This window comes from Tachysurus fulvidraco, chromosome 4, assembly GCF_022655615.1.
Source record: "Tachysurus fulvidraco isolate hzauxx_2018 chromosome 4, HZAU_PFXX_2.0, whole genome shotgun sequence".
Lineage (NCBI taxonomy): Eukaryota > Metazoa > Chordata > Actinopteri > Siluriformes > Bagridae > Tachysurus > Tachysurus fulvidraco.
Genome location: NC_062521.1, coordinates 13,676,650 through 13,748,738, shown reverse-complemented (window position 1 = coordinate 13,748,738; position 72,089 = coordinate 13,676,650). Strand labels below are relative to the sequence as shown.

The 72,089-nt window shown below is 38.4% G+C and overlaps 5 protein-coding genes and 1 long non-coding RNA gene across 14 annotated transcripts in view; 2 read left to right on the top strand and 4 right to left on the bottom strand.

The window, feature by feature from the left end:
• The window catches only part of ttl (tubulin tyrosine ligase), a 7,547-nt gene extending 1,895 nt beyond the window's left edge, over window positions 1-5,652 (bottom strand). Inside the window, exons 1-7 of the mRNA XM_027142030.2 lie at window positions 4,860-5,652; window positions 4,131-4,209; window positions 3,681-3,913; window positions 3,332-3,467; window positions 2,921-3,190; window positions 2,373-2,516; window positions 1-581 (exon numbers count right to left, since the gene is read on the bottom strand). The exon at window positions 1-581 is cut by the window's left edge and continues 1,895 nt beyond it. Of these exons, the coding sequence (XP_026997831.1) occupies window positions 398-581; window positions 2,373-2,516; window positions 2,921-3,190; window positions 3,332-3,467; window positions 3,681-3,913; window positions 4,131-4,209; window positions 4,860-5,034 (1,221 nt within the window). The 5' untranslated portion in view covers window positions 5,035-5,652 and the 3' untranslated portion in view covers window positions 1-397. The remainder of the gene's footprint in view (window positions 582-2,372; window positions 2,517-2,920; window positions 3,191-3,331; window positions 3,468-3,680; window positions 3,914-4,130; window positions 4,210-4,859) is intronic.
• A 543-nt stretch (window positions 5,653-6,195) lies between these two features.
• Window positions 6,196-9,442, top strand: fignl1 (fidgetin-like 1). Of its 3 annotated transcripts, none has more exons than XM_027142007.2 (2): window positions 6,196-6,469; window positions 7,181-9,442. In XM_027142007.2, the coding sequence occupies exon 2, from the start codon at window positions 7,198-7,200 to the stop codon at window positions 9,196-9,198; it is 2,001 nt and encodes a 666-aa protein (XP_026997808.1). In that variant the 5' UTR covers window positions 6,196-6,469; window positions 7,181-7,197; the 3' UTR covers window positions 9,199-9,442. The 3 variants fall into 3 exon arrangements, with proteins under 3 accessions (XP_026997808.1, XP_026997807.1, XP_026997806.1); XM_027142006.2 differs by having other exon boundaries at window positions 6,197-6,507; XM_027142005.2 differs by having other exon boundaries at window positions 6,468-6,600.
• Window positions 9,443-14,154: 4,712 nt separating this feature from the next.
• ikzf1 (IKAROS family zinc finger 1 (Ikaros)) lies at window positions 14,155-30,295 on the bottom strand. 4 transcript variants are annotated; one of them, XM_027142020.2, is made up of 8 exons: window positions 30,147-30,295; window positions 25,299-25,352; window positions 24,878-24,997; window positions 19,402-19,680; window positions 17,592-17,759; window positions 17,295-17,420; window positions 16,679-16,810; window positions 14,155-16,198 (listed from the first exon to the last, which is right to left on the bottom strand). In XM_027142020.2, exons 1-8 carry the CDS (start codon window positions 30,289-30,291, stop codon window positions 15,474-15,476), a joined length of 1,749 nt encoding a protein of 582 aa, XP_026997821.1. In that variant the 5' UTR covers window positions 30,292-30,295; the 3' UTR covers window positions 14,155-15,473. The 4 variants fall into 4 exon arrangements, with proteins under 4 accessions (XP_026997821.1, XP_026997820.1, XP_026997822.2 ...); XM_027142019.2 differs by lacking the exon at window positions 16,679-16,810; XM_027142021.2 differs by lacking the exon at window positions 19,402-19,680 and having other exon boundaries at window positions 30,147-30,283.
• On the top strand, window positions 25,834-35,006 carry LOC125141034. The gene is made up of 2 exons (XR_007140380.1): window positions 25,834-27,762; window positions 31,667-35,006. It is a non-coding gene; the product is annotated as an uncharacterized LOC125141034 (long non-coding RNA).
• Window positions 35,007-35,849: 843 nt separating this feature from the next.
• Window positions 35,850-42,489, bottom strand: LOC113639847 (spermatogenesis-associated protein 48). Of its 3 annotated transcripts, none has more exons than XM_027142033.2 (9): window positions 41,657-42,489; window positions 41,058-41,125; window positions 40,543-40,616; window positions 40,226-40,361; window positions 40,056-40,123; window positions 39,620-39,661; window positions 39,300-39,411; window positions 39,043-39,144; window positions 35,850-36,345 (listed from the first exon to the last, which is right to left on the bottom strand). In XM_027142033.2, exons 1-9 carry the CDS (start codon window positions 42,123-42,125, stop codon window positions 36,253-36,255), a joined length of 1,164 nt encoding a protein of 387 aa, XP_026997834.2. In that variant the 5' UTR covers window positions 42,126-42,489; the 3' UTR covers window positions 35,850-36,252. The 3 variants fall into 3 exon arrangements, with proteins under 3 accessions (XP_026997834.2, XP_026997833.2, XP_026997832.2); XM_027142032.2 differs by having other exon boundaries at window positions 39,304-39,411; window positions 41,681-42,481; XM_027142031.2 differs by having other exon boundaries at window positions 39,304-39,411; window positions 41,657-42,480.
• A 17,134-nt stretch (window positions 42,490-59,623) lies between these two features.
• The window catches only part of vwc2 (von Willebrand factor C domain containing 2), a 14,406-nt gene continuing 1,940 nt past the window's right edge, over window positions 59,624-72,089 (bottom strand). For both annotated transcript variants that reach the window (XM_047811948.1, XM_027142034.2), the window contains exons 2-4: window positions 71,556-72,089; window positions 69,152-69,281; window positions 59,624-60,681 (exon numbers count right to left, since the gene is read on the bottom strand). The exon at window positions 71,556-72,089 is cut by the window's right edge. In XM_047811948.1, coding sequence (XP_047667904.1) covers window positions 60,530-60,681; window positions 69,152-69,281; window positions 71,556-72,089 — 816 coding nt within the window. In that variant the 3' untranslated portion in view covers window positions 59,624-60,529. The remainder of the gene's footprint in view (window positions 60,682-69,151; window positions 69,282-71,555) is intronic.

Below are 72,089 nucleotides of genomic sequence, written 5' to 3'. Positions count from 1 at the left end.
AAAGTCACTGGAAATAAATCCCAAAAAACATCCTACTTTATATCAAGGTACCCAGAGGAAACCAAAAATGTGTTTTATGTAGTATTTTTTTTTTATTAGTTTGTGTAAAGAACTGAAACCCAGGTATAATTGTCCAATCAGACTAAACAAACAGCCCACCTCTTGAACTCATACCAGAGATGTTAGGAGAAAAATGTACTGAGCATGTGTCTAAAGCACAGACTTCTTTATGCATTCTCTCATGAACTGCTCCAGTCTCTTAAACTTCCCTGCTTTACATCTTACATTTTTCAAGGATGTCAGACAGAAAGAGAATACCGTAGGTTGAGATTTTAAGAAAACTAGTTGCGTGGAGAATTTTATCAGGGCATGGTTCGTCACTAATGCAGTAACATGCTTACAGTTTGATGAACGGGCCAAAGTGTTGTGGTGCTCTGAGTTTGGGTGAAGAGCAGGAGGTGGAGGAGAGAGAAGGAGAAGTGGAGAATGGTGGGGAGGCGGACAAGGCGTCTGCATTTAGTGAGAAAACGGTGGAAATGGCTACGTCCACGATGCCTTGGCACAGCTCTGGGTAGAGCTTCCTAAAGAGGAAAGGAGAAAAACTTTTCACATGCGATTTTCAACAGAACAAACAGGATAAACATTTTAGAAAAGGAATTGCACTCTAAAGGAGATCAGATTCACGTGACAAAATTAGACACAGTAAAGAAACCATACGAAATTTCTAGTTATACAATGTTTCTACAATTAGATCAGAGAATACTGAGAAACTTGAGGGGACACACTATTGGCCAAATATTTGTGGACATCTGACCATCACACACATAGGTACTTATTAAATATCCAGTTCCAAAGTTGGAGAAAGCTTACCTGCCCTCTTTGTTGCTTTGTAGCGGAGATGTATAGCAGCAAAGAGGGCAGGTAAGCTTTCTCCTTCTTAACAGGCAGCATAGATCATGCAATTTCAATAGCCATAAAGCTGAAGCTTCTATGGACAGCCACTCTCTTCATGTTTTCAGTGAAGGCCGAGTGGTTTTCTTTTCATCACAGACCCTGCTGTTCTAAACACTTTAAACCACCTAAGAAATGTGTTACGATCAGGAATGTTTCTGTAATGCTCTACATTGAATTGTTTATGGCACAAGCAATTACAGAATCAAACTTTTGCAATAATTTTCAATGACAAGCACTTGAGTCCATGTAACCCATCTATACAGAAATTGCATCATCTATGCTGCCTGTTAATAAGGAGCAGGGCTTTCTCGAACTTCATGTTGCAATATAGATAGATAGATAGTTTGAACAATAGATAGATCGAATGATGGATACATATTGGAGTGGGGGCAAATGTGGATTTTTTCCAGTCGGTCACAAAAGCTCTACTGATGCCCAGTAATAAGGTCAGATGAGGAGGACTGGGGTGCAGTTGACATTACAGTTTATCTTAAAGGTGTTCAGTGGGGTTGAAGGGTTAACGGACACTCGAGTTCTTCTAATTCAAACATAGCAAACCAGGTCAACATGGAGCTCGTTTTGTGTTCAAGGGCATTGTCATACTGAACAGACAGTCAAAGCACCGGCTCTGAACCAGGAAAAGTGGTTCTTAAGTAGCCTAAAACGTTGCTGGTCTAGACTTGAGTTAGGGGATGTGGGCGTGGCTACTGTTAGCGCATTTGATAATGTACCTTAAGTATACTAATGTTTAATACACTTTTACTTTACCACGATATGATACATTATCAGCACACATAATAGCAGGTAGCTAGATGCTAAGGCTAACTTTTTTCTGTGTTAATGATAAAATAATGTTATGTACGTTCTCAATTACAACCTCCGTTTATACAGATTACACGGAGCTGCACGTACACGTTGGATTCGCCGCGTTTGGATGCTAATGTAGGTTCACAAAGCCATGAGCAGTAAAGCAACATCCGCCATTGTTGTTGTTTGTGTTTGCCGCCGCTGCCCTAAAGTTGCTGCGCTGGGTAACGTGACCCGTGTACAGGTACGTTAGACTCGGCTCTGTGATGGCTCTCTAGCCGGTGGAAAGGCAAAGGTTTGCCAGTGGAACGAACTTTGAACCAGCACTAGCTCTGAACCAACACTCGGTTCTTTTTGGTGGAAAAGAGGCATTTTAGTTTCACTAAAGTTTAATGCTCAGGCAAACAGAAACATTCTAGGCAGCTGTGTGCTTCCAACTTTGTGACAACAGTTTGGAGAAAAACAACATATGGCTGTGATGGTCACGTGTACACAAATTTAATCAGTATGGCACTGAAAGGAAGTCAGATAGGCTCAAAGGTAAACAGAGAATAAATTCTTAGGTGATGAAAAGAAGGCAGATACTATAAAATGCTAATTGTATTACTGACTGTGCGCATGCCGGTGCTCCATTGATCTCAATAAGCCACACTTTAAAGTTCTCATCCAGCATGAAGTCAAAACCAAAAAGCTGGAAGCTTTGGTAGGACAGGTGCTTAGTGCTGATCGCTGGTTCAATACACATGAGGCAGCTCCTGTGAAATAAAAGGTGGGTACCATGAGTTAAATACTGTGCACTAATGGATTAGATATTTTAAGCAGCTTTAACAATTGTAAAAATTGTGTTCACCTACAAACTCGTACAGGTCCCGGACTTGACAGTAAATAAACAGTTACTGTGGTAGGCTCATTAAAAAGCAAACTGACAATTAAGGTGGCATGGTTTATAACATAGTTATTTTATCATCTGTAACGTTTCACCTCAGGATGTTAACAGCACAGAATAAACTTAATTTTAATGCTGTATAGCTGTATTGAGAATAAAACATTGAATTGAAAATTGTGCAGCTTTAAGGAATTGTTCCTTCAAAAGGTGAAGCTTGCTTAGTCAAAGGGACGACTGCGACGAGTGTGTGTATGCTACTTTTTATTTTTTTACCTTATTATGTGATTGATCTGAGGTAAGATGGATGTCTCCATGGAAATATTGTGAACACTCAGAAGGTAGTGTCTGAAGTCGTCAAAAAACATCTCGTTGCCCTCTTCGTAACGGCCATAGTTCTGCGAGTGCTCCTTCTGGATGCAGTGATTGGTCAGATGGCTGGTCATATCCTGCAGGTCTGAGCTGTTGTACGGCTCAGAAGACGTCCTCAGCACTCCCTCACGGTACAGATAGATGTTGTACTGATGGTCTACAAGCACCCAGCTCCTTAAAATAGAAGATTATCACATCAAATGTTATAAAGCATTGAGCTTGTTTCCTGCATTGGGCTTGAAATTCAAAGTTATTACATAGATCTAAGACAACACAATACAATTACAATACAACCAAAGAGCTTCTATATTGTACCTTATATCAAATTTGCGATGACCAGGTTCCAACAGCAGTGGTCGCTCCAGATATTTCTGAATGACATGAACTTGTCCCTGATTATCAATAAACTCAAGCAACTGATTAGCATCCTGAGATATCAAGATTCCAGCCCCTATTTAAAATAAACAAAGATCATTTTATTCACATTTAAGTATCAAAAAAAAAAAAAAAAGAAAAAGAAAAAACGAACTTTGACACACAATTTGTAAAAAACAATTAACAGGTACATTTCAAAAGATAATTAAAAAATATTTAAATAAATCAGAGACAAATCTCAATTCAATTTGTTTTGTTTGAGAGCCGTAAATGGACAATCTTTTCTCACCTTTTGCTCCAGCTGACGATTTAGCGATCCATACTGTTCCTTCCCCATTTTCCTTTTTAGTGTTATAGGAGGCAAGAAATACCTCACGCTCATCAGTCTTTGGGTTGTCTTTTAGATGGCTGATGCCATTGGTTGCAGGAGCCACAGGAGTGTTGAGATTGGTTGGATAAATGATGTAGGACTCAGGCAACCAGTTACAGGAGTCTTTTAGCTCTTGACTAGTCTTTATTAACCTTCAGGCAAAAAACAAGGAAAAAAAATACGATGTATGACACATTTGAGGTGCATGATTTCTATATTATTACAGAGTTTTTAGATATATTTTAAACTCAGAGCAGCAGATACATTATCAGATCTTTGATTATGTTTATAATGAAAATGATCAATCAATCAATAAATCAATAAAAAGTACAAATATAATCAAATAAAAGCTTAAGAATGAATCCATACTTGACCAGAGATGCTTTACGACACAGCTTGTCTGCGCCTCTATAATAGTTGACCAACTGCATCAGTCCTGGTTCATGGCCTGTGAGACACACACAGTGGGAGATTATTTTGGGAAAGCCACACATATGTGTTAGAGCCACACATACGTGTTAAACTTCTGATCACCATTCTGCAGAAGAATTATACATCATGTCATGTCATGTCATGAACCTCTGCTGCTGTGTTTTGTATAATACAATATCACAGAGGCTATCATGTTAAGGATGCTTAATGTAACTGGAGTTGAAAGGAGCTCGAGATGTTGATTTTTTACAGACCATTAAAGACGAATCGGAGCGCATCTTGATAATGGATAATGCCTTTCTGGCAGTGAGCATAATCTGATGCACCAGCATGGATTGTTGTTGAAGAAGATCCGACATACCCGCTGAAGTAATTTGTGGCTGTTATTTTTACCAACATAACATGTAAATGTTGTATGATGTAAATACTGTAAATGACACAGTTTGCCTTAAATCACACAGCTATAGTGATTACTTGGTGAGATACATTTTCAATGGTTATTTCAGTAAGCACACGTTATCAGATCAGTATCAGATGACCATAAGCATACTGCCATTAATAGCACATTAACAATGGAAAAGACTGGACTGATGCAAGCAGTTAGAAAAATAATAATAAAAAATGAACACACACACACACACACACACACACACACACACACCTTACCTAGGCGCCCAAAGGGGAGGCGGTTCCTCTCTCCAAGCATTAAGTTAAATCGCGGATTGTCTTTTTTCAGTCTTTTCCATTTTCCAGTAGAGATAAGGATTTTTGAGACTTCAGCATAAACGCTGCTGTTGTCATCTCTTAAAACAAACGTGTACATGAGTGTGGGGTTACTCATAACAGCCTTCTACAACACACACACACACACACACACACACACACACACACACACACACACACACACACACACACACACAGTGGAGTAACGGTGTCCTGTCCGGCCTTTACACTTTACACTCACACACAACACTTAGCTCGTTAGCTAAAACACTAGCTAATGTTATCTGTGTCCCCTCAAAGTATCTTGACCCTGGTGTTTCATGGCTTCTTTAGAGAAACAAGAAACTTTTTTTGCACTCGTAGCAAACTAACTGCACTTCTGTCTTGAGTGATCAGGTTGTATTGTAAATAAACGCCGTCGTGCTCCCTCAGTGTTGGGTGTGACTCCTCAGCTCTGCCCTGCTTTTAAAGCTAATACGGTGGGCTAGCTAGCACGCTAGCTCTCATGTACTGTTCCACTGTCCACGGACTGGAAATACAAGACGATGTATAAATACAATGTCTCAGGTCAGATAAAAGCCCAGATTTGAAATTCCCAGGCATTTGTCGAGCAAATGTTCTGTTCCCGTTCAACAGTCCAGACATCACCGGCAGTTCTTTATCCCATCTTAACTGTCAGGATGTGTCGAGGTTGCCAAGTCTTACACATAAGTGCTTTAACCCATACGTTCACGTAGCACAGCTTTAAGGCAGGACACAAAACACTAACAACAGAGAGAGAGACGGAGAGAGAGAGACGGAGAGAGGGAGAGGGAGAAAGAGACGGAGAGAGAGAGAGAGAGAGAGAGAGAGAGAGAGAGAGAGAGAGAGAGAGAGAGAGAGAGAGAGTTTATCTCTTTATCTCCATTTACATCATCGCAACATTGCAAACTAAATTACAAAATAGCTAATTGTCTGATATTTATGTCTGTTTACAATTAAGATATAAATGTCAATCATTTATTTATTTACATTTTGTTTATTGCAAATCAACTGGAAAAGACTGATTGTGATTGATATATATACTGTATATATATATATTTTGTTCCCAGTATAATAGCTTTTATTGTATAAGGTACATCTTGTGTTTTGTTTTGAAAAATGCGATAAAAAATGTATTTAAAAAATAACAACGAAGCTTAATCGTTTGACGACACAAGAACGTGATAACAAAGGATTTGGCAACACTGATTTGTCAGACTGTGACGTGCAGGCACCGGCTTGTCCAAAGCCCAGCGCCCACCGCTTGGGTTTATGGTTATTGTATTTTCTTGCCTACATATACAAAGAGAGCTTTGCGTCACACGGTGGCAGCATGAACCAAATAAATCTACCATCAGCAGGAAGGCCGTCTCATTAGCAAATACATAATGTTTTTTTTTTATCCCCCAACCATTTTCTGGCATAATCCCTTTCGCCACCCTGATTGGCCAGTAGTACATCCTCCCAGTCCGTGGATTGGTTAGTGCCTTACGTCAAGCCTAACGTAGCTGCCGGGGCTTGTCTGAATACAGGTGGGATTTTAAAATGATTTGAAGGCGGCGGGAAAGTTGTAAGTGCTGTAACTGGTTTTTGGACGTTTTAAAGCTATTATACGTTACTAGGTTATCTGAATTAATAACAAAATAATCTCATAACGCCTGAGGTAAGTTGTAAGTCATGTATCGGTTATGAAATAGCATGAAGTGTATTTATTCACTCGAACCAAAAACAGTTTGTTTAGCTAATGAGCTAGCTCCATATTAGCCTCATACTGTAGTGGTGTAGGCTACAGTGTCCTCAGCCCTCAGCAAAGTAGGACATTTCTTCAGCTAAAACACCCAATTCAAAAAGAAAGTTTATGTCAAGTATTCAAATAAAAAAATAAACATTTAATTCACACTTGGGTTATCAGGTTGTTGAGCATTTAATAGCCAGTTTTCTTGTATTTAAATCACTAATTTTTACCCCAAAAGAAATCATAATTCAGTGATTTACACAACCTGATGTGAAGTAAATGTGAAGTGATTACGGGAAATTATGTCCTTTTGGAAAGCTCAGCTGAAAGTCAGTTAAAGTAATGACTTAATCCAAAACCGAAACTGAACACTCCAAATGTATTTTTATGAATCTGTTGTGTCATCATAATTTTCTGTCCCTGGTTGCTAAAACACCCTAGTAATACAGCAAGGGATTCAATTAACTGCATCATATTTTAACTGAAATTGTGGCCTTTTCTTACACAGACTGAAGCAGGCCAGGCATGAGCAGTGCACACCTGGACGAGTGGCAGAGGAGGTCCTTTGACATTTTGTCTGGCAAGTATACACCTGAACAGACGGCCGACGCTTATCGGGCACACTTTCTATCCATTCAGTATGCATGGGCGAATGCCGAGCTCTCTCCAGCCGGAGCTGCCAGCCTGTTCAGGACCTACACTGAGCGCTATGCTGCAGTCCTGGACTCAGACGACCAGCACACAGGGCTGAATAACTACGCTGACAGTGCCCTGCACCTGGCACGCAATCAGAGAAACCACAGTGACAAATGGGAGTCATCATTAACAGTCGAAAATGTGTTCAGCCTGCCGTGCGTGCAGAGGATGATGCAGAGTAGAGGGGACCACAGCAGTGTCCCTGTAGATACAGCAGATGCTGACATTATTGTTGGTGGGGAAGTTAGTCAGAGCTGTGGCAAAGATTTAATTAAGAGTAGTGCTGCTAGTGGATGTAAACCTGAGCATTCTTTCCCCAGGCCTGTGCATAATATCAGTGCTGTAGTAGAGAGAACAGTGGGTAACCTGACCAGTGGTGCTGCAGAGAGGACTAGAAACAAAGATACTGGTCTTTCTTTCACCATTAATGCCCCTAGAGCCCCAACAGGGGTAAATCCAGTATTGGCTCATAACCCACGTAATTCCCCTACTAAACCTGGCTATTTTCCTCATTCAAGTTTTGCTAGCACAAGTGTATCCAGTGCAAACAATTACCATTCAGTGTTCTCCTCCTCCACAAATCCATCTAAGAGGAAGAACATCTACAGTTCAGGAACTGAAAGCAACAGAACCTCATTCCTTCCACAGGGAAGTCATGAAGGTAAAGGTAGTGCACAGAAAAGAGAGGAGTTTCCTGGCACAAACTTTAAAACAGCACGAGAGCAGCTTATTGTTGACCAGCAGAAAAAACACTCCCATCAGAGCCAGAGAGGTCCATCAGCTCCTTTTGGTACAATAACCAAAAAATCTCTAGGGGCAAACAGGTCACGGGGGACCTTCTCCAAATTTGTCTCACCAATGCCCAGGCCGGAGGAGGAAAGCAGCACCAAGGATGACCCAATGCAAAACACTCAGCCTCTTGATGAACGACTAAAGAACTTTGAACCTAAAATTATTGAACTGATTATGAGTGAAATTATGGACCATGGCCCACCTGTGGCTTGGGAGGATATTGCCGGCCTTGAGTTTGCCAAAGCTACCATTAAGGAAATTGTAGTGTGGCCCATGCTCAGGCCTGACATTTTTACAGGTCTCAGAGGTCCTCCTAAGGGAATTCTCTTGTTTGGCCCTCCAGGTACTGGGAAAACGCTCATAGGGAAGTGCATAGCCTGTCAGTCTGGTGCTACTTTTTTCAGCATTAGCGCTTCATCTCTCACCTCTAAGTGGGTGGGAGAAGGGGAGAAGATGGTTAGAGCTCTTTTTGCAATCGCCCGGTGCCATCAGCCTGCTGTCATTTTTATCGATGAGATTGACTCTCTGCTTTCTCAGCGCACGGATGGAGAGCATGATTCATCTCGCCGGATAAAGACAGAGTTTCTTGTCCAGCTTGATGGAGCTGCAACCTCATCTGAGGATCGAATATTGGTGGTTGGAGCCACCAATCGGCCACAAGAGATTGATGAAGCAGCCCGGCGTCGCCTGGCTAAACGACTCTACATCCCCCTTCCAGAGGCTGCCGCTCGTCAGCAAATAGTAACCAGCCTAATGTCACGAGAGAAGAGCCAGTTGGGAAGTGATGAACTTGAGAAAGTGGTGTCAGGCACAGAGGGTTTCTCAGGGGCCGATATGACACAACTGTGCCGTGAAGCAGCACTTGGTCCAATCCGCAGCATCCAGCTAAGTGACATTGCCACCATCACACCAGAGCAGGTACGACCTATACTTTACTGTGACTTCCAGGAAGCTCTTAAGACTGTACGGCCAAGCGTATCAAACAAAGACCTGGAGCTCTATGAAGACTGGAACAAGACATTTGGCTGTGGTAGATAATCAGTAAATCTTAATTTGTGGTGTGGAGAATGAAATAGTATCGATCTTTATAGATCTGTGCTGTTTGCTTTAACATTGTAAATTTAACAGGTGATTGATGTGGTTCTGACTTGTTTATTTTGAAAACCATTTGTCTTTGGACATTGGAAAATATTAAATAAATAAATGGATTTTTTTGGAACTTTTCCTTTTTTTTCCATGTTAACTTGAACTTGTTATTAACATTAAACCACATTTGGTGTTACATGTACTCCTTTGGTTTTTTAAAGCATTTTATCCCTCTGCAAGTAATTTCTTTAATTCCCCTGAATTATAGCATTTTTTTTTTTGTAGTAATCAGATGTATATCAACATGTTGGCTAGTCACTTCACAAAAAGGTTTTTAGTAAGCTGTTTTTTTGCTTAAATATAGATCTGTTTCTCAGTGGCATATCACTCAAATAATAAATAAAATAAATCTGAGTGGCAGTTCTGTAGGCAGAAACATGTTGTTGATTAGAGAGTTTACAGGAAAATGGTGTTGTTTGACCTAATTGGAAGGCTCTGGTAACTCAGTCAACCACTCTTTACTTTTGTGGTGAGCAGAATATCATCACAGATCACCACTTATTGAACTCCATGTCAGATTTCTCTCTCAACAATGAAGAACAGACAATGGTGGGCACAGGCTCACCACAGCAATCACACTATTAGACCATTAGGACGTTGTAGAATAACAAGAACATATTGCAAATTTGCAGCATAAATTTGATGTCATCACAATATGGACCAGAACACCTTGTGGAATCAATTCAATAAGGAATAGAGGCTGTTATGAGAACGAAAAAAATAGTACCCAGTTTTAGTATATGTTCCCCATAATGTAACCAATGAGTAAATTTATAAAATCTATTTTTTATGAGGCTTCATCTTATGTGATTGCAGAACTGCTCTACGTCCATTTGAAGTCAGTGACCATAAGCTGTTGCACTCGATTACTCCCAGTAGGCCTTATTTGCTCCTCCCTAGTAGTCTACATTAACCATTCTGCATAGTTTGAGTCCACTGAATGTTCCAAGGATTAGCACAATTTAACATAGGATGTGGAAGTTAACAGTTTTGCAACTTTGTCTTTTTCTGAAGTGTGATTAAAGATACAAATCATCCTGTCACACTTCCTGAGGATTACCCATGTCTAGTATTGCCATCATGGACTGTTTTTAATCATTTGTGGGTTTGGTGAAGACAGAATGTTGTCTCTGGTTCTGCTATATTAAGAGAATGATGGAGAATGTCCTGTAAACGTGTTTTCAACAGTTTATGGTTACTAATGATATAATACAACGATATATTGGTATGAAAGATGATTCCCCAACTGTTACCAGAATTATTATAGTTGCATGCAGTTCTTATAAGGTAGAATCTAAACTCACTTATAAATCTAAAATGAAACAATGTTAAAGACCTTGGAGATTCACTTCCCTTACTGTTACAAAAAGTGACATTTTTCAGGTTCACCTGCTATGTAGGTGAACAGTTACTAACATTGACATGGTAGTGGTGTGTCAGGGTGTGTGTTTCTGAAGCTAGTGTTTTTCAGATCATTTTACCATGTGTCACATACACATAAGATTTTCTGGTCTCTGTTTTGAGAACCTCTGATATAAAGTGTTAAATCCAGTGTCAATGTTTTCATGGTAATATAGAGGAAATGTGCTAAGTTCAACCTAAAAGGGAACATGGAGCTCTGTCTCTTTTTTCCATTAGTGTACATTGTCCAAAGGAGAACCATAACATTGACCTCTTCACCTCTCATTTTCAATGAAATACTTTACTCACTGGCACCACTTTTCATTTCTTATTGTCATTCAGCTTAGGGCTACAGGGTAAATCTCCTATTTCTCTGCTTGTATGTGGATCTAGTTAGGGAAGTTGGGCAATGTTGCTGGCATTCTGGTCTTATGATAAGACTAACCCACAGACTTGCACTGCTCTTCCTGTTCTGGATATGGCCATGCAGTCTGATGCTGCATTTGGGGAATCAGAGAAAAATGATTTTGCACAGTGGAGGAGATTATGTGGGTGAAGATAACACTATTGTTCAACCTCTATGCTTAAAGTTTCCACGTCCTAGTCTTGGGAACCAAATTCTTTGTGTTTTCCATTCTCTAATACACCTGATCCTCTATATTATTCTTCACTGTATAAACATAACCAAATTTGCTAGATCAGAGAAAAACTCTCAAACATACAGAGCGTTAGGTCTCACACCTGGCTTTGGGATGGGATTTGCTTAAGAGGAAGTGTCATTTACTGCTGAATGCTTGTCAATGTTGTTTCTGCTTCCTTGCTTGGTTTTAAGGTATGGTGGGAATTTGAGCTGTTACAGATGTCTAAGGATGTTGCATTGCTTATTAGCTCACTGGTGTTTGCACAAGCACTGCAAAAGAAATTCTAGACTGTTTTAATTATGACCAGCAGAGTTCTTTAATTTATGTGATGGACTGTGTACAAATTAATTTACCGAGCGATCTGCCTTTTTTGGTAGTTGTTGTTTGGTTGCTTTTTATTCCAGCCAAAACTAAAAAACAGCTAAAAATATACTATTTTATTATTTACTTTAGTTTTATTTCTGTAAAGAAGACTGTAGGGGGAACGTAAAAGTCCTGGAATATACTGTGTATAAGGCAATATACTGTTTTAGGAAAACCAGCTATTCATAGTAATATGCGTAGTTCCTGAAATCATAATACATACACGAAGTCCATATTTGTCCTGTCTCCTCCTACTCTTGTCTCTGATATTCTGTAAAGAAAATGTCCAATTTTACATAAAACCATAAAATTCATTACAAATAATTGAATTAAATAAATGTTATTGAAATGTACCCAGACGTTCTGTTTCACCGTAAAACCTTTTAGGATTGAGTGTTTTTAAGAAAATTTGGTGGTTTATATTTGGAACATCCATAGCTGTGTCTGACCTTCTACTAAAGGAAATGCCCCCACAAACATGATGTAATTCATAGTTAGAATTAGAATTTCTGGAAACATTTATTAAGTGATTACTCATTCTAGGATGACGAGCCGCTGTAGCTTTTAACTACAGACGCATAATTGAGTTTTGTTGTAAATGAGCAAATCAAGATTTGATTAAATGGAACTGAAATCAAGGATAATGGTTCATTTATTTATTGTGATTATATTGTCCTAGCTTCAGTAATTAATTTCAGAATGTACTTCTTTGGTTTTTGAATCTTCTCTAAAGGTTTGTGGTAAGAGAGTCAGTATATGTGTTACATTTACATTACATTGGCAGACATACATTTATCTCATTTATGCAATTGGGGGTTAAGGGCCTTGCTCAGGGGCCCAGGGGACCTTGCTCAGGGGCCCGAGGATTCAAACTCACAACCTTCTGATCAGTAGTCCAACACCTTAACCAGTGAGCTACAACCTCCCCAACTTACATGCGTTCAATGTAATGAAAAGGTCAATAGGTGAGTGACTGCATAAGTAAGTAAAATACCTTTGTTCACAAAAAGTCAGCTGAAGTTTTTAAAACATCTCAAAGAGTGAGATGAAAAAAGTGTAGTCAATCTCCTTGCCTTCAGCAGAGTGACACTGATTAGAGACTACTCACATGAAATGAACCAGTCATGTAAATTTTATGAAACAATCTTAGAAAAACTGGAAGACCATGAAAAAAGTGCTTCATTTATTTTTCATCTTTTTTGTCAAGTCGGTTAATGAATATTTCAGGGTCATGTGGTTGGCTACAGTATTGGAACTTTGTAAAACTAGCCAGCAGTGCAAGTAGTGAGCGTATCCCAGAGGACTGATGGAAAGCTGTCAGCACAGCAGGGGCAGACCACAGCTGGACTGTGAGGACAAGATACCCAGAATTCCTCTGTAGCTGGGCAAACCTTATTGCTTGAGTTATTCCTTAATACATTAAATGAGATCTGTTGACTACCTAAAATGTATAGAGGCACCACATACCCTTATTGTGTTTATTGCTGTTTAACACCATCAAAACAACCCTTGACTAGTTGCTCAGCATATTTTAAGTTTTAATTGCATTAAAATAGATGTATGGTCTCAGTAAGAAGTCTAGCATTAGTTGGGGCTGAAAGAAGAAGTGAGATCTTGGATTGAGACAGTCAGGGGTGGGTGCTTGCCAGATTATCCCTCTCATGCAAATGCGCTGTCTCCACCGTTAGGTCCCACTGAAGCGTGGGGGCAATGCGTTGGCTACAGCTGCTTCCCGTTTCCACCCAATCACACCAATGCCATCTGGATATGTATGTATTTGTGTATGTATGTGTGTGTGTCTGTGTGTGTCTGTGTGTGTCTGTGTGTGTCTGTGTGTGTGTGCTGCACAGAGCTGGTACTTTAACACATTTTTGAACAGCAAGTGTGCACACACTCAGACATGGTCTAGCTGACGTTCATTATGGACAAAGTAGGTGTGCCAATTTGATGGAGCACACACTCACCATCCATTTTATTAGTAACACCTGTACACCTGCCCATTCATGCGGTTATCTAATCAGACAATTATGAGACAGCAGAGCAATACAGAAAATCAGTCAGTTGTTCACATCAGACATCAGATTGAAGAAAGTGATCTCTGGGACTTTAATTGTGGCATAAATGTTGGTACCAAAAGGTTTGATTTTTTTCAGAAACTGGTGATCGCTTGGTATTTGGTGCACATTGTGATAAATTTCCTCTTTGTCATTTTTGCTAAAATGTCAAGTCAATACTGTTTTCCCCTCATAAGAACAGATAAATGTGGTGATTTCCTTAGTGCCCTATTCATTCAACCAGACTTGACAACGACTAGCAGAAAATGGGCTGCTTTCTTTTTCATTTTTTTTTCTTTCCAAGAATCAGTTCATTTACAATTAAGATTAACTTTATTACAAAGTATTATAAAAAAAAAAAACCCAAAAAACAAATACAGATACACTGGTTGAATGTACTTTGTTTATTGATATTTTGCAAGCATGTTTTACCATTACTGATGCTAATATATGTATGTTTCAAATCCTGTAAAAATCTAAGGTTAAATAATAATAATGAAAAAAAAGTGAAGATAAAAAAGAAATACAACGGACCAAAAAAGTTGCTTATAATACATAAAGTTGGGAAATAGGGATATAGTTCTTTTTAAGAAGAGATAAATTCTCAATACTGGATCACAAAAAGCACACTTCCAGTCAAATGTTTGGACACACCAGCTCACAAATATTTATTTATTTTATTTATTGATTGATTTTTTTTAACTATTATCTCCTGTTTTAGAAACATTATCACTGGGAAATTATGCATATGGAAGTATTAAGTGACCAAGAGAAGTACAAATAAAAACCTTTAATAGTATTCCTGCTGAAGCTTTGCAGAATCTTCTGAGCCAGCTTCATGACACCATGAGGCTTTTCTTAAAGTTCTCACATTTGAAGGTTTGAGGTTGGGTTGACTGCTTTCCTAAATGGAAAAAATCTTGTTGGGGAAAACAATGACATTTTTAAGCAACAACTACTCGAATGAATTAAATGGCTTATTAAATATAATACATTGTACATGTTCATTACCTTCATTATTTACCTTTGTCCTAGAAACAGGATTGAATAAGTCCATCAAACGATCTTTGAAACAATAACAAAAATGATATTCAAACTAGTGTGTCTAAACTTTTGATTGGTAGTGGATACAATCGTCATTGCCATATATCTTTACTCTAACATGTAACACTTGTAGTTGTATTTTAATGTTTTTGACAATTTACATACACAAATAGAATAGGTGAGTACTAATTCATTAACAATATTGCAGTGAGAAACACAAAAGATTGCGTATTCTCCTGAAAAGTTGCTTTTTTCAAGATAGAATTGACTCTTTTAAATAAACTGAATGCTGTTCCCAAAACGGATTTAGTTTTTGCTCCAAAAAAGCCAAAAAGAAAAGGATCCAAAAAAAATGAGATTTTTCATGAAAACATTTTACTGTCTCACCGCAATTTCAATTCCATTGTTCAGTACGGCTTTTTTTCTTCTTCAGTAACTCAAACAATTTTAGAAAAATAGACATGGTAATGAACAATATTTACATCTGTCTACATTAATCAGTGTATATTAAATTAATATTTTGAACTTTTCAGCATGCACACAGTATTCAGACAATGCATTAAAAAACAATTTTACATGTGTGTATTTTTGATGACTGTGTATCTGTGTTGGTATGCTGGTTTATCTATATGAATTAGGGGTGTGTGGGTCTGTGTATTTGTGCTCAGTAGCGGTGTTCTCCACGTGTGATGTGTGAGGAGAACTCGTAGCGGTCCTGACTGCGGTAGCCACATAGGTTGCATTCGAAGGGGTCTCGGAAGCCATGGCATCCCATATGAATGGTATACATGACATGGTCCAGGAAGAGCACCCTGCAGTGGACGCAGCGATACGCCCTTACTTCCTCACCCTCGGCACTTAGCACTTTAAAGCCCTCTGTAGCCACTGACATGCCCAGCTCCATTCCCACCCCCCGCAGAGAGTCATAGTGCCTCTGCTCCTCCTTCACCAGGGGCAATGCACCGTTTCGTGCACCTGGGGCCATATGATTGGTCAGGTAGATGAGCCCACTTGCTGCCGGTCCTCCTACCCCAGCTGCTCGCTCGTCGTTGTTGCTCTCTGTGTCAGTGGAGTCCTGGCCACTATGACTGGGTGAGCCATCTTTCTCACTCATTGCAGATTTAGACTTAGAAAGAAGGAGCAAGTTCTCAGCTGCACTATCTTTAGCTGACAAGCCATTTGTCTCAGCTGATTGGGTGTTTTTCAGGTTGTAGATGGGGCCGACAACCACGTCACAGGTGGATCCTGGTGGAGTCTGAACCAGTGGCCGCAGTGCCTCAGCTCCCAGGTAGCTTATGGCGCTGTTGATGGCCTGGTCAATGACTGCTGATGGCTGCATCATCTCACTTGAGCTGTTCTCGTATGAGAGGTCAGCAAAGCGCTTCTCACCTAACAGAAAGAATGAGGAAGAGAGAGGGGAAAAACTTGACATGGAGCTCAACCTGATTAGGACATTTGAATTCCCAATTGTGTTTTGAATTGGGAATTGTGTTTTGAATAAAGTATAGAAGATATATATGTGTATATATTCGTGTATATGTTACTAATTGCACTTGAAATAATTTTATAACTTAATAAATTTATTTTGCCCAGAGAGACAATATCTAAAAACTAAGAATTTAAGACCCGGGTAAAGCATCCAAAAGAAAAAAGAGTATAATGATGTAAATTAAGTCCATAATTGGCATATGCATAAATGTATATTTTAGTAATATATGACTATATACTATTGCAAATATTGTTCATGTTCACAAACGGTATTTGTCTGAAGACAGATTATACCACAGACATGAGTATAATTAGAATATACTAGTTTTATGAAATATACAATTTCCTTTAATCACAGAGAAAGCAAACTGCCACTCTTACCTATAAACTTCTGTGGCATAGAGCTCTTACGCTTAGCTACATTGTTTGCTATTCTGTCTAGCACCAAAGCTCTCTCAGACACAGCCAGGTTTATGTCTTCCCTCTGCTCACACTGGCTGTTCTCTTCCTTCACTATAAAATGCAAGACAGAGAAACCACGTATAAGATTCAAATATACACACCTGATGTTTTGAACTCGCGTGAGCTGTACTGACATTTTGCCTCTTTAAACCCTTTAATGCTCTTGTGTTGACGCTAAGGTTTCTGTCATATAGCGTAAAATATCTTTTCTTTTTTTAATTCAGTGCCTTTTACTATTCTCATTCAAACAAGGCAGTGAATCACTAAATAATCGTTCATGTCAAATAAATCCTACCAATCCTTACCTACTCAAATAGTGATAAACCTGATATTTACTTTCAAATTAGAAAATATATAAATGTGTATAATCTATAAGACAATAGTCTTGAAAAATAATTAGTTACTACAGAATAATTATGTTAATATTTTTGGTTAGTTTTGGGTTGTGGTTGTAGTCTAGAATTTCTTTGATTAAATCATGTATCTCTGAGCTTGCAGGAAAGGGAGAGAACAGTTAAGTCACTCCTGCACTGACCTGTGTACATACTGTTCTGAAGGCCCATGCACTGCAGGTAGTTGTGGCATCGCTCTTTGTGCTCTTCCAGCGAGCTTCTCTGCTTGTAGCTGCGGCCACAGTACGCACACTTGTGGGGCTTTCCAACTGTCAGTTCAAAAGAAAAATGTCGGTGCTCAGTGTGCTTTTTCTTTACTCTGTAATCCATGTATTCAGATTGTTTTCAATATTCAAAACCCCAAAGTAGACAGAAACATTAGATTATATATCAGTGCAGTGTTTAACAGGATACTGTTCACTTTGACATATGTAAGTTACCAGAGTGTGTGCGAAGGTGTCCGGTAAGGGCATCTCTTCTGCGGCAGGCATAGTTACATAGATGACACTTAAAGGGTTTCTCTCCAGAGTGAAGTTTGATGTGGCGTAGCAGGTTGCCTTTCTGAGTGAAGGAGGCACCACACTGACTGCACTGGAAGGGCCTTTCACCTGAGAAAAAATATTATATATTCACTTAAACACTACAAAACACTCTCAAATGATCTAGTTCTAGTACTGCAGAAAAAGATAGCAATTTGACTTAATGGCATAATTTTCAGCTTTAAGGTTTTCCTTCACTCACTAATTATTATTATTATTATTATCATCATCATCATCACCATTTTGAGACGTGTAAATTGAAGGAAAAATGTTGTCTTGTGAGAGCTTTGAACCCTGGGGCAATCGATAATACAGTCCAGTATGAGATATACCTTGTGGCTATGTTAGTCATTTGCAGTACATGGACAAGTAGCACACAGGCAAACCCTGAGCATGTAAATGTTAAGTGTACAGTGATTACTCTGAGGCCTCTCTCATTTCCTGTCTGCCTCTGTCTGTCTCTCTCAGTGGCCCTGTTTGACTGTGCATTGGGGTCACAGCTCTACACACTGCCACAGAACGCGACAGAGACCCATCAGAGCCCGAAGCCACGCCCGCTGTGCACTGTGGCATGCGCACTGCCTGCCCCTCAGATCGTACACGAGCCTTTCCGACTCGGCCTGCCAGCTTCGTAATGCACCGCTGCCTGGGTCAATTTGATCTCAAAATCTCATTTCCCCCCCTCTTTTACTCTCAAATAAGGGCGGCCCATCACAATGCAAATGGCAGAGCTTATTTAAATAAAGCGAGGTAAGCTCTTTGTGTTTGAGAGCCACTCTTCCTGATCAGCGCCTCTGGAATAAACCAATATCCAGTGCGCGTGAGTGTTGTGGCATTCTCGGCTCTCTTCAAAGGCCCCCTATAAAATAAGAGTCACCAGTGAAGCAGTAAAACTACTGGAAGAAAAAAAGAAACTCATTAAAAAGGCATTTTAGGAGAACAGTCTCACCAGCGAATATTTATATTTAAATAGGAAGCACTTCATTATATCTTTTATTGTAGTTTCTGTTTGCATTTGCATTAGTCCTCAGTTCCTTTCTTCCATTTTGGGTTTCATTAGCTTCTCAAGTGCTGAAGTTAAATGCCTTTTTGAAAAATGTTCTCCACCACTGGTTTGAGCTCATTACAACTGAATACCAATCTTGAGTGAGATAGAAAATAACTAAGTACTTTGATAATTTTAATTTAGCAGAGTTTCTTCCAGCCTAATTGTTGATGTTGCCCTCAACTCTAATTTAGATACACAGATAAGTTTTTACTTCATTCCCTTTTAAATTTATGCCTGAATCGATTTACTGAGCAAGACAAAGCACTCAAAACACTGAAAACACTGAAATACTGTAGCTATGTAACATTTGAGCCCTCCATATACAGTATAAGGCTAATGCTTTAGACTATACTAATAATAGAGTGTAATCCGTAGACTGGTAGCTTTAAAAAGTTTGGCTTATTTGTCATTTTAATGTCACAGACAAATGTAGGATTTGCAGTGACATTTTTTTAAATGCACTGTGAATCCTCATTAAATGTGACCATTATAGTATTATAATGCACTCTGCCTTCATCAAGCTCTCCTATTCTGCTCTGCATCTGCAGAGTGTGTCTTGCATGTTGTGTGCATCCTATCAAGCCCTGCACACTGTCAGCTCTTCTGTGCTATGGGTGTGAGTGACACTAAGGGGAGGGAAGAGTAGATGGCAGTTGTGCTTACCAGTGTGGCTTCGCTTGTGCACCATCAGCACATTGGGCCCAATGCAAACTATTCCACAGATATCACACTTGAGCTTCCCATTGGGGAGGCGGATGCCCCCGGCCATAGGGTAGGTGGGCGCTGGCTTGCTGTCTGGGCCTGCGTGGGAGCCGTTCACTTTGGCCCCTGAGCCATCAAGCATGCGCAAGTCCTCGGCCACACACTCCTCTTCCTCGCCATTCATCTCAGCGGCCAGCCCGTTCTCCTCATCACTCCGAGCCTCAACTTTTATATTGCAGGCTGGAAAAAGAGGGCAGTGGGCCTGTTTAGTGAAGCATCAGGCTGAATGCTCACCCTGTCTATTATCTAAGCTAACACTTTCATCTTTCTTCTAATATTGATGACAGTTGTTTATGTCCTGAGGCAGGAGTCTCAAGTTTAAATCCAGTGTACAGGCTTTAGTGAATTTGTTACTACAGTACATTATGTTAAAGCTCTAGGGAAAGACATAATACTTATGTATCTCTTTTTAGTTTACTAAAATACAAAGTGTGCCAATTGTGTTGCCTCTTAAATGCTGTAAAAAAAAAAGAAGTTTCTAAGTTCTGACTTAGAAAATAGTGACATTTTCTAACACTAGTGTTTTTGGTTTCTCTTCACACTACACAAACACAATTCTGTTTTGAGAAGTCAAACAGTAAACTCCTATATGACTTTGCTAACCCAGGAATTGGGAAATACAAACTCCATACCCCATCTCTCTCAGTATCACAGTTCTTTGAAACAAATGACTGATAAACAGGAAACAGAGACACAGGAAGCACTGTGAAACTGAGGAGTGCAGCGGTGTAAACCAGACCAACAAAGCGTGGTAAATACATACACGCTCACACTAATGCAAGTGAGACTATAGAGATGAGGGAGTTAGGGTCATTAATAAAACATTCTAAATTTCTAATGCATGAAAGGGCTTGAATTTGAGAACAAAAACAACATCAAATGTAACTCTATCCTGAAAACAATAGACTACAATCTGAATAGTTTCACGCCAAAGACAAAGGATGATTTTAATACTAGCATGCCTATGGGATTAGGAAGCTTTTCTGTCTGTTCCATTTCAGTCAGTAGCTTTCACACTGCTGCCCTTTGCTTAAAATGGTTTTCACTGAACTTGGTTTGTGTGGTTAACATCTCATGAAGCCATATTTGATTTGCTCATGCGTTTACCTCCATTTGTACAGAGTGAAGAGGAAGAAGTGGAAATAATGAAATATAGGAATCTAGGAGAAAAGGGGAAGCTTCAGTAACAGAGCCAGACCAACTGAAAAAAAAAACAAGGCCAAGAATTATGGAGAAGTGACAGAAAGGGAAGCACAGACAGGGAATTGTGAAGCTGTGCAACTGAAACTTTTTTCTTATATTTCTGTGGAACATAAATCTTTGGAACATTTTTTATGTGCACTATATGGATCGGCAAACATGTTACACGATTCATACAGAGAGCATACCTCAGTCCCTGTCTACTTTATTTCTTACAGCTATATATGCCCTTATTTTAACTGAAATGTCATAAGAAGTAATATGTAAAGACAAAGAGCCATATTCGCTGCTACAAAAGGCCACAAACCACTCTGGGAGAGGCACCGAGACAGAATAGCTGATTTTAAGAGGAAGTTAAATAAGTGTAAGCTCAAAGATGAAAATGTGTGAGCTCACTATACTGATAGCAAAAAGTGCCTGGTCTGATCCTGTGAGCAGGTTCCTCTGAAATATTAACATACTAAACTTCCACCAATTTTTCCTCTAATTCTTCTGAAGTCACACAATAAAAACATTGTTAATGTTTGTGTTTGATTGTCTTTATTAACTGGACACTTGCGAAGTGGTTTCATTTATAATAACTGTTTAAAACTTTCCTAGTTTTTTAAAGGGCTAATAGGAATATGTATAGCTTTATAGATGAATGTGGATCCCAATCCTCTCATACATGCTGTTACAGCTACTCAAAGTCCTTCTGCTTGTACTGTTTGATGTTTTGTCCAGCCATATGTGACCTAAGCTTGGCAAAAGGAACTAACTTTGCTGCTGTGCTGAAATCTCTCATGGATTTGGGGAAGTTGTGACTAAACTGGAGATGGGAACAGGAGCTTTTACTTTATATAATGTTTGTCACACATCCTAATTTACCCTTTTTGGGAAGCAAGTGTCAAAACCCACAGGCAAAAACAAACAAAGAGCACTGCACTAGTATAGAGAAGAGGAGAGTAGACACGGGAGCTCATTTCATCCTGCTTACAACACGACTCCTGCCACTTCCTGTCACATTAACCTGAACTCTATTAAAGAGCACAGAGCAAATTTTCAATCTGCCTAAAAGCTTGATATATTTGCAGCAAAATACATTCCACTACCGGTGGGACATATGTGTCACCCAACTGCTATAGTCCTGTATGTGTAAAACTGGGTGTCAGCTATGTTTGTCTCAAGGCAGAGCTTCTGTTGTCTCAAACTGAAAATAGCTTTGTACTTGTTGCCTTGGAGCCACACGCTTAACCACGGCTTTGCTCAGTGTGAATATGTGCATATGCGCTTGCACATATGCGACCTTTGATAAGGAAAAAAAAGGTACTGCTTCTTTTGCATTTTTAGGAACTTTAAATATGTTTGATTGCAAAATGGCAGTGACACAAAAATGATGGACCCAACATTTATGCATACAATAGAAGGACAACAGAAGGACTCTTTTACAGAGAAATCAGTTTATAGGAAAGTAAAACCAAGATAAGATCAGCTTTTAGATTTTAGTTTTTAGATTATTGAATTATAAGATTTTTGAATATCAAGACCTTTTTCAGAAGTCATACATTTCCAGAGAGCACCTTTTTTCCTTTTTATATTTGTGTGTGTGTGTGTGTGTGTGCGTGTGTTTTTGCATGGCGCCTTACGCCGTATAGCTAAGACCGACAGTGTGAGCCATCACAGTGAGTGCGATTCCGATGCACTTCTCCTTCCTGTTTCACTTACACACTCCTGATCGAATAGCACATCGCAACCCAGTAGTAAATGATCAGCACAGATAGCTACTGCTCCATTACCAAGTTTCTGCATTAATCTAAGAAGCAGTGATGCACTGCAAAGATATAATAGTCACATCCTCTCTCACACTGGCTGATTACATCTTCAAGGACAGTGCACACACACATGCGCACACACACAGGCAAAATTTAAGATTATCTACAGCCTGTATCAAATAGCCTGTTTAAAACCCATTATCCTGCAAAATACGAATCTCTGAAGTAGAACATTTTATCTTGCAAACATGTAACTTGTCAGACAGTTGGAGATAAAGTTCAGCATTCCATAAGGTTTACAAAATATATATACATCTTATTTTTTTAAATATTGATATTTCTCAAATAATAATTTTTCCTTCTTGTCAATAAATTATATTTTAATAAAACTTTCTAATTATAAGCTTTTATATAAAACAATCCTGAAGGTTAAATAAACAATATATATTCAGTGTTATTCCTCCTTAAGTTGATGTGCTATTCCTCTCTCATAGTGAGGGTTGCAGTGCTTGATGATCGTTATGCAAAGGACTTTAAAAATCATGCTGACTTTGTGACAGTGAGAAGTGAAATGACTAATCAATAGTTCTTTGTGTATTGCCATCAGAGTAAATGACGTGCACACCGCAGTCCACAAAGCACATTTGTTACAGCTTTTCTAACATTCTGTTCCTCTGATACAAGCTTCAATACTTTATAACTGATATTGAATGTGCATGATACTATCTAATGCATAACCATTATGCACAACACCAGTATCAATCATATCATATATGCATTCCCAAAGAAGAATAAAAAAGATTTTTAATTGCACATTTGATGAAGGATTTGTTATGCTGGAATTTTTGTGCACTTTGCTAAATTTCTTTTTTAATTTACACTTAATATTTATGTCAGTGGAAGGTCCTCAAGGCTAGTAAAACAATCCATGTGTGTGTGTGTGTGTGTGTGTGTGTGTGTGTGTGTGTGTGTGTGTGTGTGTGTGTGTGTGTGTGTGTGTGTGTGTGTGTGTGTGTGTGTGTGTGTGTGTGTGTGTAGGTGTTGCTTGGCAGTTGAAGTGAAAGCATGGCAAAGTGTGCAGGTGCAGTCCTGTGCTCATGTGCACACTTATTTGTGTGTGTATGTGTGTGTGTATGTGTAGTGCCACCTTTGCCTGTCTGTTGTTGTTCCTAAACATTTTATCTCCCCATATGAGTGTTGAAACTGTGTTCTGGCAAGTTCTTCTTAGGAAACTCTTGCACATCCTATTTCAGTTTCCTCTGACATCTTACTTTTTTCTCTCTCTCTTTTTAAATTACTACAGCTTCAAAGTGTTTGGAGGCGAGCTAATCTGGAGCTACTGGAGGGGAAAATTCCTAAACTAAAATACATCAAGATTTTAAACAGGCCATCTGCTAACCTCAGCTTAGCCAGGTCCATTCCTATCCACATCACAGACTTTGCTTCTACTTAACCTACTTCATACTTATTCACTGTTCTGGCACTTTCAAATTAAGATAAAATGTCTTACTAAGAAATCTCTATTTCACCCAAAAGGGTATATTAATGCTGCTGTGAGACATCTGGTGTTCACCCAGAGCCCAACACTAGTGAAGCTAAAGAACATCCAGCCAGGTGGTAAAGAGATATCAAGATGATATTTTTTAACATTACAAGTAGAGTACAGTAATATTAGTCTTTTTTTAAGCTGGGTAGAGATTCCATTGTGGTGCTTAATACGTACACAGGGCAAATGTATTTATTGTACATTTTTTAGATTATGTAGATTATTTATTGTAGAATAAACCAATGAAGTTTTAGACATAAAGAAAAAAAGCTTTGCTGTGTGTGTGCGTGTGTTTGACAGTTTCTTGTTTCCTGCCTTCTCCTTTCTGTTTCTGAATATGGAGAAAAAGGAACATGAGCGTTCTAATCATAATCATCGATGTACAGAAAAGGGGGACTCAAACCGGGGGCTAAAATAAAATACATGATAACATGATAATAGTAATACTGCTGCTTTTTTTTAAAGATCCAGGACATGTATGAAAATGATCAAATAAGAACTAAGAAATAAGTACTTTTTTATGGCCAAAAAAGGTAACCACACACAGCATTAGATTTCAAAATTTGCCTTTCTACAGTATAAAGGTTTACTCTAAAATTCTCACAACATTCTTCTTTTCTTCAGCGGTTTCAGTATACATTTTTATAGAATAAATATAGAATACATTATGTGATATTTCATCTGATGGCTTATGTCTAACTTCTTGGAAGAAACTCTTTGGATTTTCCCTAAAGCTAGTACTTTTCTAAATTGGTTTTACCTTTTTCCATACCATAACAGAGGTCTGTCTCAGATACTGCTTACTGCATGGATTTAACCATTGGTGTAAAACTTTCAAATAAAGGTGATTTAAGGGGCTTTTCATATTGGTCTCACCCACCTGTTGGTTTGTCATTGCGATTGTTGTGCTGGAGACCTGTGCTGGTGGATAGGTCCTCTGGGACAGGCATGGCCTCTTCTTGCTCTTCTCCTCCCTCATTAGTAGTGGGGCTGTCCCTCCCTAAATATACAAAATGCAAAATAACTCTTCATGCTTTATGTATGTATGTATGTATGTATGTATGTATGTATGTACTGTGTATATATGTATATATATATATATGTACATGTCTGAAGATTTTAAAGATGTCCAAAGGTTTTAAAAATAAACATAGGAATATGTTTAACATTTTTAAAACCTAATGATTGACTGGCTTTTTGTGACTGAGCTGTTTTTAGAAACTCACTGTGCCACAGGATCTGGGTTTACTGAGGCCTACCACATTCTGGTATTGCTCTGAGTGCGTGAAATGGTGCTGTACCTGCTATTTGGGACATTTCCTGTGCCTCTTCGGTCTCCATCCTGTGCAGATACTCTAACAGGAGCAAGTGAAAGAAAGATGGAGGGAGACAGAGTCAGAGAAAATGGTTTCAGTTTCACCAATATCTACCTTTGCAAATATATCACTCTAAGAGGGACGGTTAGTGATTACAGGGGGAATGACCTTTCTTTGTGTGTCTCTATCACCCCCTTCAATAACACTCCTATTCCAGTAGCAGACACCACTGTTCTTCACATTACATTACAAAAGAACTACAGACATTTTCATTACCCTGGCTGACAGCCTGGGTAGACTGAGCAACTGGATGGTGGGCTTCAGGGGTGGGGTGTTGGGAACTCAAGAGCAGCCTTTCAGACCACATTTGTTATTTATTGTTAATTTCCCAGCACATAATCATCCAAAAATGCAAACTGACTGCCGCAAAATTAAGCAGAAAATTAGATGGCCCTGGGTCACGGAGGATGCGGGTGTTTGGCATAGCCAGCTGATTGGCGCTCGTGTTCACTCTAATTTACTGAGCATGCATGGGTAAGCCCGGCAGCCTGTCTCTCTTGCTCATTCATACACACTCACACAAGCAAGTTGTAGACATGAACAAAAGGTGAAATGGACACAGAAATGGAGTAAGAAACAGTGAGAGGTGATAGAGATAGTAAAGAGGAAGACAGACAAGGGGAGTAAATGAAAGAGAGAGAGCAAAAAAGAGAGGAAGTATGATAGAAGGGGGATGAGCAAAGAGGAAAAAGTGAAAATGTCTAACTAAAAACCTTGGTAAGAGAAATTAAGTGCAAGAAAAAGACAAAAGGCTAGAAAGGAACACTCGAGAACGCAGTAGGCCGACATGCAGTGCTTCCTAGGGCCAGGCCTGCATATTGAAGGAGTCACCAGTGCGCGTGGCCCCATTAATAATGCAGGGTCCCATCAGACCTGTAGCAGATGGGCACAACAGCCTCGGCCTCCTCGCTGCCACTTCAAGACGCTCCCGCTGGAGGTCCGCACCCGGCCCCTACAGCCACGCAGGGAGAAGTGAAGCTCCCGAAAATAGCCAAGCAAGCTGAAGTACGCCCCTGGGAGAAGGGGAACCTAGGCCTTCCTGTTTTCACTGACAGATGGCTCCACACATTTGGAACAAATAGCGGGAAGCAAGTTTGTGATCCGTATGTCGCAATACCACAGCCTTTCTGTGGATGACTCCACAGTAGCACACAAACCCTAATTAGATGTAGGAGTATTTGGAGAACAAAAGGTGTGCATGTTTATTGGGACTAGGTTATAGACCTAAGTTATAGGTTTGACTAGGCCAGTATGTTTTGTGATCGACACTGCAGCTTCTTGGCAGAACAAGATTTCTGACTTTGCGCATGTGTGTGATTGTGTGTGGGTGTGTTTATGTGTATTTAGTCAGTATTCCCATTGTGCCCCCTCTTCTAATTAGCTATTCTAAAGGGAAATAATGATGCTGTAGATAAAGGAGGGGGTGAGGACATTAATATTTCTCATAATGGCACATTCTTTAGTAGTGGTGTAGGTCTGGAAATTCTTTTTTTTTTAAAGATTTTAAAAAATGTTTTAAAAATGTAAATTTCAGATCTGTAAAAAAAAAAAAAAAACTACACAGCACAATTGAACTTTTAAAAATTCCATGTGAGCCACCTAAGAAGAACATGCATGATTAAATAGGACTGATCCAGTAAATGTGAGCCGAGTTTCCTAAAAGTCAGGTTTTAAAATTACAGAGCAAATCTTTGTCTACCAGTGATGAGAGTGTTTCTGGGAAACCTGCCCAAATAATTTAGATCTGACTACACACACTTTTAAACTGTAGGTGTTAAAGTATTGATATGTGATCAAAGGTTACAGCTTCCTCGTGATTCATATACTTCAATTCATAAATTACTAGAACTTGAGCAGCCGTGTTTAAACAACTTTTATTCCTAGTACAATTCATATATTTGAGGGGCAGAAACTCCAGATATGTACTGACAATCATAAGTGAAGACACTATTTAAAAAATAGGAAGTTTATGGAATTTAAAATAATTGTCCTAGTCATAGACAACAGGGTGCTTTAAAAACATCATACACTTACTAGTAAATAAAAAGTTATGTTAATAGTATATAACACTTCAAGGCAATAGTTATACTGTTTTATGCTGTTGTCGTGTTCTCTGCATGTGTGTGTGAAAAGATGGCACTGCTGCTATATCACAACTGCCAGGTAACTTTCAGGGGACGTAGTGCACTTAACATTTTGACAGTAAAGAGATTTTAAGCACAGTTTGCAGACATATAATATGGAGGGGCAGAGAGAGAGAGAGAGAGTGTGTGTGTTTGGAAGGAAGAACGAAGCAGCGTAACAAAGAGGCTCAAGCGGGGTGGAGACTGTGAGGTGCAAAACCGTTAAACAGACAAAATGACGTGCCTCAGGTCAGAGGAATTCAGAGGTGAGAGCAACTTTTCTACACTACTACTTGGAGCTGGTTAATTTGACTCAGGTTTAAAATATTACAAAATAATCTGGGCCTGAGGAATCCTTATAGCAATAAAGTTTATGTAAGGGTAGAATTATGGAATTTTTCCTTTAGGTGAAACTAAAAGGATATTACATTACTGTAGTGAAAAACAAAAGTCTGGTAAATTCCATGTTTTCTAAAAACATCTGCTGAATAATATATTAGGGATATTCCTGAAACTCCCTGCCTAATGTGTTTACAGACATCAGAATATTAGCTGCTGTCTCGCTGCTGTCTTTTTTAACGTTATCTTTATGCAGGTGATCCAGAACCCGATCCATGTATTTTGTAAAAATGCCCTGGAATAATCATTTACAAAAAAATTTTTTTTGTAATATATAATGATATATTTGTAGTCCCTATTAATGACAAATAAGTGTGTTTTTTATTATTATAATTTCAGCTTTGCATTATCTTGACTTATTGACTTTGTAATTGGCATTGCCATTCAGAAATGTAAGCCCCAAAATGATTAAATGTAAATGTAGTTTTGTTGATGTTTTTTAATTTTCAAAGTGTGTATCTAACTGCTGGTGCATGTCCACCCCTTACTGAAAATGTGTGCACTTCTCAAAAAGACCTACAAGCCTCAGAGAGATGATGGGAATGGGTGGGTTTCTCAGTTGAAATATTACTAACCATTTCTAATTAGCGAGGGCAAATTGAGTAACTCAGGAAGGGTTGGAATATCTGATTCTCTGACTGAATGCTTTTGCATCAGTGGGGATTTCAGCACAGTACTGGATGAGCTGATATATGTCAGTGTGAGATGATGGTGATGTTAAACTAACAACTTTCACTCAAATAAAACTCCAACTCAGTCTCATTTACATATGCTCCACTTCACTACACTGGCCTTCACGAACTTCATCTCTCTCTCTCTCTCTCTCTCTCTCTCTCTCTCTCTCTCTCTCTCTCTCTCTCTCTCTCTCTCAAGTTTCGTTACAGTTATTTATTTATTTATTTATTTATTTATTTATTTATTTATTTATTTATTTGATCCTTTTTAGACTTGTGACACTATACACAAAAATATCATTTTACCCATGCCATCCTATATAAAATACGCACAAGCTTGGGTTGTTTTTCAGTGCTTTAAAGTGGAAATTCGTGATTCATATATAAAATACAGCAATCACCATAATCCAAAGACTAAAGAAAATGGGCGGGTTTTGTTTTAAAATACAACAGAAAAAAATAGCGTCTTTTATTTTATTTTATAAAATATACCCATTTTAAATACTGAATTAATCTAAACTATTGAACATAAGATATTTTAAGCGCTCCTGTAGATCACCGTGTGCGCATATACAGTATATGTATATATGATCTATATGTATAATGATATATATGTACATATGAACTATTTTAATTTTATTTTGTTTTTTGGACTGTATCAACACGGGCAATTTAGTTAGACAGAGAATGGAAGTTCTCACTGCAAGGAAAACGAGACAAACTTAGGCTTCGTGTCGTCTGTCCCACAAGGGAAATCATGCAAATTATTCCTACTTTGCTTATTGTTTTTCACCCCTTTACTGAATCTAGCCCACTACTTAAACTCTATATTTTACTGCTAAATATGTTGTTCTGTTGGAATAAAGATTTATTCCAGGATAACAATTAGTTTTATTTAAAACGTTCGAGGATGTGTACTTAATATATATACTTAATATTACATTTTAGTATTAATACGTGATTAGAAAAGGGGAACGAAATGCAATAGAAAAAAAAAGAAAAAAAGAGAGAGTGATGTCGAGCTTGTTGTGAAGAGAGTAAAGAGCGGAAAAAGCAACAGGTGCCTCTCAGTATGAGCCGCTTCCGAAAGTAAAGGCCAGCTTTTCTCCACAAAGACTAATTCTAAAATGAATGTGTATAACGAAAATATGTCTTTTACACATTCTGTGTATTGTCTACTGTGTATACGACCAAAATAATTATGACTGGAATCCAATTATTCCGTTGGATCTAAGGATACGATTCCTTTCTGGAAAACCAGAGGGAAAAAATGTCGCTTATTCATATCCAAAAATTCTTAGCAAAAAGTCATTCAAATCGGTCTACTGATTGTAATTTTGTAAGAAATATAAGGTCATTTTAAACTGATGGAAAACTTTGTACCACTCCACGTTGTAAGAGTCTGGGAGAAGTGAAGCGCACCTGCTGCCTACTTTAGGACTTAAGTTTTCCACCATGCCCGCTGTTTCTCACTCCACTAACAGAACTTTATTTCGACTTTGACCCCAAACTGGCGCATCTGAGTGTGTGTGAGTGTGTGTGGGTGTGTAAAAGCGCGGCTAAGTTGATGTCCATACCTGTTAGTCCTCGGCTCGGGTGCAGTATGAAGCTGTTCCAGGCGCGCACCGCTCCATGTGGCGCAGTCCGAGGCGGCGCGGCGGCGCTGGGGATGCACGGTCCCTCCCCTCCTCCCCAATGCACTTCCTCCTTCCAGCCCAGCATGCCTCACGCGTCTGCAATCAGCCGAAACCTCCCGCAAGCTTTTATTTTCCACAGGCCGATCGGCTCCTGCAAGCCCTTGGCACCTCGTTTTGCGTCGTGCCAGTCAAAAAGGACGGCCAGTAGAGTAGCGCTGGCAGCCATGCATGAGATGGGATGAGCAGAGTGGACCATTCATGGGTTATTCATTTAGTTTCTCTCAAGAGAGACTGCACTGAGGGTCTCTTCTTCTTACCTGTTTAACTAACAATACTGTGGGTAATAATAACGGGAACATATATAATAATATATAATATATTATGTATTGGATAATTATGCAAAAGTGAGCCTAGCATTTTGTGAGCACAGCACTTTATGATTCATTGGACATCTCAATAAGTATGCATATATATATATATATATATATATATATATATATATATATATATATATATATATATATATATATATATATATATAAGAATATGATATATAAGTATATATGTATTTCTACTCTTCATATGTGCTGTGAGTATTTTTATATATTTTGTCTCTTTGTTTAGTCTCTGTGTCAACAGAGCTTGTGTCTAATGCAGGGGCTACACTCATTCAAGAACGTATGCAATATTTTTATAATACCCAACAATTCATTTTTAATGTATTATTAGGAATTTAAAATAATTTACTATAACAATCTATATTGTTATGCCCACCCTTCATCTACAAAGGAGGTCACGTGGCAATTTATTCTCTATGAGTTTCTAGACTGCATCTAACCACATGATGTGCTTCACCCACTTCTTTTATTAATCACTACACACTACAGATATGCCATTTGGTTACGTGGCTTGGCTTAATGACCTCGGGTCAATTGCATCCTATAGTTTACCTTAGTCTTTGCACATTTTTAAAATTGCTTTAACATTATCTTAAGAAACACTAAAAAGCATTATTTTTAAGCACAGTAAAGTCATGTAATGTATTAAACTCTACAAACCTTTATACTTTCACTTTACAGTTTTGTTAGGACATTTTATTTTCCAGTCATATTAAACGCATTGATTCTGTTTCATGATCTCACGATCAACCTCCTCGGCCACTTCTTTTTTACTTTTATAAAATTTATCTTTTGACTCAAAATGGATGCACTGATAATACTACTACCAATTATTTTGAGAGATATCTTTTTTGCATTAATATTCATAGAAGTTGTCAATAAATAATGAGAATGGAAGCAAGTTTGGTTAAAATAAATAGACTCATTTCATTCCCATGTTTTGTCATTATATTGTAAATGATGTTCCCAGCACACTGCTCCATGGCTAGACTGGAAGGCAATAAGCCATTTGGAGAATTGTAACATTTCGCTTCCAGTGATCCTTATGTTTGACCCTCCCAGGTTGCTGTTGGTGCTGCTGAGTCATGTGTAGTAGGACTCTGCTCTTATCTCCAGTCGGCCAGGAGGACTTTCACTGGCAGTTGGTCTGTGTGAGTGAGGAAACATGGATGATATTGCCTGCTGCTACTGAATTACCTGCACTGGTGTACTGGCTAGTTTCACTGGCTAATTAGTGGATATGTTAATAATTCTAAAAAACAATGTCAATTCCAGTGTAGATCATGATTTCATTTTGGTCTGTAACTCCACAGTATGGAGTTTTGGGGTAGGTCCAGTCCATAGGCCAGAGGCCATGCAGAGAAAATTCATATGAGGGCATGACTCAGCAAACTGTACTCTGACTCCAATCAACATTACCAGAGCTGATCAGCGGCTTCCAAAGCAGAGAGATACCAACAAATCCCACTGACTCAGCATAAATGTCTGAGAGGTCAGGAGCATGGGATGATGTCAGAACATGTCATACAATACAAACAAATTACAAACAAACCTTACGTATTCTATACGGACACAATAGCTAACAAATACACAAGTGTGACCGGTCTATTCACACCCATTTTATAGTCTAGAAGAAAAAAAAATATGAACTGAAAAATATCAGTTCTATTTTATAGTGAAACAAATCAGTCAACAACTCCAGACTTCTGTCTATCAAGCCAGAAATTACTCTAAATCTATTTGAATATTTAAGAAGCCACATCATGCAATTTCCTGACCAATAGTCCAATAAATGTTTGGAGCATAAATAAAACCAAAATAAACCAATTTGAAGAGCTTTGTAATATAATCAGTGGCAAATATCTGGTTCTCAAACAAATAATTGATTGGATTTTTAAGTTATATGCATACCAATTTATTCAGTTTATTCTATTATTATTATTATTATTATTATTATTATTATTATTATTATTATTATTATTAAACCCACTCTAAATGTAGCACAAACATTATAGATGGCTTTTTAGTCACAAAGTCACTATATTCTATAATGTAAAAAATGGGTCACAAATATTCATTTGCTTCTGAAAATGTTTGATACTGTATTGAAACACACTTATATAAGTTAATCATAATATCTCATCAAATTCACCACAAATTGGTGTAGTGGTTAAAACTCATTAGCTCAATTAAATGAGTACCAATTATGGATAGACTGACAGAAAAGTGCAGCCCATTATTATTTCATGGATCTTTAAGCAGACCATATTTTAGCCGCTTAAACAACTTGTAATCCATAATTGATTTATACGCTTAAGTTTGAAGTGTTCAAGATTGGTAATCACATTAATAGTCAAATTTATTTAAAATCTCAATCTGGAGCTTCACGTTCTTTGGGATTACATTATGCAGCAAGATGTCAGAGTAAATTAAATTCCCTTGTGCACACTAAAGTGTCAATTTCCTTATGGTAATCATCTGCTGGAATGGATGTGTCAGTAGAAGGAGTCAGGCATGCCTGACATTTAGCCTCTTTATGGAGAAATGACAGGGAAAGAAATCAAGGGGTGGCAGAGAAATTAATCTTTCGCACGAGTGAGTATGGAAAAGCAGCTGAAAGACTGTTGTAGAATCAGCCGTTATGTTTGTGACCCCAACAAGAAAATTAAGCCAGTAATAGCAATAGACTAAAAAGGATGAGAGGGGACACAGACTGAGGATATGTGAGGAAGAGAACTACACGTACACCACTGTTGGTGATAATTTTTTGATGTGATCGGTGCCGCACAGTAATATCAAGACCCAAGAAACAAAATCAGATTCACTAGTTTAGGAAGTGAGACACTGACAAGCATCAGTTGAATGAGCAACTGTTTGGATGTTGTTTTCTCATTAGTGTACTAATACTATGCTGCAAATTATCTTAATAGTATTGTACAATACAATCAAAGCAATCATCAATTATTTGTTTGAAAACCAGATATTTGCCACTGATTATATTACAAAGCTCTTCAAATTGATTTATTTTGGTTTTATTTATGCTCCAAACATTTATTGGACTATTGGTCAGGAAATTGCATCATGTGGGTTCTTAAATATTAATATTATTATTGGCTGTTTTTGTTTGTTTGTTTGTTTGTTTGTTTTTTAGAGAAAAAAATCAATAGAATTTATAAATGCATTTACAGATGGTATTGCATCCAGCATACAATAGAATAATCTTAAGATAGGACAAAGAATGAATGAAGAATAAATTAATGTTACAGGACATCAAACAAGTTAATAAATGTGTTTGATAAAATAAAACAGGAATAAATCAAATTCAAAACATTTTTTTCCACTGGTAAAAAAATAGAATTTCCACAAGTGAATATGATGTTTTTTTGTTATGATGTTATCTCACTGGCTAGCCGTCTAATCTTCAGGCATCAATCAGCAGAGGAGACGCAACAGCAACAGAAATTTGATTTTACCTCCAAATATCCTAACCTTAAAAGGGAAAATCACATGAATGTCACAACTGGGTTCAAAAGAACTGCTTTTAATTAAGCTTTTGCACCAAAGGGAATTAACCTGCTGCACTTCCCAACCCTGGAATACCCCCTGTCCCACACATTTTAGTGTTTTCCTGTTCTAACACACCGTTTCAACTCAGAAAGGGCTTTTAATTAGATGATTAATTCAGTCAGGTGTATTTGAAAAACATTAAAATGTGTAGGACGGGGTATTCCAGGGTTGGGAATCTGTGTCACACACTTTTATATTTCAGTTTTGTTGAGGGTCTCTCAACGAATCACTCTCTGATTAAGAAGATCTTAGGGAGAAGAGGGAGAAGCTGGAGCAGGTAAAGGTATAGGACTGACCCATCTTAATCATATTTACAGTAGTTATCAGTGTATATGCTGTTCTGTTCAACAATGCTGTCTAAATCCCCATCCCTGATTCCTGTTATTTGATTTAAACAAATAAGAATGCGTTCATTATTGTAAAAAACGGAGAAAGAAAAAAAAACCTTTACATTACAAATAATTTACTTTAGCTTACTAGTAAAGGCAACATATATATCAGAGTAATCTATGTGCAGAGCATAAACAGTCATTTTGTTTAAAAAAAGGAACATTGTATTGTATTTATACAGAACTACACATTGGTAGCAGTATATTACTCAGTGTCTTATGCAGTATAATACTGTAGTGTCAGGTAGATGAGCTTCATTTCTGATTAAATGATTGGTTTAAAACCTTCCTTAGGAAATAACTCCGGAAATAAAAGCGTCATAAATGATCTGTGAGACCTTAACTGTGAGACCAAACCTTGCAATTATAATGTCTGATTTTATTTTTCTAATAAAGGTCCCTTTATTATGAACCTGTATGACGTTAATTAATAAACAAACCATCCAGACCACTAGAATGGTGACTGTTGTTTCTTCTCTTTTTAATTGCATCAGAGCACATACTGCCTGGAAAACAAGAGCTCGGAAAAAAGTATTTTGTATCTTGTGAAAGGAGATGCAGCATTGAGGCCCCTCCAAACCAAACCCAGGCCAGTAAAACGTCCATGGCCCCGTGTGGACGTTAGTTATCTACTAACCACATCTCCATCTCTGGAAATGGTGTGGACAGGGCTGTTCCCTCCACGGCTCTGCTCTCTAACAGACAGAAACAGCAAGCTAAGCATGCTGCTTGAGTGTGCTGACGTCAATAAAAGCACCAAACACACTAAAATTAATAAGGGGGCCTCTTGTACACGCATCACACGTGATTTCGTATATCATACAGATGAAGAATGATTGAATGAATTCATTTATTACTGAATGAATTTTTTTATTGTGTTCTGTGCTACTTTTTATTGTGTTCTGTGTACATTTATATGTAAACTTTCTATCAGTATAAAAAGATTCAATTTACTAAAGCCTATTTTAAATTCGATAAGCTAAAACTTTGATGGAGGCAAATCATCCTTTAGATTAAAGATGTGTTTGGTGCACAAAATGAGCGAAATCCTGAGGGGTTTGTAGCACAGAAATGAAGGTTACGGGGGGAAACAGGAAACCAGCACGTTCCTATTTCCTGTCAACAGGTGAAGCTACATTGCCTTTTCTCGTTTATTCTCCAACCACAGTTCTTGGGGTGTAGACTATTTCAAAAAGTCTTTTTAAGAAACAGCAGATATTTCTGCATAGTTTACCTTCTGCTTGAGACTTACACCTTAGACTGAATAAAACAGCAGCAAAGCTTAGCAGCACTGTTGCAAAATTTTTTTATTGCAAATGATTGAGTAAACTCATTGAGGAAGTCATAAAATGTAAAAAGGTCTTCTTAGAACAATATGCAAGGCATCACACTTTGATGCACACACACACACACACACACACACACACACACACACACACACACACACACACACACACACACACACACACACACACAAAGCTATGAAACATTCTTTCATATTCAAAGAATGTCGGATCTGAATCAAAGAAATTATGCTAATAAAGCATCTCATTATTCTGAATTTACAGAAACCCAGTCTGTGCAATCATTAATACAGACTTGATTTCTTTAAAAGCAACATTTTTTACTCCTCCATTTTGTGGCTATTTTATTTTCATGCAACGAGATGAAGAATAAATAGGAGTAGATGCTTTAGGTTGAAGGAACGGATTGCTCGGTGAGACAGGGATGACCACTCTGGACAAGGGGGCTTGTCGACCATAGGGAGATGGGGTTGAACTGCTCCTACAGATTACACAGAACACACACATTTACTTAAAGACAAAACAACAGGTTAAAGAAGCTGACAGTTAACATTACAATTTTGGTCTTTTAACAATTAATTCATACAGTTGTAATTAGTAATTAGTTGTGCAGCCAGTGCATGAAGCCATTTCCGTCTCCAAACATTAAACTGTGTTAAGATGTTAAAGCGAAAAATAGTTGCATTTAAACAAGTCACTTACAAAGCCTAGAGGAACCAAAACAAGAATGCTTGTTATAAACAGAGTTAAGAGGAAGTTCTTAAAGGTGCTAACTGGTCCTCTTTTTAAGCTATAAGGGAAAGCTGGGAGGGTTGCTTTATCAGCAGAGGAAACAGATTTCAGAGGGCGAGTTGCTCCAGGAAAATGGATCTGGGTCAAGCAAAAACCACGATTACCACCAGCAGCTAGAACAGCTCAGTTCTGGATACGGCCATCTGTGGAAGGCTTCTCCAAAAACCGGTAAACCAGCTCTTCTGAGACCCAGTTAGGAAACATGTTTTCAAAAAAAAAAAAAAAACAGTCCCTGGGTGAGGAGTTTGGTTTTCCTCTAGTGCCTCTCTCACACATTGCCTCCTCCTTCTTCCTCTATACTCAAGCTGCACATGGCTCAATCCTACTCATTCTGAAAGCTGAGGACGTTTTACCGTTGATGCTGACATTGAACAGAAGGGAGACTGCTGAGCTGACCTAAAGAAAGTTGGTGCCACTCTTTGGCCCAACATTAATGCTCATAGTTGTACAGTTCCTCATTTTGATGATTTACAAGTGGAATTGCAGCTATATTCATTGCCTTATTCCACACATTTCAGCATGCTTTGCTGAAATAAAGTGATGACCTTGTCAACCCACGTGCCTAAATCATCTTTTGGTGCCTTAAATTTATAGTTTGACATTTCTCAGACCTCTAAGATAAAGACCTCTCTTTGAAAAGTTGTAGATTTAAGCCACAGTATTGTGTTTGAAACAATAAGAAACACGAGAGAGTGTTATACAAAGACTAAGAGTCGTCGACATCAAGGTGGGGGGAATAGTGAAACTGACTACCCAGGTCTCTGGGCCAGAGGTTACAAATGTTTTTCAGCAGGAGATCCCAGAATCGATGTTTTCGTGAGCAAATTTATTTAATCTATTTAAATGTCATTATTAAAATGTTTAATGATATTTTGCTGATTTGTTTGATCACTTTTTTATTCCGGACGTTTCTTTATTTTTGAGTTATTGAAGTTTGGATTAAATCCTTTCAGAAAATGTGTTCACTTAAACATAATAATAAATATATTGTGGGTAGTAATTTCAAACTTATTCAAAATTATAGAAAGAAATCATCCTACAGACTCCACTTTGAGAAAAACAAACCACGATAAAAAAGACCCCCGAAAGGGAACAGTGTTTGCAAACAGAAATGGCCCAGTGGAGCCCTTTATACAGTACATAAAGGGCAAAAAAATTCCTAAAAGACCCATGCACCCAACTACATTTGTATTTTTTTCTGACAAAGACAGAGAGATCTAAGGGAGTCCAAAATAAGAGAAAGGAAATAAAGAAAAAGAAAGAAGTAGAGAGGAAACAGCAGACAGATAACTCAGAAATGATCCACTATTCATCAATTTCTCTTATTATCGAATATGATTATAAAAGTAAAGTGTGAATATAATACTAAATGATCTCCTGCTTTTATTTATAAGCCATACAGCTTTTTTAATTCATAACTGTGTCCAGGTGCAACTTAAATTCAACAGCACTTATTGTGTCAGGCCCCAGAGGAAAGCTGTATGAATATGCTGCATTGCTGCCACCTGCTGAGCTAACACAGTATACACACCCTGCCAGGTGTGGAATGAAATTTAACAAACTTTGTCAAACATCTGTTTGATATTTCATATTAAATAGCAAAATGACTAAAGTTAAAGCTAAAGGGATTAATTAATAAAAAATGATGCCATATCCTGTAAAGTTTACAAAACATAGTATAATAGTACATAATGTACTACGTATCTATATTTGAGAATGTATATAAATGTAATTATTACAAATGCTATTTGATACTGATAATATATGAATATATATTTATGCAACTTCTAAACAAAATAAAAAAAATAAATGATTCAATTCAATTTTATTGGTATAGCCCTTTAAAAAATAGACATTATAAAATGTATAAATTCAGGATATAACTTTTTATCCTGCTGGTGAGAAAAAATGTGGGCAAGAAAAAACTGCCTAAGATGATATTAAATTAACTGGAATGAAAAGGAAGCAAATCCTCATCTGTGTGTCACTGGATAGTGTGATTATTGGTAATTTCCTTATAAATTGTGCACTATACTATATAAATTTATTTGAAAAAAGTAGACTTGGGGTTATGCTGTTTAGCATTTTCATGTAATCAGTTGTTCATGTTTGCTATCAGAATACACTATATATACACACATTTTAAAAGCATACTAATTCTGCTTCTTTTAACTATACATTATATTAGAACTCTTAACTTGTTTCAATATCTCTAATTATTTTCAGCTAAATAGGTTTATAGATGCGATGAGGCTTCCCATTTTAAATATATATTAGGAATATGTATATAAATATATTGCCTAATATTTTTGTATTACATTGCATATTTAATGCCTTTTTAGCCTAAAAGAATGTGGGTTATACTATGTACAGTATGTCACCTCACCTTGTAGTCTGATGAGGGAGCATTGAAGAAGGCTGGCTGGTAGCTGAAGTGTGTGGTCTGTTGTGTAGAGCTTTCCCAGTGTAACCAGGAATAGTTGGACGGCTTTAATAAAAGAAACTTAACTTATGACACATGCATAAACTCACCCAACTCAAATTGTAGTATCAGTCTGTGTTAGTGTCTGCATGTTAGTCACAACAAATTTGCATTTATTTGTCATATTCAATTACATCCATGTACAAATATCTGCTGCTCACATACTGGGCTGTGGGAGTGTCAGGAGGTAAGACAGTACGCAGCACTGTCAGTGGAATGAAGTCTTTCTCTGGGATGTCAATATTGTCCATATTCTCAGAGCCTATAACACCACTATGCAGGAAAATAACATAGTATTAACCCATACACAGTATATATATATATATATATATATATATATATATATATATATATATATATATATATATATATATATATATATATATATATATATATACAGACACACACACACACACACATATGTATGAATTTTCCTAATTTTTCTCTTAAATTATATGAACAAACCTTTTGTAACTCTTACCTATATGAAGGGATTTGTCCTGATTTTGGACAAGGGCTGGTACTGTTTAAAAGAATCTTATTTTAGTATTAAATTAAAAAACAACAACAACAACAACAACAACAACAAGGGACTTGTGATTGAATATGAGCCTTAAATGTTTTTAAAGTTCAGTATTATAACATTAAGGGATCATAGCTAAGAGTTGACATTGACAATGTTAGCTACAAATTAAATGTGTATTTACTGTAACAGTTCACTCAAATACAGCCTGCAGGCAGGAAGTGAGTAAATTAGTCAATTTGTCATTTCAGTTATTTTGAGTTCATTGAAAAAAAAAAACATATTTTATAGCTATTACTAATGGAATATTGAAGGTATCATGTTCTAGGTAGGCTCAGTATACAAGATAAAGAACAATTTCTAAGAAGATGAAAATATTACACAAATCACTTACAAACTGAAGGGCTTCTTAACATTATATGAGGCACGAATTTGATACTTATTCCAATGAGGTCCAATAGTCTAGAAGACAAACATAGAAATGAAGTGAGCAGGAAAAAGGCTTACGGAGCTACATGATATTGGATATATATGGAGCCACACATGTGCTTACTGAAAACTAACCTGCCATAGTTCAGGCCTGCTGTTGTATCTCTTCAAAACAAAGCACTGACTTACAGGGTCTGCCATTTCCTCCAGCGTATTCAGTGGTGGTTGATGAGGGGATAAATTGGTGTTCCATTGATTATCCTTGTAACTTCTATAAACAACAGCATATAATTCACACTATACACAGATAAGTGATACATCATTTTTAAAGCTATTGAATGACTGGTATAAGTATATACAAGTTTATTTGTTTAATTTGACTTTACTGACAATCTTAATTTAGCAGATGGAAAAGACGATGCTTGCTCAGAAAGACATCAGAAATCCTTAACCTTTGTGCTTCTGGAGTGTAGATGTGCTGCAAAGCCTTGTCCATTGATTCAGGGGAAACAGAGATAAATGCATTCTAGATGGGTATAAAAGATGGAAGAGGCACAATATTATACCCCATATGGGAACTATGAACACTCTGATAATGTAATAATAAAACATAAGCTATATATTTAGATATAGTTCCTACCTACTTAAAGCAGTCACACTAAACATTACACCAGAGAAAGCTGATTGCATAAACAAATAGAGACTACTAAGTGAGCATAACTCTCTTTAACCTCCCAACACACCTGAGTCAGGTGTCTTATGTGTCCTTGATAGCTTGTTACAGGTACTTCATGAACTGGGAGGAACAAAAATAAGGACTATAATTGAAAACACTAATCTAATCTACAGATATTTGGAGTGAGTTTCAGTATCTTTCCTGAAAATCCATCCTGCATCAGAACAGTACCATTTAATTACCATTGCCCCCTCCAACAATCCAAATTCCCACCCCCATTTCCACCCCTACCCTCTTGAGATCTTCACAGGCCAGCGGACTGCTGGAACCTGGATCAGGTCTCTCCTTGCTGCAGTGGTCTTGGAAGAGCAAACATACAAAATAAAAATTAATGACCCTGACAATTACATGTATCTATAATTGTTAAATATTTTAATGAGAGCAACAAGTAAGGAATAAAATCCTCTCTTCACCAGCATAATCTTTTTTCTCACGATCAATTTAAATTAATAACACACGCACACACACACACACACACACACACACACACACACACACACACACACACACACACACACACACACACACACACACACTACCTAAATTATTTAAAGACGTTAAATAAACGTATGAAAACTTACAGATCGTTTCCTTATAGCAACAATAATACGTTTCCTTTGTCAAATAACATTTATTTCGTTTATTATCATGCCTAGTTGTGGTAGATCGTCCAACAGTGTTTATGTTACCGTTACTATAGAAACACTCAAGGTATTAATGAATCCCCAAATATGAATGAAAACCTGAGATCAGCAGTGCGGCCGGTATTTTTGAACAATTCAGCAGCACTGTGGTTTAAAACCAGTGTAGTGATCCTATATTGCATTTACGTTCAGTGTCAGCTGGTACCGTACTCTTGACTCTGGAGCCCCAGCACCTCTTCGCCGATGCGTCACACAAACCAGGTGAAGGTCTGAATGAGGAAGTATGAGGCCGATGTGTCGCTGTTCTCAGATCAGACGGAGCAGTAGACACTCTGTAGGTGAACGTGTCCCTTTCGCGGAGCCCCAGCTCGGCGCGGGCGGCGGCGCTCAGGCGTCCAGTACACGGTTCAGTGAGAGGCACATCATCTCGCATGGGGGCAAGTGGAGCGTGGGGGCTCGGGGGAAAAGCCTGAGGCTGAAACTTAATAAAAGCATCGCTTCCTCTTTCTGTCAAGCTCTCGATGTCGTAGCGCCCCCTTTCATATGGTACATTCATATATCTGCATAACGACCTGCTCGTCGCAACGCGGCTTTGGCAGCATGACTGCTTCAGTAGGCTCACTCTGGGCAAGGAGGAAGCGCAGCTCTTCTTCATCAGCTCGGCTCAAAATAAATAATGTGTTGATCTGAGGATCTGAGACGGAGCTGTCTAGTTCTGAAATGTAACTGATGTACTGCAGAGCGTCAGTGTCATTTGTTGCCTAGAGATCGCGGTCGCGTCCCACACAACACAGCCATGCCTACATGACATCCACATGTAGTCTGTGAAGAAATTATATCACGTGCTTGGGAAGTGATTAAAAAGCCATCAAGTGTGCAGACTATTGTGAGCACTTCTTCATGTCATTCATTAGGCTACCCTAGTAGGCATGTGTAGTTTGGGACATAAACTGTATTTATGTGACTAGCATGGGCGTAAATTCCGGGGGACATGCCCCAAATCCCCCCAGCCTCATCCGAAGGTTTTCCCCCCAAAAAAATTATTTACAAAATATCGCACTCTCTATTGTGAAAAATATATCTATGTATACTTAAATAATTGTGTAAGTAGAAAAACAAACAAACGGGAAAAATGCATTTAGAAACAGTTGAGTCAACCCCACACACACACACACACCCACCCCACCCTTCTCACAGTGGTTTGACCCACTGCCTGCTTTCCCAGATCATCTCACCTACTCTGCACACACGACTCAGGTGTGTGGCTGCGGCTCAATTAATGTTCAGCTCCATTAAGTAGGGGATTTTATTCACTTTAAATAAAGCGATTCTCTTTAATGTGGTTGATGCAGATTCATTCATAAATTAGTTGCGGCAAAAATGCGATGTAATTTTCCATGAATCTGCTATATTAGCGATTAAAAAAAATCCTTGTTTTTATTGTTGTGATTATTTTTAATGATAGTTTTACTTTCTTTATGTAAAGCACTTTGAATTACCATTGTGTATGAAATGTGCTATAGTATAAATAAACTTGCCTTGCCGTGTAATAGACTAGATAAAATGACGGAGAAATGGAAAATTTGAACCTGAGAAAAACTTTGAAAATACCCATAATGACACAGTCTCCATGCTACAATAATAATGATAAAAACAAAGTTTTTCACTGTGGGGACATATCTTTATAAGTACAATTTGACTGTATTATTTGTGTCCCCCTTCATAAATTGCTCATGAGAAATTTTATATTTATTATCCCCCTTACTGTTAAATGAAATTTACGCCCATGATGACTAAGTGATATGTAACATGTGACTTATTCAAGCTGTATAGCAAACGTGTTTTGAAGTTGACTTACAGTGCAAAATGTGGCCACTAGGTGGAGATCATGTAATAAGGACAGTTCTGGTCAATAGACCGGGGAGATTTGTACCCATGCAAGTCAGAACTTGAGGCAAGTTTTCTAAGGGTGCTTTCACACCTATAGTTCGGTTCATTTGGTCCGGACCAAAAGCAAAAAATGATACATTGTAGCTTTTCAGTAGTTTTGGTTCCTTTTCACACCACACTGATCGTTCTGTTCCGCACCAGTTGAAACGAACCAAAATGCAGTCATGTGATAACATCCACATCACTCATTGGCCACATGTCTTTGAGCGTATTTCCTAAACTGCTTCTCGATTGGTCAGAATAAACGTGCGGGAAATTTCAGAGAAACTCCGGAAGTAAACAAAAAGAGGAAAATACAGCATACAGTACACCATGGAGAGACGACTGCGCGCTACAGTTATGTTCGTGGTTGTAATCTACTGCATTGCTTGTATACAGCATTCTATGCAAAGTCTTAATTTTCAGAATGAAGCGCGGATGCGGCTTGAAAATATCATTTTAATGCACTGCAAACGGCAAAGACGCATCGCAAGACACTTCAGGAGGCGGCGAGCATTACTTTGGCGAAACTGTGACATGCTCATCTTCCAAAAATATTGCCAACGACCCACTACGGCAGCTGGTTTAGTCCAAAATGCGCAATACTTTTCAGGGTTTTTTTTTTTTTTAGGTCTATTCGAGTTAGGTCTATTCGATCTCGGATCCTGTTCTCACCACAAACGAACCGTACCAGAGTTCGTTTGAAAGCGTACCGAGACCGCCTCTTCAAGGAGGTCTCGGTACACTTGTTTGGTCCGCTTTTGGTGCGCACCAGAGTTCGATTGCTGCATTCTCACCTGCCCCAACGAACCGCACCAAATGAGCAATCAAACTCTGGTACGATTCAAACGAACTAAACAAGGCAGGTGTGAAAGCACCCTAACACGCCATTTTAGACTATGCTTAAATTATTTCAGTATTGGTTTAACTTTCAGGCATTTGGTTTGTTAAAGACATTTTGTTTGAAAAATACATGATTTTTTTGTTATGCCTGAGAGAGGCCAGAAATGTCAACCCATAGTTACCCATAGTAACCTAAGCTAAGGTCAGGTTGTATGTGCAGTAATATACAGTGGTATGAATAGTACAGTTTGCTCTAATATAGATTTCAAGAATAAAAAAAGCATATCTAATGTCAACATTGGACTAAATATTGTAGATGGAAGTAAAATAGGAAAAACATCAATGAGATAAAGAAATTAAAGTTTACTGATACTGACAATGATACTGATACCGATACTGATACTGACAATGACACTGATACCGACACTGATACCGACACTGATACCGATACTGACACTGACTGATACTGACAATGATACTGATACCAATACTGACACTGACTGATACTGACAATGATACTGATATTGACAATGATACTGATACTGACACTGATATTGACACTGATACTGACACTGATACCGATACTGACACTGACTGATACTGACAAGGACACTGATACTGACACTGACTGATACTGACAATGATACTGATACTGATATTGACAATGATACTGACACTGATACCGATACTGACACTGACTGATACTGACAATGATACAGATACTGACACAGAGACACACAGAGACTGACACGATACCGACACCACCACCAACACCGATACTGATATTCACACTGATACTGATACCGATACTGACACTGACTGATACTGACAATGATACTGATACCGATACTGACACTGACTGATACTGACAATGATACTGATATTGACAATGATACTGATACTGACACTGATACTAACACTGGCTGGTACTGACACTGATACTGACACTGATATTGACAATGATACTGACACTGATACTGATACTGACACTGACTGATACTGACAATGATACTGATATTGACAATGATTCTGACACTGATTTTGACAATGATACTGACACTGACAGCGATACGATACACCGATACCGATAATGACACCGATACCGATACTGACACCGATACACTGATACGATACACCGAAACCGATATACCGATACTGACACTGACACCGATACCGACACCGATACGATATACCGACACAGACAGCGATACGATACTGATACAACAATACCGATACTGACACCGATACACCGAAACGGATATACCGATACTGACACCGATACCGATACACTGATACCGATAGAACGATACTGACACTGATACCGACACTCCGATACCGACACCCCGATACAGAGACACCGATACCGAGACACCGATACTGATACGCCGATACCGATACACCGATACTGACACTGACAGCGATACCGATACACCGAAACCGATACTGACACCGACACCGATAATAAGACACCGATTTGATACAACGATACTGACACAGATACCGAGACACCGACACCCCGATACAGAGACACCGATACCGACACCCCGATACGATACACCAATAACGAGACACCGATACTGATACGCGGATACCGATACGCCGATACGATACACCAACACTGACAGCGATACCGATATGCGATACACAGATACTCAAACTGCTACACCGATACTGATAGAACGATACTGACACTGACACCGTTACCGAGACTCCGATACCGACACCCCGATACAGAGACACCGATACCGACACCCCGATACCGATACACCAATACCGATACACCAATACCGAGACACCGATACCGATGCTGACACTGACAGCTATACGATACTGATACAACAGTACCGATACCGACACCGATACTGACACCGATACTGACTGATACTGACAATGATACTGATATTGACAATGATACTGGTACTGATATTGACACTGACAACAATACCGATACTGATACCGATACCGATACACCGAAACTGATACACCGATACTGACACCAACACCGATACACAGATTCGATACACCGATACTGACACTGACACCAATACCGACACCCTGATACCGATACCGATACCCCGATACAGACACCCCGATACCGATACACCGATACCGACACCGATACACCGAAATTTGACACTGACAGCGATACCAATACCAAGACACAGATAACGATACGCCGATAACGATACCCATACACCGGTACTGACACCGATACCGACACCCCGATACGATACACCGATACGATACACCGATATCGACACTGGCAGCAATACCGATACCCCGATACCGACACCCGATACCAACATCCCGATACGATACACCGATACCGACACAGATATACCGATACGATACACCGATACTGACACTGACAGCGATACCGATACGCCGATACCGATACACAGATTCCGATACACCGAAACTGATACCGAGACACTGATACTGATATTGACAATGATACTGATACTGATAATGACACTGATATACAATGATACTGACACTGGTACTGATACCGATACTGACACTGATACCGATACTGACACTGACTGTGCATGTGTGTGGTGTGTGAGTGTGTGTTTTGGGTGCGTGTGTTAGTGGATATTTTATGTGTGCATTTTTGTGTCTGTATGTTCATTGTGCTGAAAAAAGCAAAAGTGTGACCTATTGTCCCACTAAATGTGGCTGGGTCAAATTGACTCAGGAGGACTTGAGGAGGAAAGTATTTCTTTTTCGAACACATAGTTCGACGAAAATAGACAAAATTAATTTTGCAAAGTTCATAATTTGGAACAATCCTGGTAAATTTCAGGCAAATATGTGGAAGGAAACCCAAGTTATGACACATTAAACTTTCCAGATGAGTCAAATAGACCCCATGTCTGCACAAGGGTTATATATCATATGTACTATGGCAATGACAGACCTTAGCACAGAATGTTTTTTAAATAAAACAGACTATTTTGTCTAGATAGGCCGTGAAGGTTTCCATGTCACACACAGAGGTTTGGCCTGCCTGGGATCTGAGCTACTCTGAGTGAACAAATGCAAATGAGCCAGGCCTCACAGGTGATTGGGGTGTTTGCACAACTAAAGCAGGAGAACAATGGAGCTGTAGGGGTGCCAGTAGGTGTGAGGTCCAGGGATTTTACGCAAATTTGCGCAGGTTTAGTAAATCTAGTTTAAGCAGAGTACAGCAGCCATAAGTATAGGCTACGTATTCATAAAGGGTCAAGCCAAGAAGATTTTATTGTCATTTTATCCATATACAGCTGGTAGAGTTCACTGTGATATGTAACGAGGTTTCAAGGTCCAAGGTGCTACATAAAACAAAACAGAACTAGTATGTTGCATGCGTGTGCGTGTCTGCTGATGTCAGTCTCTGGGATTTGAGGAGTATAATGGGGAAGGATCTTTGACACAGTCTGGTTTTGATGGCCCAAATGCTTTGGTACCTTTTTCCAGACGGCATGAGGGTAAAGAGTTTGTGTGAGGGGTGAGTGAGGTCATCCACAATGCTGTTGGATATAATAAGCGGTGTAAAGCTTTGTGATGGTGGAAGAGAGACTCCTCAGAGACTGTCCAGCTGTCCAGTATATGCATTAGAATAAAAAATTACATTACTTTAAATGGAAACATCCTACATAAAACTGGTTAAAAAAGGACCATACACGCGCACACACACACACACACGCACGCACGCACTCTCTCACACACACGCACGCACTCTCTCTCTCACACACACACGCACGCACTCTCTCACACACACACACGCACGCACTCTCTCTCTCACACACACACGCACGCACGCACTCTCTCTCACACACACACACGCACGCACTCTCTCGCACACACACACACGCACGCACACTCTCTCTCTCACACACACGCATGCACGCACTCTCTCTCACACACACACACGCATGCACGCACGCACGCACTCTCTCGCGCACACACACACGCACGCACTCTCTCACACACACACACGCGCACGCACGCACTCTCTCTCACACACACGCACGCACGCACTCTCTCTCTCACACACGCACGCACGCACATTCTGTGACAACTACTGGCATGCTGGCATGTTTTTGGGAGATGGAAGGGAACCAGAGATCCCTTAGAAACACACTGAGAGCATAGAAAATTTAGAATATAATCAATAACCCTGGAGCTGAGTTATATGAACTATAAATAGCAGTTAAATACTTGCTCAAGACAGGCAGGTCTAACTTTATAATCATTTCTGTCCCATTGCACATTTACATTAGCCTACATCCCACTGCTTTACTAATGTTTCTAGCAGTGAGGCGCAGTATAATTATCAGTGCAGGTATATTTATATTCATGGCACCTGCAATAGGCAATAACAAAGGACACTTGTAACAATGAAAATGTTTGAAAAACAATTGAATGTACAGTAGATTTTATCGGGCAATATCTGCACCTCCCCTTATAGCTGAATTGGCTTACTAATGTGTTGGATGTGCTGACGCATGAAGTTACTTGGCAAGAGCAGCATCTAGATTTTCTATGTTTGTTGGTTAGACTGATAGCCTGAAAGCATATATTTGCAGAATACCACCAGAATTACTTTTTGCTCCACTGTTGGAGTTGTATAACTTTATTGCCATAGTTGAGTGAACCTGTATTATCCATTCTTTACAGGGAAACGTTGAAATAAAAATAAAAAAAGGTTACAAATTCTATGATTGTTCTTGTTTTCTTCACAAGAGATTTTTAAATTTATCCAAACCTTGAGAAGTTCACAGAATAAATAACAAATGAGTTTTATGAAATGAGTCAGTGAATGTGAGGCGTCTCTGGCTGCATACTAAAATAATGTTTTCTTTTCAAAGAGGTGAAAACAGTAGCTATGAAATGTACTGCCATGTTTAATTTTTCTTTGTTTATGTTTATTTACATGGATATTTCAGCTATGAGAAGTCGTGTGGAACATTATTCAGTCACACGGAACATGAGAAAATGTTGGCAATTAAAGTGGCCCTACAGCTTGTGTATTTTGCATTAGATATTGATTGTTCATAATCTAGTAGTTCTTTTAGGATGCTTCTATTTTACATTATTATTTAATGTTTTAATATTTAGAAAAATGCAGTGACTTGGTGCTATGTATCTAAACCAACACAAATAATGGAAATGCTAATTAACATGACTAATGTCTTGAATAAAATTTTGACTAGTTCTGTCAAAATACACACCTCTAACTTTATTAGAAACACTAATGCTGAGTAGAGCCTTTCTTTCCTTTCTAAACAGCCTTTATTCATTGTGGCATGGATTCAATTCCCTACACTATTACTCCACCTCCACAAGCTTGGACTGTTGATACAAAGCAGGTGGGGTCCAATTGATTCATGCAAATTCTGACACTATACTATCTGTGTGCCTCAGGATTGCAGAATTTCCAGTCTTGAACAGTTTTGGTGAGTCTGTGCCTACTACAGCCTCAGCTTTCTGTTCTTGGCTGACAGAAGTGGAACCTTATGTGCTCTTTTGCTGTTGCACATTTCGATGTGCTTTTCTGTTTTGGCTACTGCTCAACACCTTGGAGTAACCATGGATAATCAACTGTCTTTTTCCTCACACATTGCTAAATTGACTCACTCATGTTGGGTTCTTTTTTACAACATCAGAATGATTTTTATTCACACAGACTGCTTACATGATTGTTTAGTCTCTGGCAGGTCTACCTCTGAACATAATTCAATCTCTGCAAATTATTCAAAATGCAGCTGTGTGACTTGTTTTCCACCCTCCAATGTTCTCCAACACCAGGCCATTGCTGCTCACTCTAATAGCTTCCAGCAGCTACACACAGTAGATTCAAAACACTTAAGTTTGCCTACAAAGTGAAAAATGGACCATCACCCTCTTAACCTTAAAGCTCTCATGAGTTCTTGTACTCAACCACGCTCACTCCGATCTTCTAGCACTGCCTAACAGGTCAAACCAGCTCTCAGGGTACAAGGTAAGTATGTCTTAAGACTCTTCTCTGTTCTGCCACAGGGGTGGTGATACAGTATGAACTTACCCTAGATGTTTAAACAGCTGAATCACTGACTGTCTTAAACTAGCACTTTTTTCTTCTAATAGAGTTTTAGACTCATGGCTTCATTAGTCTGCAACCTAATATTGATGTATTCTCTGACAGAGACTTGAAAGAACTTGTATCTCACTCTGGATAAGGGTGTCTGCCAAATGTCATAAATGTAAATCTGAGTTACTGTAGGCTATTTGTCAGCTCGACCAAGTCTGGCCATTCTCTATTGACATCTCTCATCAACACAGTGTTTCTGTCTACAGAACTGATGCTCAGTGGATAGATATTCTTTCTTTACTGTTCTATACTCAGTAAACTCTATAGGCCTGTGTGAAAATTCCAAGAGATCAACCGTTAATAAATGCTTAAAGCAGCCTGTCTGGCACCAACAATCATCATATTCACTGAAATCACATTTCCCCCATTCTGATGATTGATGTAAACATTGATGTAAACAAAGCTGCTGGCTTGTTGATTTATGCATTTTTGCATTAACGTAATAACTGATATTAAAGATTTCATTTTATAAATGAACTGTAACATTTTAAATGGTAATACACATTTAAAGTAAATGCTCAGCAAATATTTACAGAAACTAATTAATATAATTTGGCAAGGGATTGGGGCATATAACGCCCCCTCAAGTTAATTATGTTGAAAATGATGTTGGAGGTTCAGCAGAGTGCTTTCTGTCACATTCAGGCTTTTAACTGAGTAACTGACACTCTTCTATAGCTTCACAGAATACCTGCTCTATGTACAAAGCTGGATACACTGGTTCACACTGGCTCTATGTATTACTGTACAAATTAAATGCTGGGGCTAGTGACTCATAAACGGAATCAGGATATTCAAGTGCATTTACATAATTGCTTTAGTACTTATGCACTGTAAAGCATGCCAGATGTATCTAAAAGGTAGATCTCCTGCATGATTGCAGTTAATTATTATTATATTCTCAGCATTATTTACAGTAGGGTGCAATACATTCTCTGTAGTCATGTAAACATTTAGATTGATTTATTGTCAGTAACTGCTTTATCCTGATCAGTGTCATGATGATTCTGAGCCTATTCCAGGAACGCCAGACATGAAGTTGATGACCAACTAAGATGTTTATGGGTGTGAGAGGAAGCCAGCGAACCTGGAGAATAAAAGGCACGGGGTGAAATGATGCAGCAAAATCTGTTGCCCCAGAACACCACCCAAATTCTAGAAGGAGTTTTTTCAGGTGGAATTTCAGTGAATCTAGGAATAACTTGAATGTTCCTTGAGTGTTTTCAAGGAACTTAGCAGAACAAATCAGAATCAATAGGATCAAGCCTCCTTCAAACTGGAGGCATCAGTCCAATTCACTGAGATACCCATCACCAATTTAATTTAAGCCCTAAAAACCCCTGCTGAGTCTGCATCATTCTCACATTTTCTTCATAGCATTCCAACACATACTGTACAACCTGTACAAAAAGCATTACATTGCACTATGTAGGTGAGGTCATTTCTCTGAAACGTGATTAAGACATAAAACAATAAATAACGATAAATAATAATAATGAAGTATAGACAAGTATGAAGTATTTTCTTTGCCATTGACATGTTTCCCTTATTGGATATACACATTTCTCAGAACAGAAATCCTAGAAACATATACCTTACTGAAATGCTTAGATCAACAGTGAAAATAAATTCATCCACATCACAAGATGATACAGTATCTTCCCTGCCAAAGACAGCATCTAGATGATATCATGGTATGATTCCTTAGTGTGAATTGACTGATGTTTTTACATGCTCCATGTGAGGCTGCAAGAAGACTCAGTCAGTAATGTGGTACCTGATCAGAAGCACTTCTAACAGTTTGTAAGGATTTCACTCCTGAAGCAAAGGTGTGGCTTAGATGTGGCTGGATTTGCTGCCCAACTTCCCTCATGCCACAAGTGATAACACTATCAACAAGGACATCATTGATCTTGGTAATCCTTGTCCTCTGCTCTTCCTCTCTTGAGGTTTTGCTTGCTTCATTGTTTCCTAAAGTGTGACTTAATTTAGAATGTGACCAGCCACACATTCCCTCTTTTTTCACTGCGCTGACTTGTGTTCGTGCCTTTCCTAATACTGGAGTTCAAGCAAAGAGGAATACAGTTAACTTGCTGTTCATTGTTCAATGCGATGTGTTTTACACCACTTTGATCACTTTGGATTGTATCATGTAGCATAATAAATGCAATAAAAGGAGAATGCCACAGCAAGATATACAGCATAGCTCTTTCCTCTGTTGCATGAAATATGCGTAGTATCTGCTCATGTATAGGCATGGTGATAATTTGTGCTATACTATTTCCAATTTCAATTAATGCAGTCTGGAATTCATTTATTCTCTCTCTCTCTCTCTCTCTCTCTCTCTCTCTCTCTCTCTCTCTCTCTCTCTCTCTCTCTCTCTCTCTCTCTCTGCTTCAATCTCATATGGGGGAGGGGGAATACTTGTAATGAATTACAATGTCTAATGTCTAATATTTTTGTCTTGCTATTTTTGGTGTAAGAAATAATGTTCTTCAAGAAAAGAGTAAAAAAGACTGTCTGGCTAAATGCAAGGAAATTATTTTCAGCATCTACTCTCATTTGCATAGTACGACTTCCATTCTGTTTTGCCCTGCCATACACGAATGTGGCACTGAACCTGAATCTAAAATAAACACAGATCAATATAAGTACTGGAGACCCACTTCCTATTAATCAACACACTTTTTAACTTTTTGCTTGAAAATGTATCTTATGGTTTAAATATCATGGTCTAAATAGGTTAGAGAATGTATATAGCAGGAAGAGGAAATTGTGACACTAGTAGTAGGAGTTGAGGACTCCTTCGGACCATGTGTGTGTGCGTGTGTTTGCGTATGTGTGTGCGTGTGTGTGCGCCTGTGTGTGTGTGTGTGTGTGTGTGTGTGTGTGTGTGTGTGTGTGTGTGTGTGTGTGTGTGTGTGTGAGAGAGAGAGAGAATTATTACAGAAATTGCATATTGCAGAAATTATCCACATACATCTTTTATTAACACACTCCCATTCTAAATTTGTTTAGTATTATTTATAACTCTTTGCCACAGGCTATAGCCCTTAGCTGTCACCACGGTAATTATTCTGCTTCATATATCTCATGCATTTTTACTCTTTTACTGGCTGCTCTGCTCTCTTCTGCCATGCTGGCTTTGGCATTTACAACCAATGAAACAGAAGTGAAATTTCAACAGCCACTAGAGCAGCCTTGTCCTATTAGGACTTGCTCTGGGCAGCATTAGCCTATTAGAGTAATGAATTTACAGCTTTGTAGCTTCATGAGGGACTTGGGATGAAGAGATATCTGTGAGCCGTCATGTTTGATTGAAATCAGAGGCTTTACTACTGCAAAACACATCTTAGCCTAAAGCTTCTTTAACAGTCATAGCCAGTACACCTTTCTGAATTCCCAGGACAGAAACGACTGCTACAAAAAGATTTTATGTTTAATGTTAGCGAGCTGTCAGCTCATAATAAATTACATAATGTGAAATAACATAATGTGCAACAGCATTATGTGAAAATCAGGCACTAAAACTTTCATTTTATAGAGGAGCAGTCATGCATGCATTTATAACAATTCAGATCAATTTGTGTGAAAAGGTACAAATGTTAAGGTGAAGGTGAGTGGTGGCACTATATCTAACAACTTTGGATCTAAAAGAGATCTAAACGAAATGCCCTGCTGAAACCCATCTGCTGTATAACCATTGCATTGACAGATTCACTTATTTCTAATATGCTGTAAAATGTGTCAGCCATCAGCTTTATTTATAAAACATGTAAAACTGTCTGGAGGAATAAAATAAAACCACATTGTAATGATTAGACACTACGATCACATTGGTGAGTATTTTCATACTTAAAAAAAATTGTACTTTTATATAGTATTGAATTGCGGTTAAATTAAGCTGAATCCGGTTAAGGTAATAAGACGTCAAAGCTAACCAATGTAAATCTCATGCATGTTTGGCCTGCTTTTTCCCCACAGTGTTCATTACATTGCAGCTGGTGGTTAAATTTGTACTGTGCAATTAAACAAATGCAAATTGTTGTATAAGTCTATCGATATATAGTTAGAATGATTTTATCTTATAAGCTCCCGTATGAAGTGGGAAATTCTGCCTCAGAATCTAATTGCACTTCTTTAGCTATTAATTATTTCAGGCAGGACAAGTGCAGGAAAGTGAATTTTTGTGTAATGTTCCCTCACTGGAAACATCACACTCATTGCTGCTTGCTCGTATATATTTTTAGAGATACCATTACCAGAGGTTGAAAAAACGGCCTCTAAATTTGGCTGCCTGCTTCCTTAACAAGCCCCATCCAACCACCCCACACCCCCACAAGCCCCCCAAACCACTAAACACACACACACACACACACACACACACACACACACACACACACACACACACACACACACACACACACACACACACCATTCTTTCAATTCCCCCTGCCCATGTCTTCTAACTTTCTCTGTCTTATAACACAGCCAACAGTTTCAATTAAGGAGTAAGAAGTAATATTAGGTAGGCAACATGTAGGGTAATGGACTTGTACTGATGCTTGGAGAAATGGGCTTGTCTCTTGAGATCCCTATGTTTCCATTATTAAACTGCCATGCAATTGCACAGTCAAGCTGTTTTTATTTTCCCGGGCTGTGGGCTGAAATTACCTGGACCAGAGATGCTTAAAAGCAGCCGCCAGAGTGAATGCTATTCTCTTAGCTCCTTAATTGCTGTCAGCTAACTGGGTGTTTTAGCAGTACCTCATTTAAAACATGTCAAATACACCTCTCCTTTCTTTCTGACTTACCTGCTTGTTATTCGCTGTCGTGCATGTTCTTTTTTGTATAAACATATGTATATTACAGTTCAATGTAGTTCTTAACTGTTTTATAGGGCAAATGTGTCATGCAAATTTCATACAGAAGCAATGGCAAAAACCTGTTGTCATTACCTTCGGTGAAATTAGGAAACACACAGAATGGAACATCTAGCAAGCAAGCCAAAATCTTTAATATAGTCAAATATATATGCAGTAGTATTTTCTATTAAAAGATAGTAAACTGGATAAGACAATTAAATCTATTTTTGGAGAATAATAATTTAGCATGGGGGGCATGGTGGCTCAGTGGTTAAGTGGTTAGCACGTTCGCTTCACACCTCCAGGGTTGGGGGTTAGATTCCGGCCTCCGCCTTGTGTGTGTGGAGTTTGCATGTTCTCCCCATGCCTCGGGGGTTTCCTCCGGGTACTCCGGTTTCCTCCGCCAGTCCAAAGACATGCATGGTAGGTTGATTGGCATCTCTGGAAAATTGTCCGTAGTGTGAGATTGCATGAGTGAATGAGAGTGTGTGTGTGCCCTGTGATGGGTTGGCACTCCGTCCAGGGTGTATCCTGCCTTGATGCCCAATAACGCCTGAGATAGGCACAGGCTCCCCGTGACCCGAGAAGTTCGGATAAAGCGGTAGAAAATGAGTGAGTGAGAGAGTGAGAATAATTTAGCATTTTCAAGATTATAGCTTTTTAAAAATAATACTATATCTATATAGCAACAGTATCTGTCAATAAGACTATTTCAATCTTTCAGCAGCAAAAAAATGTCTATTAATGTAGTCTGTTAATGCCTGTTACTATATTTAAGATACTTTATTATAGATTAATATATTTGTTTATTAATATATTGAGATATTTACTATGTTTAAGATGACATTTTCATAGTGTAAGGTTAATAATCAGTGTGGGACATGCATGTAACACAGCAAAATGAGAATAGAACAGGTTTTTGTTAACCTGACCTCGTGTTCAGACAGCTTGACATCTAGTTATGCAGACACCTGTACTGAAGCAATGTTCTCTCCTGAGCTGAACTTCACCACAGCACATTGTGTATTCAGGTCACTGCAGAGCGGCAAGCAAAAGCGGTCTCTCCCTGAGCATACACTAACTCCGGCATGGAGCAGGATGTGCAGGATTATCCTTCCTGCCCAATCACTCCCCGACAGAGCCACATACCAATCAATAACACACACACAGGGAGATTCAACACACCACCATGGCTTACAAAAGCAGATTGTCAATAGTTACCTGCTATCTCTGTTGCTGCCCAAAACAAACTGTGCTCATGTTTTCTCTCTTTTAATCACTTCTTTCGCTAGTTGTTAGGCACTATAGTCCAACATGATTCACTGATTTCACTGCTTCATCACACCTGTGAAATCCCTAAATCAATTGTGTTTGAGCAAGAAAATCAGAAAACTTTACAGGAACTCATGCCTCCAGGCTTGTTCACATTCATAGATGTGTAAAAAGCTTTATATTTCTCTTCCTTTGGATCACGAGGAATCTTTTATTGACAAAAGTCTTGAATACATGTAGATAAAATGTACCGAAAGCATGTCCTCAACCCAATAATGGCATATACTGTACATGATATTGTAAAGATACCGATAACACAGTAAAAAATTAAGGCTATTATTCAGTAGGATAGTAGCATCGGTTTATCGCAATAGTAGGCATTAGTTATGTATGATTATTTAAATAAATAAAAAGAAAACAACTACATTTTGTACATTTATTCATACATTTATGTTTGTCGTCCAGCTGCATGCTATAAGTGGTTATCAGAGCGTTATACTTTTAGCTCAAAGAAGATTGATGCAAAACCATCATCTATCATTCTAGTTGAATGCACATATGTATTTTAATTTAAAAAATTCTATTGCATTGTTTCAAAAAATGAGCACTGTGCAACTAGCTGTTTATTTTAAGAAATTATGCCATTAGGTAATGCATTTTTTTGGAAATTGTATTCATTCCATTATAAAAATACATCCATATCCATTGTCCTTCTCTACATTTCTCTCTATAATGAACAATGTCACTGATAAATTAATTCTGTTTCTTATGAGCTTTGTTAATTTTGAGCCTCTGCTATCGTTTTGTCATTTGGGGTAGTGTGATGGGAATGAAGTCGGGCCGCTAATGATATTTTCACTGAACGCCTTTTTTCCAAGTTACAAGTGATGTTCTAAACCGGGAAGACATTCAGCAGTGTGCCGTTCATGCTTCAATCCATACTCCCAGTGTCACCACAATTATGTGGGAAATCACTGAAGGAGTCATTGGAGGAAGTTATCTTTACTGTCAAAATCTATACAAGCCTTCTTTGAATCATTAAAACCATTGAGATTGCACACAATCTTTTGACTAAACTGTGGTTCAGAGGAAACGATTCACTGTTAGATTCAATTGGATATCAATTTTGAAATAACTAATTTCACAGCAAAATCCCCAGTGTTGAGTTAACACCTAAAGCGTTGACTTAAACTCTATCAGGGTCCATCTGGACTTATGTAAATTCTTAAGTGTTAATTCAGCACCAGGGATTTTGTGGCGCTGGCTACTCGCCAAAACCGCAGTGTTTCTGCTTGTTAGGGGAAAAGTATATCGTTTGTATGAGAGGGAAAGAGAGTAATCGTTTTGCTCTTCTGCAACACATCATTAGGGACTCGGTTTGAATGAAGCAGAGGGTAGCTGGATATTAATACACTTTGGGGAATTCCATTTCAAAGAGTAGTCTAATTTAGGATATCCTCCTAGATATGTAGTCATTACAGTTAGTGTTTTTAATTGGACTCGCACTGGGTAGGAATCCAAGCACACACTTCCACTCAAAATCCCCAGTCTAGATATTTTTGAAATGATAATGCATATTTTATGGAAAGCAGATCAGAAGATAGAATCATTAAACAGATGCTTGCAAGCTGTTTATTTACAGATCTGTTTTTGGTGTCATTTAGTGTTATTTTGCTTCAGTACTTTATTTATTCAATTATATTACTAAAATGAATAAGGGAAACTGGAATGAAATTGTCCAGCTTTGCTTTCTCTCTGTGTATCTTGTTTATTATTAAAGATGATGATGACTCAGGCTCCTAAATAGTAGATTGTGAGTTCAACTGACCAAACTGGCACTGCTGAACCCTTAAGCAAGGATCTTAACCTTTATCTGTTCAGCTCAGATGTAAGTCGCTTTGGGGGAAATCAATGCATGCATGTTCCGTTTTTTGCTCACTGAAACTTGCTTCTAGGCTGCATTAGACAGCCAGACGAAGATAGAAAGACTAGGGAGCTTGTGCAGACAGATGGGTAAGAGTGTTTTTTAGCATGGCAGAGTTTACACTATAATGCACGTGCATACATCTCACTTTATTGCCCACATCTCACTGCAGCATTATGCTGGCTCTGTGTCAGAATCAATAACAGAAAACTACGAGAATGGATATGCATTTTGACAAAATTAAACTAAAATTTTGACAATTTGAAATCTGTGAGATTAAATGATAAAGCCATAAATCATGATAAGTCAGTAACTACTTTACCCTCCATAAGGGTCATGATGAATCTGGAGACTATTCTTGGAACACTGAGCGTGAGGTAGGGATACATCAATGACAAGCCTAATTTAATTCAATTATGTATTATGATTTGATCATTAAAGTAATTTGTGCTGTTTAAGTTTGTTACTGGCAGAAGGAAGTAATGTAAGATCTGTATTATAATTATAATATTGTTATATTGGGAAGAATATTGTTATTATTATTATTATTATTAAGACCATAGATAAGGAACATACTATCATATCATATACCTACAAAATTCTTTGAACAGTACAGTTTTAAATACAAATTGCGTAATATTTTCTTTTCACATTTGTTCTTTTCAAGTTTAAAATTGTGGTTTTGCAGTGTCAGGCTTTGTTGCAGTTAAAACACCTCCTTCAGGATTATGGGGGTAATTTAATTTCTTTAATGCTGCATGTTAATCATAATCCTTTAATATCACAACACCTGGTGTTGAGGCATGTTGTCACTCTCATTTCTACTGTGGGAAGCTGGTATTTTCAAAGCCTATTTCTCAGTCATCCATCTCAGTTCACTGATTGTTTTACAGCACAACATTAGTGGGGGCTTTAATGCTGCTGAGCTACTTTGACTTTTGCAGGTGAACAGGGCTTACACCCATCACCCAGCTGCTGATGCAATCATCGAAACCTTAATTTAGTTTCAGAGAATTGCAAGAAAGCCGCGATCTTTCAGAAGTAACAGCTGGGTTTCATCCAGACCTTTGGACAACTGAGAATTTAGATTACTTTTTTTTTTCAAAATCCCCACATTTTTCCAAAAAAAAAAAAAAAGTCAACATACTGGGACATCATCCCCAGTTAACCTGCAGAACCATTAATGTTTAAGGCTTACATGTTAGTTTACAGTGTAACTTGATTTATTTGAAACATGGAAACACAAATACAGAAACATTTTCTTGTTAAAATGTACTTCAGTTCAGAGCACAAGAAAAACCTAAGATAGAAACATCATAAACAGCTCCTATTTTTCCCCTTTAATTTGCTGAAACTGTTATCACATCCATTGTGCTGTGTAACATGCTGAGAAGTGTGTTTATCATTTGATTGCTGGCTACAGCTTGTCTTCCTGACGTCTGACAATGTTTTGCCTTCATCCGCAGTGACAGCTGTTTATTCTGTATACATTCTAATAAGTAGCACTAAATTCTTACCCTGTTTTATATATATATATATATATATATATATATATATATATATATATATATATATATATATATATATATATATATATATATAACAACATATCAAAATCCTGTAGCTATAAAAAAATATAATTTAACTGTAAATCAAATTTCCTCCTGTCTTCGCAATTTTATCAGTACATATGTAAATAAATATCTTTTTTACACTAGTTAGAAATCTCAATACAAAGTCAAAGTAATAATATAAGTGAATTGATCCCCCATGCCCCTTGCTCCAGCTTGTGAATTATATAACAGTATCAGGAACACAGCACTTTACATGACACTTTATGTCATATTTCAGGCTCTGAAACGGCATGAGGAATGTAGAACAATGTGGCCTGGCCACTAGCCTTTCTCTGAGGCTAACTAACAATGCTACTGAGGTCAGATCATGACGAGCTGTCACTGACAGTCATGACAGATGTAATCCCCCCAAATCCCACCAGTGTGCGTGAGGCTCAATGCTGCTGTTGGGCCGTTACAGAGCCCAGCTGGGCTGCGTCCCCCAGATTGACAGCTGTCTAGGTGAAGGCTGTTTTGTAGTGTAAGCTGGAGGTATCCCTAGCTCCGCTGGCACTCGTTCCTGCTACAGGTGGCCTGCCGTTCAATGCGCCAGGTACCTTCCTCGTACGTGCAGTAGCAGATGGTGCAGTCGTCAATCTTAACCTCACGGCCTGCTGGGATTACTGCATTGTCCGCATAACAGTTGGGTCCTAAATGCACAGAGAGATGAAAAATAGGCAGGCTCACTGTTAAAATACAAAGAGAAATTAACCTTCATATAAATCCATTTGTTTACTATGGAGAGGAATTCATGTTATACTGAAATACAGTCGTTGTAGAAAAAGAAGAAGTGCCCTTCATGCATCACAGGCAGAAAAGTGCTACAATAAGAAGCAACATGGAGATTTAAAAATAACAGAGCTAAACAAAGCTCATTATTTTTCCTTTTTGGTTGAAAACAATAGCAATGAAATGCAATATAATGAATCTTGGTTGTGTTCAGGATTTGAGTTTGTCTGTCTTTGTGACATGTGGTAAGTATTATTTTCTCCAGCTCTTTATTTTTTGAAAACTAGAAAGAGAAATGGTTGAGAAAACTTTGTTTGTAGATCTGTTGTAAGAAACACATAATAGCTTGGAGACACATCACCAAGAGTAGAAAAAATGCTGAACCTGTTTGTCGCTGATTGCAGCCCAAGCAATGTCACTGAACTGTTTATCAACCTATCCTCATATTCTGTAAAGGTTTAACAAAATGCAGTGATGTGCTCAGCGTTTAGCTCTGCCCCATTTAAAGCACAGCAAAATGTAATGCAATATAGCTGCAATATAGTTTAAATGCAAATTGTTACATACAATGCAGGTCTTTAGAGATTGATGAACAAGATTCCAGAGCCATGACATGTGTTCCTTTCTGTGGCTGTTAATGGGGTTTTAGCAATAGCAGTACAGTTCGGAATACCTTAATAGATAAACATTAAAATGGTTTTAGTGTACAATGTCCATTTCTCCCTTCCATCTGCTGATGTACATAAATGCAGCCTGAATGATCTCATTTGCCCGCAGTCCTTTTGTGTTCTACTTCAGCATTGCCTCACACAGACAGCAATCAGCATGGAAATGGTCCTCTTGGGGATCTCAAAGCAAAAGCGTTACATGACAAAACATACTGCTCAGACACTGGAGACCTCAGCCTCAGGGTTTACATAAAACATGATCACATTACAATGTCAGACCAAAGATAATTGCTAGGAAGAGAAATTAAGGTGTAAAGAATTTATGGATGTGCAATATAAAGACACCCCTCCCCATCTGCCTTATTGCAGGATATGCTAAAGAAATAAGTAGAATGTTACTGTATTAAACACACTAATCACCACACACAGCGGGTCCATAAGTATTCAGACAGAGACTCAAATTTTGGGATTTTGCCCCTGTACACCATGACGATGGATTTTAAATGAAGTGTAGGCTTTCTGCTTTAATGGCTGAAGAAAAAACGTCTTCACAACATCAAGTCAAGAACACTCTTGAAGAGGTAGGCATATCATTGTCCAAGTCTACAATCAAGAATCACCTTAATGAATGTAAATACTGAGGGTTTACAGACTGCTTTAAGATGCAAACCACAGGCATTCAAGAACTGAAATGCTAACTTACACTTTACTAAAAAGCATCTGCAGTCTGGCCAGTTCTGACAACAAGACAATTTGGACAGCTGAAACCAAGATTAACTTAAGTGATGGTGAGAGAAGGATCCAAAGCATACCACATCATCTGTCAAACATGGCACAGGCAGTGTTATGGCATGGGCATACAGTATGTATGGCTGCTAATAGAACTGGGTCATGGCTGTTTATTGATGATGGGACTGCTAATAGAAATAGCAGAATGAATCCTTATGTGTTTAGAGTTATAATTTTCTGCTCATGTTTAATCATATTCTGCAAAACTGATAGGACAGCACATCACAGTACAGAGAGATAGTGACCCAAAACATACAACGAAAGCAATCCAAAAGATTCCATAGGCAAATAAATGAAGTGTTCTGAAATGCAGAGTCAGTCACCCAAACTCAACCCAACTGAGCATGATTTTAACTTATTGAAGACAAAACTAAAGAAAGAAAGACCCACAAACAAGCAACAGGATGCTACAAGCTACAACTCAATGGGGGGAATTACATTTCTCCAAATTCTTTTAAGCCTGTGAAAACAGAGAGAATATGTAAAAAATGTCTATGAATCCTAAACTGTTGCATTTCAAATCCACAGTCTTTACAAAATTAAGAAAATTGTGTCACTGTACAAATACCAATGGACTCAATATACTGTACGTATGTAGAATGCAAAACCATTAAATTTTTTATTTTGGGAATTTTATCACAAGGAACTATACTAATTTTTTATTTCTGAAAGGCACATCAGTGACAAAGGTCTAAATTTAGACATTTCAAGAACATTTTCAGCTACTGATGAAACAAAAAAAGGGATTTCAGCTTCCTTTCTTTGCTACCCTTGTAAGACAGATTGGCTCTGATACCCCTAAGACTTTCTGTATGGCTGATCAAGAAGTTGAAATGATTCAAGGGAACTAGCACATAGAACATGCTGCCATTTTACAGTGTGTGCTATTTTGCCCTTTTAAGCAAAAAAAAAAAAAAAAACTCTTTTTTTCCCCTGTAAATGACACATTCACAAAATGCCATTTTAATTGCCTCTGACACTGGGCCTGGGCAACAGGCATTCTTTTCTTTTTTTCACAGCAGACTGATATGCACCAAGCCTAGATATTAGGCTTTTCAGCCTCTACAAAGGCATTATCATAGACAGAAGTGGTGCACTCTCGGGGATATAGGTGCATCAATCTGCATGAATATTTAGTTGATGCTGTCAAAACGTCAGTGCAGTTGTATTTATAATCATTTCAATCTGAGTTTCAGAGTCCCTTCTGAATACCAAGTCTGTTTATGGAAATGACAGTGTCATTTCTGTTCCATCAAGAACATTTGCATCCCACATTAATCTCTGACTCTGAATATTAGTTAATTTGACTTCTGTAAATTTAACTGTTACACAAAAGATGATTTTTACATGTAAGTGTTAAACTTTCAAAACAATGGAAGAGATACTTGGAATTTACCCTTATCCTAAAACCAAAGCAGCAGTGTAGGGGTTAGACTCAAAAGGGAATGCCATTAGGCACTTTTGGCACATTCAGGGATGAGTTCCATTTCCCTATGCTTCACCAGTAATTGAGATAAAGAGTAAAGGAGGAGAAAAGCTTGATCCCTGAAAACGGTATGATCTTTTATACCTCATTAGAGCTCATGCTCTTGAAGAGAGCCCAAAGCACAGCAAATGAACACTGCACTCAGAATCACAGCAAAAGATCTCTCTTTAATGCAGTCTTTCAGCACACATGCATTATAAATGCAGCTAAATGACCTTGCTTTGTAGTGCAGGAAGAAAAATGAAGTTTGGTTTTCTTTTTGGTGGTGTCGGGCTATGGGAAGAGAGCAATGTATTGCTAACACATTAATTAATTAATTAAGCTATTATCATTAAAATTCACATGTTGCTCTGGATTTTTGTTATCAGTTATAACCAATTAGCATGCATAGATGGCATAAAATCTTCTTTTCCCCTTATGACAAAATGCAAAGTACGGGAAATTAGAATATTGTCGGATACATTGCTTTAAATATTAAAACATGATCCCAGGTATTTTGATCATGACATGATTTTTGGTACCAGATTGAATGATTTGATTATTTATATAACTGCTGATCTCCTGAGACTTTCATGCACAATCTTTTGAGTTTACTTAGAATGGTGCAATAAAGAAAAAACATCACGTGAGTATCAGTTCTGCAGATGGAAACCTGGAGAAACGTTATCTCATTGCACTGTGTACTCTGTCAGCTATATATTGTTAAAATTACAACAAAATCTACTTGACTTGAAATGCCATGTTGATGAGAGAGATTAACTGAGAATATCCAGACTAGTCAAAGGAGAAAATTCTACAGTAACCACTGCAGTGGATAGAGACTCACCAATACTGGACAGATGAAGACTATACTAGTGAATTTCTGACAAATTGTAATTTCTGCTAAGGCACACAGATGGTAGGTTCAGTATCTGCTACCAACAGCATGAATCCATAAAATAACAGCATAAATCCATGTACCCAGATCCATGGAGGTGGTATAATGGTGTGGGGAATGTTTTCTTAACACAGTGACACTATCATTGCCTGAGTGCCACAGCCTGTTTGAGTTTTGTTACTGACCATGTGCATCCTGTCATGGCCACAAATTGACCATCTTCTAATAACTCCAACATGATAATGTGCCATGTCATAGATCAAAATTAATCTCAAACTGACTTCATGATCATACAGTAACAGTGAGTTCATTGTTCTTTAGTGGCCTTTCCACTGAATCCAGACGAACACCTTTAGGATGTGGTAGAACAGTAGATTCACAGCACAAAAGTACACCTGCTAATACTGAAGAACATTTTCCAACAAATTGTGTACTCCATTCATGAAGAAATCATGCTATTTTGAGAGCATAGGGAGGCCCTACCCAGTATTAGTATAGTGATGAGTGAGTGTATATTCCATGTGCCCAATGTGATGCCTACAGCACTCATAATGAACCCTGAGAAGCCTGTCATAATTTGCCGTGAATATTTTACCCAATCATCTACGTATCTCATTTGAAAACATGAGAGCTCCTAATCCCCAGAATTGTGGCCTCTCTATCTGCTATTCCACAGTCTGAAGGGCTTTCAGCTCTCACTCGGCCTGTTTACTACAACCTGCTTGGCTTCACGGTGACCCCAGTGTCTAAGCTCTTCAAGAAGAGCGCCTGTTTTTCCGTGTGTTGCCAAGGCGATGGCTCGCACGACGCAGGGTCGCCAAAATGGAGTGCACAGCAGGGAAATAGGCAGCAAGACTGTGCTCTTTAAAAGCTTCTACAACACCATGCTGTGAGCTCCTGTTATGGCACAAGAGGAAGACATGTTCTGCCTGTGTGGTAAACTAGTTAAAAAGCATGTCAGCATCCAATCTGAAAGTATCTTATTTATGGTTGTGTTAAAACTTGTGAAGTTGTTATATGTTTGACTTGATGCACCCAGTTATTCAAAATATTAGATTTTTTTCCTCCTTCCAAGACAGAGTGACATTTCTGGCACTACACTGCTGTGCCATAAATGAAAGAAAATGTTTAATGTCAAGTCTTGTATTTAATGACAGCCTGTGAGTGACTAAAAGCACAGCCTGCATGCTAGACATGATTGTGTGAGTGTGTTTGCACCTTTACTTCGATTCCCAACGATGCTGCCGCTCGCAGATGTTCTTTGATATTCATGAACAACTGCCTGTGGTGGATGTTACCAATAGCACTCACTTTCATCTCAACCCCATGGCACTTCCTCAAGTGTCTCCCAGCATACCGCCTCAGCAACACATCCCAGGGGCTGCACATAATGCTCCATTCAGCAGTCCTGAAAAAGACCTAAACCTCGCCTCTTCATAAGCAACAAATGGCGACATCAATCCCCTGGACTGCATTCAAAAATCTCTTTGCTTTTCATGTTTTAACACCCACATTAAATAAATGATATTTAGGTGAATATGATGCAATGTCCAATGCCATGTTGAAGGCTTTCAGGAAGCTAAAACTGTTTTTGGTTTAGCTGCACTACTTTTTTTTTACTATTAGCCTGCCCTGGCCACAGGAGAAATAAAAGAAATGATAAAATAGCCTAATAACTGTGAAAATGATAGATATATATATATCCCCTTTGAGTTGCCAGCTTTCTGTGAGACCTGATATAAGCTGGCCAGACTGTGTGCTCAGCATTGACTGGGTGCATGATTATGATTACAGGAGAACTGCCAGCATCCGGTTTATTTACTGATTCTCCACAGCGCCTTCCCATTTTGTGTCAAGTCCACGATCCAAAATGAAGATGACACCTCCAATTTCTTCTTTTCTTCACCAGCTATTATCATTTCATTCAGAAGACATTCCATTTTTCAAAAACCCCCAGACTGAGGGCTCTCATTCTTGTAACCAGACCAAATGAGTGTCAGCCAGATGATAATAGGCTCTTAATGGCTCAAATTAAACAGTCACACTGACTCTGTTTGACTAAGAACTATGACAAACAAAAGATGTGCACAAAGTAAGATATAAGGCACTGATGTTAGGGTGGTGCAACGCTGATACTTATTAGGATTCCAGACTAACTTAGAGCTGCTTTACAAAGCTGCCATCCTGTAGTGTCACAGAAAAAGGCTTTGAAGTCTTACTTCTGATGTGTGTAAATCTCAGGAGGTCGGAGCATCTGCCTACCTATCACAACACATCTGTTCCAGACACTTTGTACCCGAGACCTCTGCAACACAAGCCACGAAAATTATACCACACTTAGCAGATACTCCAAACATCAGGAAATAAAAAGAAGTGCCAATGTTTTATATAAAATGTGGTTTAAATGGAATCTGAAAATTATAGAAATCTAATTAAAACTGACTCAGCAATGCATCCTTCGCCAGAATGTTGTCACATTTCTGACTATTTTATTACAGAATATTTTACTATTTGTAACACATTGAGTTGCTCACAGGGGAAGCACAAACTTTGGCCTTTGCTTTTTGTTATTCTCAGCTGCATGTAGACATCCTTAAATAATTATGACCTGACCCTGGAACAAAATTTTCAACCTTTTCCTCCAGATCTGTCTCCTCTAATGAGTGTGCCTGTGGTGTTGCAGGTGAGTTGTTCTTCACAATCGACTAGCATCTAGACCTGAATCCATGTTGGTCCTTTTCACATGCCAATCAAATTTGGATGAATTGTTCAAAATCCCCACCTTCCCAAATAAGCAGTTTCACTCGGAAATACGTCAGACTGCAGAAAAAAGTGCACTTCTATTTTTATATCGCAACACCTAGTAAGCACACTCTGAAATGAGGTGGTCTTGTGAAATATTGTAGAATACCAGCAACTGTAATTCTCTGCAGAGAGGAAAGAGTTCCAACTCATCTTAAAAGCATAAATCCTGACCGCTTGAGTGCACACACTGGCATTTGTTCTGCTGTGTTTGGTGCTTCAATCTTAATACCACCCCTGTTCTTGTTGGCATTTGCTTTTCTGTTTCATGGGCTCTATTTCAATGTATTCAGATATTCTGCTCATCCAAGCCAGGCTTAACAAAATTCCTCTTGATTCATTTAGATGCCTCCTTAAAATAATGGCCTTCTCTAGTTTATTGACAACTAAGCACAGAACTATAGATGCCAAGCCTGAGATCCATATCCTGAGTTGTCATCCTGTTTTGCTGAAGAAAGCAACATTGCTACCAGTGCCATGTTAGATTAGGATCAGTGAAGAAGCACAGGGAGTACGAACTCCCTATAATCTCTGATGCTGCAAACTTTCCCCAAAACACTGTAATGTGCTCTGATTCTGCAATCCACACTCCCACCAACCCACCCACCCACTCATACACATACTCATTTTAATGCAATGTTCAGGCTTTTTAGCTCATTTTATTAGCCAAATTGCCAGCAAGCACAGCCCAGGAAAGTAAAAGTGCAAAGACAAATTTAAAATTTTCACTGAGAAGACAGTATCCTAGCACTGCAGAAAATGGAGTCTTTTCTATTCTCGGCACTTTCCCAATTGAGTGGTTTTCCGTAGCCTACTCTACAGTTTTTTTACCAGACAAATAAAGTGATAACATTGGGGGGGTTTTTTTTGCTCCTTTTTGTGTGTGTGTGTGTGTGTGTGTGTGTGTGTATGTGCAAATGTTTAATCATCAGTGGCCTTGGGCTGGTGAAAGCAGGCACTGAAACACCTGCTAGAGTTAATCACCTCATCTCACCTTCATAAATCAGGCAAAGGAACTCTGATGGTTCATTAGTGCAAGTACTGGTGAAAGAACATCTCCATTTCATTAATGTTGCTAATGGAAAACAGTATCAATTTTTTTTTAAAACTTAATGCATCTGCAGATTCAAGTTTTTCATTGTCATGCAGTGAAATGATAGCTTACAAAGAACCTAGTGCTTTTTCACCCTAGAAAAATCATTAGGTGTTTTCTCATTTTTGTTCACTGCATAAGGATCATCATGTTGTAAGGAAACAATCGAATGACTTTATGCTATTTATATTTCTTAAAATGAAATCTTGTCTGTGCTTTTATATGGTACCCAATTCATTATTTAATCGCCCGGTTGCATTTTAAGGACGAAAGAAATCTGTAGCAAACACATTTAATTTAACATCATGACATTTCACAAAAATACTTTATTTCATTGAAACATCTAAACCTGTTAAGTCATCTAAATGTAAAAATTTAGTTTGTCAATTTATAAATCCACATGCATAGACCACTCATGGTAAAGAGACACGCTTCTATCATGCTGTCTTTCTTGTGAACTGTGAGGGGAGGTAATTGAACGTATTGCAGGCAAGTCACTGCAGTCACTTCTGAGAAGTGATTTTCACTTTGCTTATAGGAGACGTGGAGACTCAGGGGGTGTGAGGGGAAAAGGTAGAAATAAAGAAGGGGAGAGAGATAGACCAAGCGAGATTAAAGCAAAGAGTGTAAAGAAAAAGAAAGAGGAAAGGGAGGGAGCAACAGATAGGAGACTCACCGCTTTTGCACACTGGGCAGCACTGGTCAGGCTCATATATAGGATCCACACACTCTGTCTGCGGGCAAGCCGAGACAGAACACAAAACCTCCCCACTGGGTTCACATCGGCATTTCTCACATGGAGATACCTAGATACATAAACCCACATAAACATTACATACGTACACAACAAAGGGTTTACAAAGTGATACAGAACACACTGTACATTAATCCAAAAGAGGATATATTTATGGAGTATGTGTATATACACACTATATAGACAAAAGTATGTGGACACATGACCATCACATCCATATGTGCCCATTCCATTACCACGGCTATTAACATGAAGTTGGCTCTACTTTACTGGGAAGGCTTTGCAAAAGATTTTGGATTGTTCATTAATAAGGTCAGGCACTTATATTGGATGCGACGGCCTGGCACACAGTCAAAGATCCAGTTCATTCCAATGGTATTCGGTGGGGTTGGCATCAGGGTTTGGGCCACTCAAGTTCTTCCGCTCCAAACTTGGCCAACCATGTCTTTATGAAGCTTGCTTTGTGCACACTGTCATACTAGATCAGGGTTGAGCCTCAGTTCTTGTGAAAGGTAACTGTAGTGCCACAGCAGACAAACACATTCAACTTTGTGGTAACAGTTTGGGGAAGAACCAAATATGGGTGTGATGGTCAGATGTCAACGTAATGTAGAAATGTTTGAACAATTATTGATATTTTATTTGTGTATCATATACTTTAGTCACAGTATAATTGAAATACAATTAAATAATGAATATATGTCAATTCACTGGAGTTGGAAGAGGGTTTGTACCATAAGATGTATACAGATGGTTAGCCTATATAAAATAATATAGGAAGGCCAGATTGAAATTTGTCAAATAAGATCTAAAATGTATATTCAGTTCTAGGACATATAGAGAGATGAACAAAGATCATATAGAGAGATGAACAAAGATTACAAAGATTCTTATACAAAAATACAAAGATTAGCTAATAAACATGCTTCTTTGTCATTTTTTTTTTTTTTTTTTTTTTTTTTTTTTTTGTTTATGTGGGTTTTTTACAAATGCAGTTTCATGATGCAGAAACTAATTCTGCCTGCATGGTAAATCTAGAGGATTATACCATGGATTGTTGATATACTGGTGTTCACAATTATGCACCATAATGCCCCAGAAAACAGCAGGCTGGTGTGGGTGTATGCTTACTTACAGGTTATGCTCACACCACTTTATTTAAGAGGCACAAAAAACTTGAAGAGTGTCTCAAGCTGAGAGAAAAATAGAATGTGTGCCACTCTCTGCCAGATTTATTTATGGCAACTTGTTGAGCATAAACTTATTCTAACTCAAATACTCTCAACATATCCTCTACTCTGAAAATGCAAATGATACACACCATCCGTCCATAAGATAACAGCAGTTCAGGGTCTTCATATTATGCTTGGTTAAGTAACCTCTGCCAAGACTCTAATTGTTAAGGTTGCCCTTTGCATATGTATTAGGATTACTAAATACAGCCCCTAGATATTGCCTCTTTTTGAAAATAGACTTAATTTGTGTGTGGTGTTGCAGAGGTCTCTAATGATAAGGCAAAGAAAGGGCAGCACATGAAAAACATGAAAGCATGAAAATAAACAGAGGCATAACAACAGGTAAAAACAACAAGCAGATACAAATCTCTCTCTGGCCAGTGACTCACAGTTCAAAAAGAATAATTGGTAGAACTGATACTGCTTCCTCACCTCATGACACAAGTGCTGCGTCGGAGGAAGGCTTGTGACTAATCAGCAAGCACTGTCATATGGATAACCACCAAAACGTGTCCTTCTATTTTAACATCATGATTTGCATCTAAATAGCAGCTCTGGGATTACAGATACCATTAAGATCATAGAACACCAGGGAAAACAATAACACCCTCTTTCTATGGGGTTATTCCAAGTGGACAAGAATAAGATTAAAAAAGTATTTGATGAATGTTTTGATGAATACAAAGAAAAAGTAAGAACAAGAATGCAGCACATTTTTGTTCTGTTGCAATCAATAGTGAATCAAGAATTGATGTGCACATATTAGATTATTTCGACTTGACTCCACCAGAGCACAAAAATTCAATTCACCTTTGTGATGAACAGACATCCAGGGAACCAGTGGTGTAATGTGTGTGGCATATGGGCTGGCAGTCATTTCTTTCTACCACAAAATTTACTATAGATATCGGTAGAACTACTGTATATAGTTTAGTAATAATGTCCAGTGTAAACTGAAACTACTGGAAATGTTTGCAACGTCAAGTGATGGCAAAAATAAAAAATGCAAACGACTGTTTACTCTTTAGAAGAACAAATTTCAATGGTTATAAAGCAGTGGAATAAAATAAAACCAAGTGGAATGGTCTAACCTTGAACTCCTCCAGTGATGTGTAAGTCTTTCCTCTGAATTCACAGTAATTCTTCTGTTCCTTACACTGAGGACAGCATTGGCTGGTGTCCACACGCAGACAACGAGGGTGGACTTTTGGACACTCTGGCTGGTCACACAGGGGTCCCTCATCCGTGCACAGGCAAGGGCATGTGGAGGGTCCAGGAGTAAACTTTTCACCAATGGCAAACACAAACCCTGTCTCGTCCATGCATCCCTTGCCTCTATAATCAGGGTATGCATACTCGTCAGTGGTGTCCAATGAGGCATTGGCCTCTCCTGTTGGATCTTCATCAGTTTTTCTTACAGAGTTCTGCTCAGTCCAGACCTCTAGAATCTTTCCCTGAAGTTTAGATCCTCGCTTTAAGGAGCTCCAGGTGGGTTTCATTTTGCTACTGCTTGTCTTGTTGCCTCCTCTCACCCCTTCTAGTCCTAAACTATCAATGTCCTCCAGGCGCTGTTGGCCACTGGGGTTCACCTCGCCCTGCTTGGAATGGCTTAGTGCCCACTCTAG

Bases quoted from the DNA above. Each gene is read 5' to 3' on its own strand.
- fignl1 (XM_027142007.2), top strand. From the start codon at position 7,198: ATGAGCAGTGCACACCTGGACGAGTGGCAGAGGAGGTCCTTTGACATT.
- ikzf1 (XM_027142020.2), bottom strand. From the start codon at position 30,291: ATGCTGGGCTGGAAGGAGGAAGTGCATTGGGGAGGAGGGGAGGGACCG. The intron at 25,353-30,146 runs GTATGGACATCA...TGCTCCTGTTAG, and splicing joins CCCGAGCCGAGGACTAACAG to AGTATCTGCACAGGATGGAG. The intron at 24,998-25,298 runs GTACAGCACCAT...TTGTATATTTAG, and splicing joins GGAAATGTCCCAAATAGCAG to GGAGGGACAGCCCCACTACT.
- LOC113639847 (XM_027142031.2), bottom strand. From the start codon at position 42,125: ATGAAGAAGAGCTGCGCTTCCTCCTTGCCCAGAGTGAGCCTACTGAAG. The intron at 40,124-40,225 runs GTTAGTTTTCAG...TTTGTCTTCTAG, and splicing joins GCAGGCCTGAACTATGGCAG to ACTATTGGACCTCATTGGAA. The intron at 39,145-39,303 runs GTATGTGAGCAG...CTTTTATTAAAG, and splicing joins CCTGACACTCCCACAGCCCA to CCGTCCAACTATTCCTGGTT.